We start from the raw sequence: 68541 nt of genomic DNA, 5'->3' as shown, positions 1-68541 counted from the left end.
TGCAGACGCACACACACACCAACACACCACAAAATACAGACGCCACACAGCCCCACAAACACCACACGCGTTGTCCGTAGGTGACAGGTCACCACACTGACAAGGTGACAAGCTGTCCAGTCAGGGTGGGCTGTGGACACATCCAGGGCAGTGTACCCATGACTACAGCTGGCGGCATCCAGAATGTTCCCGGCCAAGGTGGCAGCAGGTGGCCCTGCCAGAGCTGTGTCCCCTGCTGGCCATGCTCCTTGGCACAGCTCAGCCAGACTCTCAGAGGCAGAGCAGGGAGTGGGCAGGGGCTGCAGGCCCACGTGAGCTGGGCAAGCTGCTGCCTCTGGGCCTCGGTTGTGCATCTGTGAAGTGGGAGGACAGAGAACCAGTGGGGCCCGTTGCAGGGGAGGGCGCTCAGGCCCAGACCTGGGTTGGAGAGGCCACCCCGCCTGCCCAGGTCTATCCCTCTGCGGGACCCATGTCACACACAGCTCATCCTTGCTGCCGACACTTCCTGGGTTGCTGGGGCTCTGCCCTGTGGCTCTGGAAACACACCCAGGTTGCCAGGTCCCTGCTGCTCTGGGATTTCACAGACATGTGAACCACGTGTTCCTGAGGCCAAGCATGGAAATCTAATTTGGTGGCTTCACACTATTTAAACGCTTTAAGGAAACCCAGTCTGAGGGTGTCTGATGCATCCTTCCGTGAGCTGAGGGTGACTAGGAAACTTGAGTTCAGGAGACGGTTGCAGGTGTCAGCAGAACTCCTGGGGGGTCCACCGGAAGGCCCTGGCCCCAAAGTCTCACAGCCCCTCACGCTGGCTGCAGGCCGTGTGAGCCCCGCCATGGGCCAAGCCTCCGGCCACAGGGTTTGCGGAGTGCTGTTGGGGCAGAGCGTCCGGGGGGCTCAGTCTGGGAAGAGCTGCTTCCCCCAGACTTCCCCCCAGGACTGTGGGGTTGTGCCCTCTCTGGCACTGCCTGCAGAGCCGTGGGGCCTGTGAGGTTGGGGGGCAGAGGTAGGGATCCTCCCTCAAGAAAATCTCAGTGACACCCTCTCCAGAGCCAACCGCTGGTCTGGGCATCAAGGTCGCCACAAATGGGGAACGCTTTGTCCTTGTTTGGGTCCCTGGAGCAGACTCTGGGATGAAAGTTTTGGTCACACAGTTTGAAGGTGATGTGGGCAACACAGCAAGGAGCCAGGAGGAGGGATGGGAGGGCAAGAGAGACGGTAATGGGTGAGTTGAGAGGGGGAGCCAGGCTCGGTTCCGCCGAGGACCCTCTAATGCTGCCCTAAGTCGGAGACCCTGGAGTGGGGGACGCTGGGTTCTACCCACCAACTCCCATTCCTCTCTGCTGGGGTCTCTCCTAGATGCTCTCTGCCTGCCCCACACACCACCCCCTCAGGCCAGAGATGTTCTCGGGTGAGTGGGAGATGCTGGAACTGTCCAAGGCTGTCCACGGGGATGTCCACAGCCACCCCCTCCTGCTGTGACTCACTTTCAGCACCAAGGAGAGCGGAGGCTGTGCCGGTGCTGCTCCGCACCGGCATGCGCTTCTCCCAGAAGTTGCACCCCGCCCCGCGTCTCGGGCAGGAGGCAGGCTCCGATAGGGCTTGTAAATCACTTTAGAGTCAGAGCTTTCTGCCACCGGCCTGCTGAGGCAGCTGCCAAGGGTAACTCGGGCAGGGGCTTACGTGGGGGCAAGACTTACTCTTTCAGTTGGGGCATGAATAATCGATTTCCTACACATCTGTCGTCATCGTTATTATTATTACACAAGTTTCGGTGTATGGGATTATGGCGCAACATTGTGCACACATCCAGTTGTCGTCCATCCCCACCCTTCCCCCTCCCCTCAATCCCTGCCTCTGGTAACTACTAATCTCTTCTCTGTATCTATGAGTTTTTGTTTTTGTTTCATTTTGGGTTTTTTTTTTGTGTGTGTGTTTTTAGATTCCACATGTGAATGAAATCATAAGGTATTTGTCTTTCTCTGTCTCACTTCACTCAGTGTAATACCTTCAAGATCCATCCATGTTGTCCCAAATGGCAGGATTTCGTTCTTTTCTTATGGCTGAGTAATATTCCATTGTATATCTGTGCCATGTCTTCTTTACCTATTCATCCACTGACAAACCCTTAGATTGTTTCCATGCCTTGGCTATTGTAAGTAATGCTACAGTGAACACAGGGGTGCACATATCATTTTGAATTAATGCTTTCCTTTCTTTGGATAAATACCCAGAAGTAGAATCATTGAGTCATATGGTAGTTCTGTCTTTAATTTTTGAGGGACCTCCGTACTGTTTTCCATAGTTGCTGCACCAATTTACATTCCCACCCACATTGTAGAAGGGTTCCCTTTTCTCCACACCCTCGACAACACTGGTTTTTTCTTATCTTTTTGAGAACAGCCATTCTGACAGGTGTGAGATGAAGTATCATCTTGGCTGTGATATGTCTGCTGGGGGGTCTGAATAAATCAGCGGGAAACGGCATGTGGAGATAAGCTCTGAAACCAGATCCCGGGGTGTGGGTCTGACCAGGCCTGAGGCACATGGGCCTGAGCTCCAAGCCCTGCCTGGCCAGGAACTTTGCACACGTGTGTGTGCGTGTGTACAAGTGCACACACGCGAACACAGGGGAGCCGGAGGGCAATGGAAGCTATGCTGAGTGCAAAGCGGTGCACACGCGGCACATGTGTACGTGCTCACACCCGTGAACACACACGTATGTGTGCACACGTGCACCCCAAAGCAAACCCACAGCTGCCCTTTGCACACCCCGGGAAGCACTTCTTGTGAAACTGTGCACTGTCCCAGTCCTGGGAGTCTTGAGGCCGTTCTCGGCCCGAGTCCTTGCCTGCTCGGCAGCAGAGGGTGGGGGTCAGCGTGGTGGCTGGTCAGAGCCTGTGCCTTGCATGGTGACCAGGGGCCTGGCAGGCATTGGGGGAGGGCTCAGGTCAGCCTGGGGCCAGGTGCAGAGAGACGGGCTGCAGGGGGGGGGGCAGCTGGGCTGCAGCGGCCCGTGGGGGAGGCAGCCTGTGCTGCAGGTCCATTAACGGATGGAGGCTCCAAGCTGGAGCCAGAGATGACTTAAGAGAGCGCCGGAGGGATGGGATGTGGTCCAGGGGAACGCTCCCCTGCCTCGTCTGGCCTAGGCCAGCCCCGTGCCGAGTGAATAATTCAGCAGGACGGCAGAGACGGGAGGCAGGGCGGCTCTGCGTGGCCAAGGAAAGGCAGGCAGGCCGGAGCCCGAGGCTTATGTGCTCCATGGGTTCCATGCCATCCCTACGGCCTTGGAGAGAGCTGTGACTACTTGGAACTGGGGAGGCTGAGGTCTAGAGAGGGCTCCCTGACCGGCCCCTGGGCTGACTCCTCTGCACCCCAGGGCCTGTTCCCGCAGAGCTCAGCAGAGGCCTGGTCTCCGTGACAGATGTGGCCACTGTGACATCAGGACCCCGGGGCCTCCAGGGGCAGAATGCACCTCCTGGGGGAAGCAGCAAGGCTGCCAGCCCAGGACGCCATAAACCGAGCTGTCCCGTTCAGTAAGGATGCTGCTGGGTCGTCTCCAGTCCCCAGCACCTGACTGGCCCGAGGCTCCTGAGTCCCTGGAGATGGATGTCACCTGGGGTAGCTGCCCGGGCCCTCTCCAGGGCCAGGCAAGCCGTGCTTCCTCGTGGGGCCTCACAGAGGGAGCATTGGGGCTGGGAGGGCCGCCTTCTGGGGTCTGGCCTGGGGGCTGGGCTGGGTGGCATGTGGGCAAGACTTGTCGGTTGCTCAGGCATCCCAGCTGGTAGAGACAGCACTCTCGGCTCCAGCCCTCTTTCCTGGGAGGCCCTGCCCCACCCAGCAGGAGCTCTGTGGGCCCCTGGCAGCTGCCTGGAACCTTTCCAGGCTGGACGTGGACCCCGCAGCAGCAGCCTCCCCTCAGGACCACCGTCCTGCCGGGGCACTGCCGGAGCGTGGCAGGGTGCCCTCGCAATCCTGTGCATAGGCAGCCATGAGCATAATCTCTCTCCTGCCCAAGACCGCATAAGGCCGTGGCCCCCATGGCTGGGTCCAGGCCCTGCTCCACCCCTCACTGCTGTGTGCCTCAGTTTCTCCATCTAAACAACAGGCAGCACTGATCCGGGAGGAGTGAACAAGACAGACAGAGGAGGCCGCTGCCCCCAGGGGCCCAGATTCTAGTGGGAGGAGTCTGGGTTCTGCTCCTGCAAAGAACAGCTGAGATCCTGTCAGGCTTCTTTACAGAGCCAGGCAGATGGGGGATGGCAGGCCAAGGACCCCTCCCGGAAGGAATGTCTGATTCGTGCCTGAGCCACCACACAACATGTGGGGGAGAGCACTGCAGGTGGCAAGAGCAGCAGGTGCAAAGGCCCTGAGGCAGATGGGACTGGGGGGGGTGGTCCCTGCCCAGAAGGGAGGCCCACGTGGCTGGAGCCCAGACAGAGAGGGCCACTGACAGGTCTGGGGGGGGAGCGCTGTGGACCCCGCTAAGGAGCTGGGTTTTGTTCTGAGTGAGGTGGGGGCAGAGATGGCAGGATCTAATCCAATCCACATTTTCACAAGGGCCCTTTGGCTGCTGAGGGGAGGGGCGGGAGGGGTGGAGCCTGAAGGCAGCTGGGGCGGCTGGAGTTTCGCTGTGATCCCCCAGGTGGGTGGTGGGCCAGGAGGGGGATTTGAGATTTATTTGGGAGCTGGAGCAACAAACCACAGCCTGGATGAGGCCCGGGGGTGAGCGAGCTGAGTTGGAGGGCACCAGAGTTTGGGGTGTTAGGGGGCAGAGGCTTGGGACAGCCTGGGCCTGCCTGGGTGGGAGGGGGTGCTGCCTAGCCACACTGAGCCTGAGGCTCCCACTGGACTTCCACAGGGGTGAGTGGGCAATCGAGGGCTAAGGCCAGCTCAGGGGAAAGGCCTGCACGTGGGCATGAATTTGGGGTCATCAATGTCTGGGTGATCTTTGAAGCCTCAGGACTGGCTGAGGTCATGGAGGGTGTGGACAGCTGGCAGGGGAGGCCTGAACCCTGCGGGCCCCAGAACCTGAGAGCAGGGAAAGAGGAGGCGGGGGGGTGGGCGTTGGGGGGGACAGTGGGTGACACGGTGTGTGCGGTGAGGTGGGCACACAGTACGTGTTCAATAAATGTGAATCAGTAAGTTATTGGCACAAAGTTCCCTGGTGAAGAGACTGTGGACTCGCCCGCCTGCGTCCAGTGGGCAGCGAGCTGGCCCCCGTGTCAGGTGTGGCACCGTGGCTGTTCCCGCGCCATCTCCGCGGCAGGGTCCCCCCTCCTCAGCCACAGAGGGGGACGTGAGCCTTGGGATCACACGAGCTGCCAGGGCCGCACAGGGCCTCCCCGGACTCAAGCAGTCATTGCTGCCTTCCCGTGCCCTCACCCCTTGAGGCCCAGGGGCTCCTATATCTCCTCGCCTCACCCACAAATGGGAAGCTTGGATTCCTGAGATTTCCAAGCTCCAACTGCCTCGAGAGGAACCCAGAGTTAGGTTAGCAAAGTACAGAGAGGAGCTCTGCGATGAGAGGGGGAGAAGAGCACTGGGGACTGGCCTGTGCCAGCCCACGCCTGCCCCCACCCACCCGCCTGCTGTTCCCCTGTCTTCTGGGGCCGCGTAAGTTTCCACAAATGCCCAATTAGCGGGGTTCCAGGGATCAAAAGAGGTGGAACCACAAGGATGCCTCGCTGCCCCCAGAATGCTTCCCTGCTGGAAGCTGTGTGTGTGTGTGTGTGTGTGTGTGTGTGTGTGTGTGTGTGTGTGCGGGCGCGCGTGCGTGCGTGCGCTTGCGTGCGCTCGCGCACGTGCACGTAGTATCCTGACCCTTGATGGCTCAGAGGGGCACGGCCGGGACCACGAGCCCCCTTGAGGCTGTGGACCTGTGGGCTGGGGTTTTGCCCAGCTAGCTGCCCTGGGAGGGAGGTGGTTCTTAAACTTGGGGTGCCTCTGGAAGGCTTGTCAAAACCCAGAGTGCTGGGGCCCCCCATTTCTGGCTCAGCAGGTCTGGGGCATTGAGAAAATGCCTTTCCAGGGTGCTTCTGGCCTGGGGACCCCGCCTTGAGAACCACTGATGTGGGGGTTCCCACACTCCTGCCTCCAGATTAAATCACCTGGAGAGCTTTAAAAACCAAGCCTGGCCCCTCTCAGACACATTACGTCAGAACCTGGGGGAGGGAAGAGAGATGAGGAGCCGGATGGTGAGTCTTCGAAGTTCTCTGGACGACTCCATCACGGGCGGGGGGAGTGGGGGAGAACAGGTGAATCAGATGTGGTCCTGCACGTGGTCCAACACCACGCAGCCACGCAGAGGGAGGGGCTGGGCGGGCAGCACGGCCGGTGAGCGCAGACACGCCGGCCCCCTGGAGCCCAGGGGGGCCTGAGGTCAGGGCTGTGGGCAGGACTGTCGGGGGTCCTGGATTCAGCGGAGGCGGCCCTGTGGGATAATCTCCAGACCCGCCGAGCGGAGCGAACGACGGCATTGTGCAAAGGTACAGAGGCCAAACACCAGGACACACACGCACGCACACGCTCCTTGTCTCCAGAGACGCCTGCCTACCTGCGTGTCCTGCGCTGGGCCCAGGGCGAGCTGCTGTCATGGCCCGTGTGACCGCCCTGTGGCCAGCGGCTCGCTGCCTGGGGCACCGCTGGGCAGAGGGCGGTGCTTTCTCGTTGCTTTACTCAGAGTCGCCTCTCTGGGGAGCTTGAGAAGCAGCCCGAGTTTTATTTGGGCTTATTCATGTTTTTAAAGCCTCTGCAGACAACCTTGCCCACCTGGGGCGACCAGGCCTGTTTCCTCCTCCAGGCCCAGCCCAGGCTCTGGTGATTAATGATCAGTTAAAGCTGAGTGGAGGGAGGAGAGGCTGGAGGTGGCGGCAATGGAGCTTCTGGGTCCAGGCGGGCTCCTGGGCCTCTTTGGGCAGGAGGCTCTGGTCCCAAGTCAAGGGGTCCAGCTACCCCTTGGGCCCTGCTCCCCAGGACAATGACCTGAACCATCTATCTGTCCTGAGGTCCTCGGGCTCAAGTGCTCGAGACCCACAGGTGTCTGTTGGTGCCAGGCCGGGCCGGGTGGGGTGGGGGGTGGCTAATGACCAAGGCCCAGGGGACGGGCACAGTGCGGTCTCACACTGCACAGGCTGCGGCCACCTCAGCTCTCAGCATGGAGCCCCGTGCTGGTCCAGGTCCCAGGCCTCTGTCTCTCAACCTCACCCCTCAGCCCCCACCAGTGCTTCTCACCAAGGTCTTCCCAAGGGGGCGGCTGGACCCCTTGACTTGGCAAAGGCGTCGGGGAAGCCAGGGCCTGCAGAAGGGCGAGAGCCATGGTGGATGTCCGGGGAGGCCCTCCCCCACCACCAGCACTGGCGAGGACCCAGCATGCAGCGTCCCCAAGGAACCTCTCTGGAGGTGGGTTGGCGGCGGGGATGGGGCACGAGGCGGGTGGTGTCCCCATCTCCAGCTCTCGTCCCTCTGCAGGGAACTTCCTCAAGCTGGTTACAGGCATCTACAGAAAACAAAACAACAGCAAAGCGTAAACAGAAGGCCAACAGCCAGCAGCATTTTTATTGGTGGAAGACCTGGCAGTATAATAAGGCGACAGACAAGTCACGTAATTTTGGGAAGAAGAAGTGAAACTGTCTCCAACCACAGGTAACATGACAGTCTATACAGAAACTCTCGAGGAATAGCCAAAAAAGCGACAAGAGCTAAGAAATGAGTTTTGCAAGGTCATCCGATACAAGGTCACTATACAAAAATCAGTCGTATTTCTATACCCTAGCAAGAGCTATTACAAGCTGAAATTTGGAAACAGCACCGTTTACAATGGCACCAAAAGCATATGAAATACTTAGATATAAATCTAAAAATGTGTGTAACTTCTGTAGGCTGAAAACTACAAAACACTGGTCTAAGAAGTCAACAAAAGGCAAAGAAATGGGGAGATAGACCACCTTCATGGATTGTTTACATGTTTCCCCTACGCTGACCTAAAGAGCTAACGCCGTTCTGGGGAGGCAGGGCGGGGAGCAGCAGAAATTTTCAGTAGAAATTGGGAAACTTATTTTAAAATGTATATGGAAAGGCAGAGGAGCTAGAATCAGCGAAACAAGTCTGAAAAGGAACAAAGTTGAGGGGTCACACGGCCTGATTTCAAGTCTTACTCTAAAGCTGCAGCCACCGAGGGCAGGGTTCACCACAGGGTAGACTCAGAGATCAGAAGAACAGAAGAGAGACCCCAGGAGCAGACCCCCACGTATATACACAGTCAACCGACTTTCAGCGAAGGTTCGAAGGTGACTCAGTAGTGAAAGGATGGTCTTTTCAACAAATTGCGCTGGAAAAATTCAATACCCATATGCAAAAAAGGGACTTTGTTCATGCATCACAACGTATACAAAAATTGACTCAAAATAGTTCATAGACCTAAGCATAAAGTCTAAAATTATAAGACTTCTAGAAGGCAAGAAAGGAAATTTTTGTGACCGCGGGTTGGGCAGAGAGCTTAGCTACGACACTACAAGCCTTGATCTGTAAAGGAACGAATTTGTCAGTTGGTCAAAAGTAAGAACTTCAGCTCTTTCAGAGACAGTTCAGAGAATGAAAAGGAAAGCTGTGGCCCGGGAGAAAGTATCTGCAAGTCGCAGTATCTGATGAGTCACTTGAATTCAGAATACATAAAGAAATTTCAAAGCCCAGGAACAATAGACATCCCAGGGCTTAAAATAAGCGAACAATTTGAACAGACACTTCATCAGAGAGGACACACGAACGGCAAGTAAGCACATGCAAAGACTCTCAAGATCCTTAGTTACTCGGCAAACGCAGGTTAAGACCATGGCAGAGATGCCCGTGCACGCTTACTAGAACAGCTCAACTGAAGGAAAACATCGGACAATGCCAAGTGCTGGCAAGGGTGCGGAGCAACTGGAACCCTCGCACTTCGCTGGTGCGAAAGCAAAATGGTGCAGCCCCTCTGGAAGGCAGCTCAGCTCTTCTTACAAAGCGAAGCCTGCTCAGCAGCCCCGCTCGTGGTTACTTGCCCAAGTGAAACGAAGGTACGCTCTCACGTGTCTCACCCGTGGACGCGTATAGCGGACTTGTTCATATCGCCCCGAACGTCCTTCTCGGAATGGGTGGCTAAGCTGCGCACATCTGTACGATGAAATCCCGCGTGGCGGTTAAGAGCGAGGAAGCTGCTGACGTCCACGCATCTCAGAGGCGCTGCGCTCAGCGAAGGAGGCCAGACCCCAAGGTGAGGCACAATCCGACTCCCTTTACGTGGCAAAAAGCTACGGGGACGGACGAGAGATCAGCGTGTGCCTGCGCGGGGGAGCGGAGGGGGCACTGCGAGGGTTCGGGGGGCCAGGAGGATGGGTTCTTCCCTTCCTGATTACAGACACAAGTATTTGTACTTGTCAAAACCCACAGAATCGTACACTTGCCCTGCACACGCGCGTATTGTCCCTTTCTTCAAATTGAAGTAGCCCCTCTGGTCTCCTTACGCTGTTTGCATTGAGTCATGGAGTATCTTCTCCTGTTCACTTAATGTTATCTGCTTGTGTCCGTGTGGAAAGCTTGTCTCTTGTAGCCAGTGTGTGGTAGGATCTGGCCTTCTTCATATCCACTCTGCCTTTTAATCAGCCGGAATGCTTAAACCATGAACATTTGTTGCAGTTATCCACCTGGTTGGATTCAGGGCTCCCGTTTTATTTTTTGTTTTCTGTTTGTCTCCTTTGGGTTTTTAAAACTTATTCCTTCTAATGAATATTTTTTCAGTTTTCTGCTTTCACGTACGTATCGGCTTTTCGACTGTCTCGTGTTATTTTTTAGAGGTTGCTCTAGAGATTTCAATATCCTTAATCTTTTGCAGTCTGCTTGGAGTCAGTGTTTTACTGTTGCCCGCCAAGTGTGGAAAAGTTTGCAACGCTCAGGTCCGTTCTCCACCCCTCCCCCACCCCGGCCTTTATTCTGTCATCGTCATGTGTGTTCCACCTACATATGTTGGAAATCCCACCAGAGAGTATTACCATTTTTTTGGTTTTAAATAGTCTTATATGTTTCACAGAACTTAAGGGGAAGGAAGGCGATCTTCCATCCTTGGTCACCATCTCTGTCGTCCCGCCTTCATCTCTGAGCTCGGCTTCCTTCTGGGGTCGTTTCCCTCCAGCCCTTAGCGTTTCTGGTAGAGAAGCTCTCTTAGATTTCCTTCATCTCAGAGCATCTTTATTTTACCTTTGTTCCTGAAAGACGTATTTACAGGAAATAGAATTCTGGCTCCCTGGCCTCCATGGTTTCTGACGAGAAGTTGCCGCCATGGGAATCGTTGTTTCTGCACGTGGAATGTGCAGTTCTTCCAGAAGCCACCAGATTCCCAGTGAGGGGACAGAGACCCCCTCTCCATGGAGGGGGTCACAGCCATGCTGGAGAAGAGGCTGGAGCTGGGTGAGACCTGTCTTTGCTGCTTTCAAGATACTTTCTTTGCTTTTCAGCGATTTGCTGCGTATGTTTCCAGGTGTGGGTTTGTTGAGTTTATCCTCTTTGGGATTCTCCAGGCTTCTTGCATGTTCAGATTTGTGTCTCTCACCAGATTTGGAATATTTCAGCCATTATTCTTTCTTTTGTTTGGGGGGGGGTTGGCAATTAGGTTTATTTATTTATTTTTAAAGGAGGTGCTGGGGATGGAACCCAGGACCTCATGCATGCTAAGCGTGTGCTCTACCGCTTGAGCCACACCCTCCCCCCTCAGCCATGACTCTTTTCAAATAGCTTTTCCACTCCAATCTCTTTCTCCCCCTTTTCTGGAACCCCAGACGTACCCTGACTTTTGACATTGTCCTCACTGGTCCGTGAGGCTCTGTTCAGTTTTTCCTTTTCTCTTTGGTCTTCACATGGGATATTTTCTGTTTATTTATCTATCTTGAAGTTCACTGACTTTCCTCTTTCAACTCCACTCTGCTACCAAGTCCATCAGTGAAGCTTTACATTCCAGATGTATTTTTCAGTTCTAAAACACTCACTTGTTTACTTTGTGTTTCCAACTTCTCTGCCGAGAATTCTTATTCATCTCATGTCGTCTTCGCTCTGGGTGTGCGCACGAGTGTGACCTCACACGGCCGTTGTGACTCCTGCTGCAAGCACTGGCCCACCCGGGACTGGCCTCCGATCAGTGTCTTTCCTCTGAGAAGCAGTCGTTTTTCTGGACTCTGCTGAGTAACTTGCTTTACGTCCTGGTTGTGAACACAGTGCTGTGCAGACTCTGGGCTGTTCTCTCCCTCCGGAGATGCTGGCGTCTACGCCCCAGCAGGCCAGTCACCTCGACTCGGTGGGCAGCGCTGCACCGCCGCCGTGGCTGGCTGGGCCTGCCCCGCCGCGCACCCTCCGGGCTTGCTCTGAGACGCATGCGAACTCGCATGCAGAATCGGGGCTCCTCTTGGGTGGCTCTGCCCCTTTCTGCACTCTCTCCACCCTGCTGCCTGCAGGGCCCCTTGTCCAGTTCCTCTGGCTGGAAGGATGGGGCTTCTCTCGGAGTTTGAGCCTCTCATGTGGCTGTGCTGATGTGAGACTAGGGCTTGCCCTCTGGGCAGAGCCTCAAGGAAACCCAGAGACTCCAGGCAGGTTCTTCTCCACGTAGCCCCTCTGTGGTCTGCCTGCATCCCCGAGGCCTCAGTAGCCACTGTTTGCATGCTGTCCAGATTTTAGTCATAGCCAGAGGGAGGGACAGGCCTTAGCTAGATCAGTCCTTTGGGGCTGTATATGAGGTGTTACCTGTTTCCTGGCAGCGAAGCTTGGTGGGGTGACCTTCATGACCCCTGAAGGTGGGAGTGGGCACCTGGCTGTGTGCAAGGCACCTGGGCAGGGCCATTAACTCCAGGAGGTGGTGAGGACTCTGTGGACAGCTCTTTACCCGGGGCACCGGCCCGAGCTGTCTTGCGTCTGGTGTGGGCGGCTGAGTGAGGCCACGAGCTAGGTCAGGTGGGGAGTGGCATCAGCACATTGATGCGACATCTTCCTTTCCTGCATCAAAGTTGAACCAACATCCTCAGACACAGGTGGCAGCCGCCCATCCCCCCGCCACAGCCGCAGGGAGGGTGGGCGGGGCTGGACTCTGAGCCTGAGGGGGACCACCGGGCACTCAGCGAGGTGGGAGCAGAGGGGCCGGAGCCCATTCTGGCCCTGCCCGCCGTTCTCTGAGCTACTCCAGGGTGCCTAGGGTGGCAGAGTCCTTGTTGGACCCAGATTTCCTTGGCCCCACACCCAGCTCCAGGGGTGAATAATTGATGGTAGAGCCGATGAGCTCAGAGCTGGCGGCGGGGCCGTCTGGCTGGGCGGCGGTGACTCAGTGGGGAGGAAGAGACGGGAAGCAGAGGCATCTCACGCACACCCGGCCCATCGGTAACCGGCAGGAAGGGGGACATGAGACATATGGGCCGTGACAGCTTAATGGCCTTTGGTTAAAGCGTCCCCTGAATGTGCTAGCACCAGGAGGCTCTTAGCTGAGGCCACTCATCTGGCCAGGCTGGGCTGGGGCTGCAGGCTCACTTCCCACGTGCAGGTGGCATCTCCTGCTGCAGGATCTGTGGCCTCGGGGGGACGCTGGGTGGGCAGAGGAGGAGGGTGCATCCTGGGGACCTGGACCACCCGGCCACACCTACACGGGGACGATTGTGGGCCAGACCTGGGCCCTACTCTGCCTGTTCACCGTGACACCCACCTCCCCTGAGGGTCCCTCCCAGGACCCACCAGCAGGAGTTGGGCGGCCAGGCATTGTGGCTGGAAGACCCAGAACCACATGCCTGTCCTCTAGGTGCTGAATCCCGGGCCCCACCAGCCCCTCCAGATCTGGTATCCCTTGGTTTGGGGAGAACAGTGAGGTCAGAGGGGACTTGGTCACATTCCCCAAAGAGCCCAGAATAGGACAGGAACACCCAGCTCAGCTCCTCTGGGGGTGGGGAGAGCAGGGGACCGTCACTCCCTTTCACTCCTGGGGACAAGAGGACCTGGAGTTGTGGCAGCAGGGGCAGGGCCCACGACTCACCTGCGTGCACACCTGGCCCAGCTCAAATGGCCCACTGGGAAGAGGCCTGCCTGCACAGCTGCCCAGGTCACTCCGCCTGATGGGGAGGAATCCCAGTAAGCTAAAGATTCAGGATTTCAGCTAAGGGGTCAACAGTTGATGGAGGGCCTGGCTCTTCTGTCCTATCCATGATGGGGGGGAGGTGATGACAGGTGGGGGTCTCAGCCTGGCTGGGGTCTGAGGACAAGGCCCCTACACCAGCTCCAGGAACACTGTCCCCATTCCCCTCGGGCTGTGCAGGGCAGCAGAGGACCATCCTGGTGGGACAGACAGAGGCCGAGTGGGAGGAGCCCCAAGTGGGGAGACGGGGCCACCTGGACTGGCCCGCGGCCCAGGCCTCCAGAAGCTCCCGCCAGGCCCCCGCCTGTGTCCGCGTGCCGCCCTCCCCAGGCCCCGCAGCACTTCTGCAGGGGTGGCTGGCCGTCCTCCGCCAGAGCCAGCGCCCGCCCAGGGACAGTGGGAGGATGGGTGCTCGGCAGGCCTGTCCTCCTGGGGCCGAGGGGCAGCTCAGAGCAGCTTCACGACCCAGAGGGCCTGCAGTGGCCCGTCACCGGTGGTCACTGTTCCAGGTGCAAGTGTGACGCTGCAGTGAGTGGGCCGCTGGTGGAGACCTGCTCACTGTCCTGAGTCACACCACGTGTGACTTGTCACAGTCGCCTCTCAAATGTCACTCTACAGCTTGATTAAAAGCTGGGCTGGGCGTCCCAGAATGTTTAAGCCCTTTCGCCTTCGGGAACTGCAGTGAAGCGCCTTCCTCCGGACGGTCCTTTTTCACACCTGTCCAAACAGCTTCATCCAGTCCAGACAGCGGCTCCAGCCTCCGTGGCACCTTTTCGTTAATCACGAATCGCGCACTTAAGGGCAACCCCTTCATCAGACTTGGCTTTCACGCCCGAGGAAGACGTCCTATGAAATTCCAAAAGGAGAGAAAGACCCCACTGGTCAGAGAGACGGAGACGGAGGGGGAGGGGAGGGCCTGGGGCTGGTGAAGTCTTTGCCATCAAGAAAACCCCTCGTTGGAGAACATGGTGTAAAAATAGCGTCTCAGCTAAATGGACCACGCTCCAAGCGGAGTGGTGCCAGCCCCCGCCCCCCTGACTCTCCGAGGACCCACACGTTGACCCCGCGCTGGGAAGTCCTGGGCTGGGGGCCAGCGAAGCACTCTCGGAGTTGAGAGCAGGCCCAGTCTTAACTGGTGTTATTCATTAGCTGTTTTACTCAGCTGGCTGGCCCAGCCCCAGCTGCCTCCTGGGCTACAGGGATGCAGGCCTCTGGGCTAACGATCCTCAGGGCCAGGCAGGGTGCACCCCACCCCGGCATCCTCCTCGCTATGCTCTGGGGGCCACGTCCCGGGGACTCCACACCCCCAGAGCTCACCACCCCTCCCCAGGCCCTGCCCCAGGAAAACCAGCCAGCAGCTCTCGCTTTCTGAGACTTGGGAGCCCCAGACTTGGGAGCCCCAGACGGAGAGATGGGGTTGAGGGGTGGGGAAGCAGTGTTTGCAGCAGCTTTGAAGGTCAAAAGCCACCCTCTCTGCAGCCACTCTCAGGGGAGTCCTGGCACCCCGAGGCCACAGGGAGACAGGGCTGTCGGGCTTCCTTCCCCTTTGTAGGGGATGTTTGGGGGGACCCTCTTCTTGAAGGAGTGAACCTGGTTCTGCTGTGGGGGGTCCTTTGCCACCCTGTTCCAGCCCACATGTCTCAGGTGGGGCTGGCCGGCCAGTCCAGGGCTGAGCACATGACCTTGGTGAAGTCAGGACGCTCAGTCCTGGGAGGAGCCACACAGGGGCAGGCTCTGCCTTTCCCCTGGGCGGCTTCCATGTTGGAACCGTGGGCCTGCGAGGACGAGCCAAGTGGGGCGGGATGGACCTCGTGTTTGTAGACGTGCAGTCAGACCTGAGAGTCACTGATTTGAGGCCCCGCTGGCCATGATAAAGGTGAAATGTTTAGATTAACGGGGTGCTGTGCAGAGAACAGCCGGTTGGCCAGGTGGAGGCAGCAGGGACAAGCGTGGGAGAAGACACCTGCTGACAGGCTGGGGGTGAGGGAGAGACACGGAGGACCAAGGACCTGGAGTGGAGGGCGCCCCCGTTCCCCGGAGCTGTGCCCTGGCTGGTGGCCCGCCCAGGGCAGGGGAGCCACAGGAGCAGGTGGAGTGGAAAGAAGAGGGAAGAGGCCGCACTGGGAACTGCCCAGGGGGCTCCTGGAGCACCGGGTGGAGGGCTCCGCCCCTTGCTGCCCTGGGCCGGGTGATATTGGGAGGCCCCGGCAGGGACCCCGGGGGCTGGGCCAGCGTGGACGCCCCCACTGGGCCTCTGAGGACAGGCCCATGTAAACGAGGGCTCCCGCACGGGTCTGTGGACCAGAGCCAGCGCCCCCTCCCCACCGCGGTCAGGCGTCCAGGGAGACCCAGTGGGAGCCGCCAAGCTGTAGGATGAGGAGCCGTGAGGCCCGCCCGCCTGCCTTCCCACCAGGAGAAGCTCCAGGCTGCGCTCAGCCGGCCGGTCATGCCGCCCGCTGGCCCTGGTAGCCGAGCGGGGGCTTGGCTGCTCCCACACCCTCCTCGGCTGGAGCTGGGGGGGCTGCCAGTGTTGTCGGGGGGGGGCCTGAGTCGGAGGGGGGTTCAGAGTGTTGTATCCTGCAGACCCCCAGAATTGTGGGGGCCCCTCAAACCAGAGGCAGATCAGGGCTCCAGTCCGAGGCCCTCGGGGTGGTGGCAGGACCGTCTCTCTGGCTCCAAGCTGCATCTTCCTACTGCGCAAACATGCCTCCCTTTGACTTTCAGCAAATTCCTGGCTGAATCAAGGGTCACTGCTCTGGAGACTGGCTGGAGGGGGCAGGGCCCGGGAGGAAGCGGGGGTGGGGGGGGTTATGTGTCGGGGACACATGGTGGCTGCTTCCTGGTGGAAGGAGAGAAGCGGGCAGATGTGAAGAGTCTTCAGAAGCTGAGACAGTAGCATGAGCCCCAGTCACGCTCAGCCGAGCCCCTTCCTGCCCTGGTCCATCGTCACCACAAAACCAGCGTCTGTCCTGGGTCTGCGGGCTCGCTGCGGGTGGGCTGACCCAGCCGGCTCCACGCTGCGGAACCACAAGCTCTACTCACTGTGTTTTGTACTCTTCTGGGAGCAGCAGGTACCAGGGCCGGTCCTTCCCCCGGGGATGCAGAAGCCGGAGCCCAGCCCAGCCGCCGATGCAGGGGCCAAGGCTTCGCTGTGTCATGCTCACAGGGTCCCACTGGCCGGTGGAAGTTACGGGACAAGAGGAAAGCTCCCTTGGCGGCGGGGGGGTCCCTCACAGGGGCGTGGGGCCCCAGGGCTGCCCCAGGAACAAAGGGGTCGCTCCCCAAGGGCCCCTGACCAGGAGCCTACCCCGGTCTCCCCAGAATCTCAGAGAGCTCTGCCACCAGGAATGGCCAGCAACCTTGTTGCAGGTCAGGGGAGACGTTTCACGAGATGAGGGAGGCATCGGCACTGAGCCGTTTAAGGGGAAATGGTCATTAGGAGCAGAAAGCAGTTTAAGGCCCCTCCCCGGGGTTTGCCCGGTGCCAGCGCAGACCTGGGCCAGAGGATGGAAGACGGGCAGGTGAGGCCGCGGCCCCAGCCCTCCCAGGCTGCTCCCGTGGAGAAGCTGGAAGGCTCAGCGGCCCCCAGCCAAGGGGCTCAGATTTCTCCCCCAGGGTCATCAGAGGACCACGATTCTTAGCGGCAGAGCAAACGCCGGTCCCAGAGCGCCCTCCCTCCGTGTCCCCTGTCTGGCCAGGCGGCAGCATTACTGTAATCGGCCACGATGATGCTAAACATAAAAAGATTGCTTTCCGGGAAAACTGCTGACATGCGGGACTCTGGCAAAGAGAGAGCCGAGGGGGTCGGGCCTCTGGGATCCACACGACACGTGATGGCTCGGACTGCGATCAACTTTCAGCCCTGAAATGAAAACAGCCTTGATTTATGAAATTCCGCAAGTCGGGCTTCTCTATGTTGCCCGGCGTTAGAAGCAGCGACGTCCTGCCAGGCAGCCCCGGCGGGCGCAGGGCTCCCGCCGCGCCCCGGTGCCCTGGCACCTGACCTCCAAGTACGGCAGAAGCAGCGCAGGCGTCCAGTCGCCCTCAGGCACCGGGTGTGTTCAGGGGCACGTTGCTTCTGCGCTCCTCACGGCTGTCACCCGCCCCCTCTCTGAGCCCTTGTGTGCGGGCCTGCGCGCTGGGCTCAGCAGGGGCTCTGAAGCTGAACTTGACCGGGGAGGGTGTGGTCACTGCACAGTAGATGACAGATGGCCTACTAGGGGAAAGCAGCTCTCTCCAACTCCACTGACCTGGGACAAACTTTGTATTCAGGGGGTCTGATGAAGATCTATGGGAAATACCAGCTTCTACCCATTTAAAACCATGTAATTAGATTCCGCCTGCAGTCTCTGGTCACTAATGCAAGACCCTCAGCTAATTATTTAAATAAAGTATTTGAAGCCAAGCCCAGAAGCCTTACATCACCACATACCCAGATCCACCAGACGGAGAAAATCGTGAGCGTACAGATGAATCCTTTTTTTTCTGGGAGGGTGAGGCCTTTCCAAACACCACAAAGGAAAAGACTGACATGTTTGACTCCAGGAAAATTTAAAACGTCTGTGTGGTTAAAGATACCATAAACCAAAATTAAAAGCAGATGGCAAACCAGGAGTAAGGGTATCAACATATATTGCAGATAAATGGCTCTCTGAAAAAGCAGCACGCGTCTGAAGGACAAGCACACCCCCAGAAAATGGGCAAAAGTCTTGAACAGTCGCCTCCAAACTGCCCATCAGCTCGGGACAAACGCTCAACCTCACCTGAATCAAAGGGACACAGAGAAGCACGGATGACCTTCAGTTTATCTTCTGTCAAACTCACAAATGATGTTTTGAGTTATAAAGCCAGTTCTGGCCAAAGAACCGAGAAAAGACACCCTCGTGCCCTGCCAGTAGGAGGGTAAACTGGCATGTCGTTTGCAGAGGGTGGAGAGATGGACCACAAATCCCAGCAAAATGCGTATAAATGTGCCCTAAGGAGATAAGTTTCTGCATGAAGAAGTGCCTGCAAGAACGGTCAGTCCACATGAGCCCCAGAGCTGGAGACAGTCTGCGTGGGTTAGAGGCATTACGGCAGAACAGGGTGCAGCCGCGGAAACACCGTAGGAGACTATTTATAGGCACCGAGTGGTGTCTGTTAGACACAGCCAAGTGGAGTAGAGGGCGTTGCAAAGTGCCGTGGACGTCATGTGCGGGCTACTTTGTAAGGAAGGAGCCAGGATGTAAACAGATGGACAAGAGCACCTGGTCACAGGTCACCCCTGCTCTCGGATGACCGAGGGACCTTGGAAAACTCTCTTGCTTCAAATTGGAAGAAATGACATCACAGGTGGGCCGTCTTCTAGCCGCCACGCTGACAAAGCAATTTTCTGTTCCCGCTGATTTCCACTGAGTTATTTGGAATCGTAAAGCAGAGAGGGTCGCACGTGTAGGGGACCAGCAAACACAGACGAGGGGGACGGAAGCCATTGTCTCCATCGGCCCTGGACCCCGCCAGTCAACTACTGTAATAACAGAGGGGGAACGGCAGGGCGGCAGGGGCAGGTCTACTGCCATAATATGTTCCTTACAATTAAAACTGCTTTTTTAAAGGGCAGTGTGAGTGACGTGGCCCAGGCTGCGCCTACCGTGGGAACCAGTGCCCGCCGGCCTCTGAGTTCCAGCTGTCCTCTCACCAGCAGTGGGACCCCGAGCAAGCCACTTAACCTCAGGGTTTTAACCTGCAACACTGGGGAAACGATCGTGTCTGCCCCGTAGATGAGTTGGCACAGGGTTAGAATCCACTTTGGAAGTATCTGATAACTGTTTGTGGCTACTGTCAACTTCGGTATGTTGCTACATGCATGCGAGCACGGCACAGCTCCGGCCCACGGGAATTTTGCTTGGATAAGGCTTATGAAAATCCAGTTAAGGCACATTTGTACCCTGGACCCGGCAGGTCTGCTGCCCCTCCCGCAGCCACGACAAGCGCAAGCAGGTCCCCCTGGGCAGCCCCGCCACGTGCCCGGCAGAACTGTTCGTACCAGCCCCCAACTGGAAGCGGCCCAGTGTCCATGGCCCTCTTGATGGGCAGCGTGTTGTGTGCCGGTTCTGCAGCCCACACTCCGGCAATTTGGAGAAGCACGCTCCCACCGTGCGCAGCGGCCAGGACGGAGCTTGTGGGTGCCGTGTGGCTTCTTAGAGCGACCTTGCTATTTATTTGCTTGTTTATTTTTAGCTGAAGCACAGTCAGTGACAATATGTCTGTTACTGGTGCCCAGCACAGCGTCCCAGGCATGCGTATACACACACGTTACGTGGCTTCTTGGAGGAAGTCAGACACAGCGTGAGTCCTGAGTGATTCCACTTCAAGTTAAAAAAAAGGCCAAAATGGAGAGCAGAATGGCAGCTCCTCAAAACATCAAGCAGAGAATTACCACATGACCATTTCTGGGGATTTGCCCCAAAAGAATGAAAGCCGGGTTGTGAAGACATAGTTGCACACCCGGGTTCATAACAGCATTATTCACAGCTACCAAAAGGTGGAAACAACCCAGACGTTCACGGGTGGGGGAACGGGCAAACCAGATGTGGTCCATGCAGTGGACTGCCACCCAGCCTCAGAGAGGGACAGGCTGCAGCGTGGACGAACCCTGAGGACACCACACTCAGTGACATAGGCCAGTCACAAAAGGAGGAAGAGCGTATGCCTCCACTTACAGGCGGTCCCTAGAGGAGTCAGATCCTTAGACAGGAAGCAGACGGTGGGGCCGGGGGCCGGCGGAGGGAGACTGGGGGCTTCACCAAAGCCTGAGGCTCCAGGGGGCGTGGGCGGGCCAGGCGGCTCCCGCAGTGGGGTGACCTTAGTGGTGCAGACCCAAACAGCAGGGAAGAGGGAGGCTCCCGCCCGCGCTGCGCCCTCTGGGCTGTCTCACCGGGAAGAAACAGACAAGGAATCTCCCAGGTGACAGACAACGTGAGACCAGCCCGGGGACGTGATCGACACCACAGCAGCAGGTCCAAGTCAGGACGCAGAGCCGCAGACCCAGGCAGGGGGATGGAGCCCGAGGCGAGGAGAGTGTGGCGAGGTCGTGGAACCCAGGGCGTCCTGAGGGTGCTGCCCTGCCAAGTACAACAAAGAGCAGGTTGTGGGAGGAGCTCTGCACAGAGCGGGAGAGCCTCCCCAGGGAGTTGGCTGACTTGGGCCAAGAGAGAAGGAAAGGGGGCCGGGAGCTGGGGGCTGGCGGTGGGACGTGGCGGCCGGCGGCCCTGAAGAGACAGCCAGGCTTTGCTGCAAATGGCAGGGGGACGTGGAAGCTGTGCCTCCCTGGGCCCGAGCAACCCATCCACCTGCTGTTCCCCCGACTCCGGGCACAGCTGGGGCGGGGGGCAGTTAATCTGAGAACTCAGCTCCTCCCTGGAGATTCCGGCTGCAGGGGGGCCCCTGAAGGATCCTGCCAGGCACCCAAGAAGTGCACGCAGCAGACATGTGCCGTCTCCTGGGGGTCTGCAGAAGCCAGGGCTCAGCCAGGGCAGCCGCCCTCTCCGCACCCAGGGCGGCGCTGCCTGCAGGGGCAGCGTAAATGACATAAAAGAAGAACACAGGTAGGAAACACAGTCACCCCATACCTGGCGGGTGCTGAGGGCGGCCTGGGCAGCATCCAGCTCTATGTGCGAGCCTGTCCAGGCCCACTGCCCGTGGGGCACCAGGAGAAGCGGGTGTCCAGCAGGCCTATTCTCATCTAATTCCTGACCTTCTCTCTCCGTGGCCACGGGAAAGGCGGCCAGGCAAGGGTGACCTTGAGCGGACACAGCACGGAGGACTGAGCATCCCAGGAATAAAGCCACGGCCACCTTGGCAGACCTAGGACAGGAGGACAGACGTCCCCAGTGGACCTGACCCTGGGGGGCTGTCCCTGGTCCCCTCACCACTGAGGCTCCCATGCTTCTTGCTTCAGTCTGGCTTGGCTGCCGGTCACAGGCCCCAGGCCCCTCGCTCCAGCCTGTGGGGTCAGGCAAGCTTGCACCCTACCCCCTGCCTGTTCGTGGCCAAGGCAACCAGACCACTGCCCGCTGGGTCCGTCTGGCCACTGACCCCGCAGCCACCCAGGGAGCCGGAGGGGTTGATGGGCCCCCTTCAAGGCCAGCCAAGAAGGTGACCCAGGGCACTTGCTGCAGCCCCAGCCCGGGCCCCCAGCCCGGCCCGCCTGGGGCGCCTGGTGGCCCCACACGAGACTGGAGAGTTTCCCAAAGCAAGAGTTACGACTTGTCAAACGTTTCCACTCCGGCTGCTGATGGCAGGTCCCTGCGCAACCAGGCGACCTGGCGTGACCTCTGCTTCCTGAGAACAGGGTGTGGGCACTGAGTAACTCTGGGATCGTGGTGCCCCAGGAAGTGGCCCTGATGTGAGTGTGCCAAGGCCACTGGTCACGAGCCTAAGTGACAAGTGGAGCCCAGCCCCTCCCTGGAAAGGCCCCCCACCCGAGGAAACGCCCACTCGAGGTCTGCTGGCCTTGCGGGGGAACCCCCGCCACACAGACTGGCCTTCTTGCCCAAGCCGCCCGGAACCCGCCTCCCCTGACGTGCAGGGTGGGGTGTGGGACCTCCCCGTAGGCCCCAAGAGCCTCGGTGTGGTCCAGCCGTGCAGCTCATGGAAGAGGTTTCCAGGCCGGGCCACCCTGCCCGGGAGCCCAAGACAGGGCCCCCACTTCTGGACGGAGACCAGCATCTCCCGGGGCCCCAGCTGGTGAGCTGAGCCCCCCTCTGCCAAGGAGGGGTCAGTGAGGTGTCCACTCTCGGCCCAGTGTGCTGGGGCCCTGGTGGCAAAGGCCACCGGCTTCCCTGGGCTGTGTGGCCGCACCGCACCCATCACGCACACACACAGACACGCACACGCTCCCGCTCACCCGCCCTCTGGGGCAGAGATGCTCGCAGAACCAGCCGCCCTTCCGAAGTTGCCGCTAGGTGGTGCATGGACACCTTCAGGCTTTGTTTTTTAAACTTGTGTGTGTCTGGAGGAGCACAGCCCTTCTTGTAATTTTACATGAAGCGAGTGAAATTAATTTAATCTTTTAATTTAACCCCAAATAGCCAAAAATGATCATTTTGACATATAACCCACGTGAGGAATTCTTAATGAGATATTTTGCTTTCCTTTTTCCTTCGGAGTTTTCAAAGTCCCATGTGTTTTATACTCACAGCACATCTAAATTCAGACTTTAAGTTGTTGCTTATACTTAAATTTCATAAAATTTATAGCCAGAAAATGATCCTCATTTACCTAAATTGTTTTAAATACATTTGAAAGTTTCCAGTAACTGCATCATGTATCGAGTTTATATTTTAAAATTTAACTTAGAGGCAGATTAAAGGGCTCTGTGGCTGCTGCAAGGGACTGGGTTTCAGAGGCCTGTCTCCAGCACCCCCACCCACAGGCAGCCCATGTGGATTAACAGCTATGCAATGATGGTGTCAGTGTTCTGAGGAACAAGCAAGGTGGGACAGACTCCCAGCCGACACAGCAGAAAAGCCACAGTGACCAGGAGCCAGTGTCGTGAGCCCTGGGGGCCAGCCCCACCTTGCAGAAGGGCCAGCAGCCGAGACCCGGGTGAGGACAACCAGGCCGAGGGGTTGAAGGCCCCGGAAGCAAGCACAAGGAAGGAGGGAGGACAGGAAGGTGACCAGTGGAGGGAGGGTGCCTGAACAGCAGCTGAGTGGCCGGCAGGAGAGGGGCCCCAACAGTCCCACGGCCTAATCCCGAGATCTGCGAATACGTCACCTCACCTGGCAAAGGGGCGTCAACCATGGGATGGGAGATCCTCCTGGCGGTCTGGGCGGCCCACTAGCCTCCAGGGTCCCAAGAGGAGGGAGGTGGGAGGGTCAGAACCAGAGGAGATGGCGTAGGGGTGACGGAGGAAAGGGCTGTGAGCTGGAACCAGCGAGGAGAGCTCCGCCCCACGGACGCCAGATCCCAGGGAGCCCCGGGACTCTGGCCACAGGACTGAGGGCTGCGTGCTGCCCTGGCCCCGGGCTCGGGGCTGTCATGGCAGCAGGAGACCCACACTGCCTCCCAGGAGAGGAGCAGGTGCCCCCAGCACCGGGGGGCCACCCGGAGCCAAGGAGGCGAGAAAGTGACACCGTCTGATCCATGCTTCTTACATACGAGCGTGGGGTGGGGTGGTGGCCCCAAGGCCAGCCTGGTAGACGGCTCACACTGCTCTGGGCAACTTGGGGCAGTGCTTCTCCAACAGCCCCACTGGTTCCCCCCACTGCCCAGATGCACGGACCGCCCAGATGGACGGACAGGTCCACAGTGCAGCCTGCACGGCGGCCTCGTGGGCACTGGGTCGCGGAGGAGCCGGATGCCGTCACGTGGGAGGACAGACGTGCCCGACGCACCTTGTCGACAGGCTGACTCCTCGTGTCAGACTTGGCCCCAAGCTCCCTCACTCGGGAAGCCCCGTCGGGCTGGTCCGGTTAACCCTGGGTTCCCCCAGGCAAGCGTCCTGTGGTCCTGGACGGACTGAGCTGTGCCAGGCTTACTCCCAGGGGCTCCTCCTCTGGGCGTTTAGGGGCCTTCCCTGGGACTGGCTGTGTTAAACCGTGTGTGCTGGTGTGACACCCACGCAGGCGTGACAAATGCCCCAACCAGCGACAGAGGGGCTTAGCGGGGAGTCACGTCCCCTCCTCCATCAGAGAGGAGAAAGAGGGGAGACAGCAATATTCAGGTCCGGGCATCACGTGTCGGTGGGGGCTCGGCGGGCTCTGAGCTCGCCCCCCCGGGACCTGCAGCTTTACGCATGCTGCTGGGCAATTATGTGTTCTGCTCTAATGATCTAACTGGCGGTGTTTAGCTGACTTCCAGGTGCTTTGGAAGGGAGTTTACCCAGGAAGGGGTGGGGAGGGATGGGGCTCCTGTGCACAAGCCAGTCCTTTCAGGCAGCCTCTGGAGTTTGCCGTGCTTTCTGGAAGCCGTCCATGTAACTCTGAAGTCTTAGATTGGAGTCTGCACCTGTCACCAGGCTGTTTCTCCTCTGACACAACCTGGCTGCATCCGCGAGGACAGCCCGGGGCACAGCCGTCCTGCTGCCAGACGGCCAGACAATCGGGGAAGCTGTTCTAACAAAGGCTGCCAGGAGCCGGTGTTTCTTCTCTCAGGCTGAGACCAGTCGGGAAATTTCTCTCTCAATCTGCCCCAGGGCAGAAACTTCCCTCGCTTCCTGGCCTGGTAATTTTCCAGAGCTAGAAACTTTCCTCTCCAGGGGCAGGAAGGACATTCAGCCACCCACAGCTCAACCAGAAACATTTCTGACCAACCACAAGTCACAACCGCCCGAGCGGGGCTGGGGCGTGACTCAGCAGCACAGAGGAAGCAGGAAGGGGGCGGGTGCAGGCCGCCCCGGGGACGGGGGGCACCGCTGCCTCGCCGGGGAGCCACCACAGCAGGGTGCCTCTAGAGCTGGGCCGGGGAGGGGCTGGGCGGTCTGGCCATGCCCCACCTTTCAGACCGCGGCGCCCCTGGCCCACGTGAGCAGCACTGATGGGTACGGAACGTTCTGGGGAAGGAGGCTCAAGCGGGCAGACTCAGGATCAGAGCCGAAGGTGGGAGAGGGGGCCACAGAGGTAACTGGCTCCTGTCCCCTTTGGTGGGGCATCAGGGGAAGGCAGGAGTGTCCACGGAGGCAGGCTCCACTCACCCACTGTGCAGGTCGGCAGGGGCTGTGTGGCTGAGCGCTGTTCAGCTCCCCCGTGATGAACCCTGAGCCAGACTGAAACAAAAAAGAAGCCACGTGTTAGGCTGAACCTCTGCCCAGAAGTCCATCTCCACCCCTAGGGCACGTGGCAGGATGTCACCTTCCCACATCAGGGGTGGAGGGCCCCCGGGAAAAGTGAGGTTTGAGTGGGAACCCACAGGACTCAGCAGGTGCGAGGCTCACCTGCTCCCATCCCCCGATGACCTCAGCCCCTGCACTGCACCCAGGGGGCCGGGGGGCAAGGCCCCGGGACCTCGGGCCAGCTTGTTACGGTGGCACAGCAGGGCTCATGTGGACTGACGCAGCCTCAGTCCCAGAAGTGCCAAGAACAGTGCCCTCTCTTCTAAGCAACTTCTGCAATTCTGTATTTGGATATTTTTAAAGAAGTTCTTTATTGTTATCTGGTAAGTCACTATCAAAAAAAAAGGGGAATGCCCATCCAGACCACACTTCTACCAGTCTGACCAGAAGGCACAGATGGCCCCGGAACTTGGTGTAAGAAAGGCCGGGGCAAGCCCTGCAGGACGGGCCGGGCAGCGGGGCTGGCTGACGGCAGCAGCATTAGCTAGCTTTTCAACACGAAACTTACAAATATTTTGCATTTTTCCAAATTCAATACATGTAATGCAGACCTCCAGGGGGGCTGCACTGTCTCCAGCCTCCAGTCTCTGCAAGAAACACCAACAGGTGGGGACAACGCAGACCATGTCCCCGTGTCCCAGCATCCCCGCGTCTCTGCCAGCCACTGAAAGTTCCAAGTCGGTCTGCATAGAACCCCATGGGGTCCCTGCAGGTCAGCAGAGCCCGGAACCACCTGTGTAGAGGCCCCCACCCTTGCTCCCTTCCTCAGAAATGAGGGCAAAAAATCTCAATGCAAATCCCCATTTTATGAGCTTGGGTCGCCTTGTATACCATCGCCCAGCTTCCAGGTAACTGCCCGCGAGGCAGAGCAAAAGCTGAGAAAGTGCTTAGGGGTGACCCTGCAGCCCACCCAGCGAGCGCAGCCAGGTCACATCTGGGTGGCGAGAGAGCGTCGCCCCGTGGGCTGAGGCTGGGCCCTGACCATCACTGCTCCACGTGCACAGTGAAGTTCCCGCTGTTTTCCATCGGTTTCCACGGTTTATACACGGTTTATAACTGAATGTGGCCCCGACCAAGACAGAACAAACCAGGACACAGGAAAGCCCTCGGGTCGGCGCCTTCCCTCCCCACCCGCAGGGCCAGGACCGCAGCCCAGGGAATCAGTTTCCGTGTTGGGCCCGTCCTGCCAAGGGCGTGGCCAGCACCGGGAAGCCACGCCGAGGACGAGGACTGGAAGGCCTGCCCGACAAGGTGCGGCCGTGGGCAAGCCAGGCTTGAGCCTCAGGGAAATCAGGAGACAGAGAGGTGGGTCTCCAGGAGATGCGAGCCGCCCGGCCCCCACGCAACCTCACCTGCAGGAGGTGGGCGGAGCTTCGTGGGGCAGGACCCTTGCCGGCCTGGGCCGGTTACCCCCCACCCCACGCCCCTGGGCTCTGCACAGTGAGCAGTGCGGGGCTGCTCAGAGCCAGGTCCAGGCGCTGGGCTCGGGGAGAGGAGCCCCGCCGAGGAAGGGGGACGGGGGTGGGGGGATGCAGCGAGCAGCAGGGGGCCTTCTTCCTGCAGCCTTGCCTTTCCTGGGTGCCCTTCCTTCCATCACCTGACTCCCCTCTCTACTCCGGACAGCTCGGGGCCCACCGAGGCCTCAGGCCAGGGGTGGGGGTCTCCGGTAGAAGGACACCTGAGGAGAGCTCAGCAGCCTTCACTTTGGCTGCTCGGACGCTGCTGGCAGCTCCCAGCATCCCAGGGGACACACTGACACGCCCTCCCTCTCCACGTCCTAGCCACCATCTTCTGCCCTGGCCGCTCCTGCCAGCCTCCGCCTGGAGGGCCCCAGGTCCCAAATAAGTGCCACCTAACTTTCACAGATGGCGCCCTGCTCTTGCCTCCAGACCTGACTGTCCCTGAAACCCAGAGCAGCATGTCCAGCTGCTGACCTCGGTCACTTTGGAGTGTCCAGCAAGCATCTCAGTCTGGCCAAACCCAGAAACTTTGGCCAGCTCAGAGCTGCTCTCCCATCCCGCCCACCGCACGGGTGACCTTTACCTGTTATGTCTGCTCCAGGAGCGCGTCCTGGGTCCTCCTGGGTCCTCCTGGGTCCTACCTACAAAGCATCTCTTGAATCAGCTTCCTTCTCACCACCCCTCCTGCCCCTACCACCTCTTGCCTGACCTCCCTGTGTTCGTTCTGGTCCCCTGCACCCATACCAGTCTGACTCCATGTGGGACATCTCCCGAGAGCACACTTAGAATCATGTCACAAAGCAGTTCAAACATCTCCATGGCTCTCCATTATTCTCCACATAAAGTTCAAGATCTTTGCTGTATGCTGGGAGGGGCGTTGGCATAAGGAAGACATCCACCCGTCACTGTCGTCACCACCATCGTCGTAATCCTCCACCACCTTCCTCACCACCAGCACCACCACCACCACCAGCATCACCACCACCTTTCTCATCATCATCATCACATCACAACCACCATCGCCACCGTCATGACCATCATCACCGCCACCTTCGTCACCACCGTCGCCACCATCATCACCATCGTCATCATCCTCACAGCTCACTTACAAAGCAAGGGAGAGTCTCCCTAGAAGTGGGACCCAGGAGGCAAGGGCCCCAGACGGTGCTCCTGTCGCCGTGAGCGAGGCCTGGACAGAAGGAAGTTAACACCTCCCAGGCCATTAGAGACATAACTAATGAAGGTTATGAGGAAAATATTTATTAAACACTCTTGGGGTTTTTCCATTTCCCTGATCTGAGGCAACCGGCTGTGAGTCACTTGTCACTGGAAGTTGAGTTATCCAGGCTGGGCAGCCCCCACCTCGCTCGGCCAAGTGTGAAGCCTGCCATCTGGAACCCCACCCCGCACGACTGCCCCACACCGGCTCCCGAAGCCTGAATCACACGCCACCAGGTGGGCACACAGATTGCGTTCGCCCTTCACCCACCGGTGGACGCTTGGGCTGCTCCTACCTTTTGGCAGCTGCGAATAATGTGTCTGTGAACACAGGTGTGCAAAGATCTTTTCGAGTCCTTGCTTTCAGTTCTCATGGGGATGATACGCTCAGGATGGCAGGACTGTATGGTAATTCTGCTTTGGGCTTTTGTTTTGTTTTGTTTTTGTAGAATTGTCAGACGGTATTCCACAGCAGCTGCACCATTTTATATTTCCATCAGCAGTGCATGCAGGTGTACTTTTGAGAAGCCCCCAGAGGACACAGGAGGGGGTGGGTGTGTTCTTGAGAAATACTGGCATAAATTCCCAGGAAACTGAGGTCCTAGCTCCCAGCAGCCTGGCCCCCGCAGCAGCCGGGCTCACTTGCTAACACAGGGAGGGCATTCCAGAGGGCAGGAAGTAGAACGGGTAGCACCCTGAGGGTGGGCAAGACTGCGGGGGGAGGAGGGGCCGGGGGGCTGCCTCAGGGTGGGGTCGTCAGTGGGGCCGGGGCCCCACAGCCCAGCACACGGGAAGCAGCCAGGAGAAGGGGACCTCCCCATGAACAGCCCGGCCCAGGAGGGCATCCATCTGGGACCCAGGACCCCTGGGGGGCAGGCGGCTGGCCGCTCTGGTCTCTGACCCCGACAGCTGCAGCTCCCAGCCCACCAGCTTGACTGACTCCCGAAAACCATCCTCTGGTCACTTGGCCTGGCCTGCCACGGGCTGCCTGGGGCTGTCCCTCCTGTGTCTCCCCCAGCTCACAGGCCGTGGGTTCAGAGAAGCAGTGAAAAGGGGCTTGTAAGGCCTTGGAGGGCAGGGGCGCAAGTTCCCAGGAGGAGGCTGCTGGACGGTGGGCCTCCACCGGACAAACCTGAGTGGTTTGGAGGATGGGGGCTGATGGGCGGGGCTGGGCAGGGATGGGGCCTGGATGGAGCTGAGGGAGCAGCCTCGGGGCAGGGGTTTTGGCTTCATCTTAAGCGGTAGCAGTGCGGTCCGCACAGGAGGAGGATGTGGGGGACCCGGCTGCAGTCACTGGGATGCCCAGGCTCGGAGCTGGCCCCATGACCTGGTGGGTCCTGGCCCTTCCAGGAGCATCTGGAGGGGGGTTGTGGGAAGCACTTCGGCGGAGATGGTCCAGCCAGCCTGGCCCCCGCCCAGGCGAGAGGAGGAGCCACCAGGAGAAGACGACGGCCAGGAGGCAGGGGAGCCTCTGAAGGCCTTGCTGAGGCCGGGAGGAGGCCCGGCGGGGCCTGCACACACGGGCACCCTCAGGCCCTGCGGAGCCTTGAGTCACCCCACTTCCTGCGAAGAACAGGCCATCTGGGATCCGGAAATTGAGCCGGCTCTTCAAATGCCCTCTGGGTCTCCATGTTCTGGGGTTTAATAGAACATTCAGGCCTCTCAGTGAGCCAGAAAATCACATTTCTACCTCGGAATGAGAAAATGAAAGTTCTCCCCAGTGGGAAAGGGCCCAGGCCCTCTGCAGGGCGCTGGCCGCCGGCCACGTCCTCGTGGAGAGCTTGGGCGAGAGTTCCTCACCCCTCAGTGGGCTAGGCTGCGGTTCTCCTTCTCTGAGAACCCACCTGAACCCTCCTCACCCCCTGGACTGGGCCGTTAAGGTCAGAGCAAGTTGGTGGCCGCCAGCTTCCGGGCCCCGCAGACAGCAGACTCTTCTTGGGAAGAAATCTCGGGGACCAGGAGGCACCCTTCTTTTGTGCCCCTGGGCTCTCTCCTGACGTCCTCCAGGCCCTTGCAGTGGCCTTGGCCAGGCAGCTCTCCACCCGCAAGCCAGGAGCTTGGAGAGGACCGAGCCGGTCACTGTGCCCCCAGGCGAGTTTCCTCTGGGGGACACACCCTTAGGCAAAGCCCTGAAGTCCCAGCTTGTCCCCAGGAGGGCCACCTCGCGGTCTTCTGCCCCCTGCATCACTTTCCCTCCCAGACGCAGGCCCCGCAAGCCCCTTCTACCTGCAGACTCCGTGGTTCTGTCTCCTTGCTGACCCCGGCCCCTCCAGGAGACAGACCCCGCATTCCTGGCAGCCCCTCTGTCCACAGCTCCCACTCGGCCCTCCCGCCCACACCCGCAGGCTCGCCCACCACGGTGGGCCCCCCTTTACAGCTGCCCCAGAGCCATTTCACACCAACTTCAACACCAGGACACACAGGACGTGCCGAGACCCCGGGCAGCATCCCCCCCCAGAGGTGGCGTGTCCCTCCCAGCACTGACGGAGGCCCGCCTGAGGGCAGCCGGCCGCCACCTCCCTGTCACCAGTTGAAGCCCCCGGAGGTAGGTTTCTCGGTTGGGAACGTGTCTCTCATTTCCCAGGAGAGGGCTCCAGGGCCTGATCAGCCGGGGGAAGCAGGGCTGTCCAGGACGTCTGGCCGCAGCTGTCCCTCTGAAGGCTGAAAAGGTGGGGGAAGAAGGTGGGTCAAGGGTTCGGTCAGCCCTGGTGCCTCGGTGAGTGTGGGCAGCAGGAAGGGGTCATTCCAGGTAGCTGTTCTAGATCCCTGATAAGGCCGTGCTGAGCAGACGGGACAGTGGGGGTGGCTTTTTATAGCTCTTTACAGAGACACAGAGCTCAGCAATGCCTCGGCTTCCCAGGGGATGAAGGAGACACGGTTCTGGAAGACTTCCTGGAGGAAGCAGGGTAGAGGTTTGCACAGTCAGCAGAGGAGGGAACGTTCAGGAACCCTGCAGTGCAAAGGCCGGGGGTGGGGTGGGGGCACGACCCCGGGTCCTGGCTGGAGTGGGCAAGGCCGGCGGTGGGCTGGGCTGGGCCAGGACCCGAGAGCCCGAGTGGGTGTGAGCTCCAGCACCAGGCCAGTGGGGGACAGTGGAGAAGGCCACTGGATAAGGGAAGGACAGGGTGGAAGGGGTGTGGGGGGGTCCAGAGGCTGAGTGCCGGACAAGCCTCCCCAGCGCCCCTGGAAGCAGGGGCCCCTGCCTTTCGCCCCCCTGGGCCGTCGCTCCTTTTTGCTGGTTGTCACGAGCAGCAGTCGGGGCATTTGCTCCTGGGGGGGCAGCAGCTTGGGGGCGAAGATGCCCCCTGAGGCAGTGTCTCCGCAGCAGGGAAAGGTCGTGTCCACTGAGTTTGCTGAGATTCCCACCCAAATAAACCATGAAGAAACGCCGTGCGGCTTTGTGAGTAACTGCTGATAATCCGAGTGTTTGCATTTAATGTTTTTAACACAAAAACACCCTCAGTGCACCACCGCCTTCAGAGTCACACGGCAGTGGCAGGGCCTGCAGACACCACTCTGCCTTACAGGCGGGCGGGCTGGCGCGGGCGCCAGGCGGAAGGCCCAGCGGGCGCCCTGCTGCTTGTCAGTGGAACCCGTGAGGCACAGTTGTGTTTGAAGCTAAGTAATGCCGCCCCTGGCGTGAGGCCCTTCCGGAATGTGAGGTCTCTGCCACATGGACCTTCTGACCCCAGCTCCGCCCCAGACTGGCACGGCGGGCCCCGGGCAGGCCTGGGCAGGGCCAATGCCCTCTGCCTGGCAAAGTCATTTGCCTCTTGTGGAAGCGAATGCAGAAGGACCACCCAGGTGGGTCCACGGTGAAATTCAAATGCTTTTTACAGGGAAACACTGGGCAGCTGTGGCCCTGCGTCTGGAAAAGAGCTGGGCTCTGCGGGCACCAGGCCTGGCACGCCTGTACCTGCCGCTCCGGCAGTGTCTGTGCCATGCAGCTGCCAGCACCAAGGGGGGCTGCTCCCCACTCTACCTAGTCCACCTTTCCTGAAACTTAGGGTGCCCCACGTGTCCTTAGGACTCGAGGCTCTAAGGAAGGCCTTGGAGGGCAGGGGCGCAGGTGTCAGTTGACACTGGGTTGAAACAGACGTCTTGTGAAATCAAAAAAGGAAGAGCATCAAACAGTCCAGCTGACACACATGCAAAAGTCACTGACATAGCCGTGACCACGGGCACTGTGTTCACAGGAGGTTTTAAGTATTCCCCAGATAAAGTGTGCTGGCTAAGCGAGGTCATTGCGGGATTGCGTGCCTGATGCCCCGCCCCGCTTTCCGGGCCGACCCCCAGGCGGGGGCGTCAAGCCTTACGGCGGGGATGGTGTTCCTGTCTGGCCGAGAACCTGTCCCACGACCTGGAGAAACTTTCTGCCTCCCTCCCTTCGCTTCTCCTCTGATCTCAGGAGACACACTCTCCCCGAAGTGAGATGTCCAGATGGCAGGCTGAAGGCCATGGAGGGAAGGGGTGTGTTTGTACCAGCTCCGCCACTCCCTCCCTCCCACGTCCTCTCCCAGGATCTTGGCCCCACACGCCCAGGTTCATTTCCTAGTTCTGCGAGGGCCTTCAAACAGGGTGTCAGAGAACAGTCATTGCCCAGAAAAATGTCAAGCACCGTTTCTAGCCTCCTGGAGCTGCCCAGACGGGCAGCAGAGGGGAGCCGGTGAGGCCTGGCTCCATGCTTTCTTTCCCTTTTAATGACTTCCTCTCCAGACAGCCCCAGCGGGACGGAGCTTATCGAGTTCAGAGTGTTCCAGGGCGCACTGTCAGGCTGCCCTGTTCTCAGAGGCTGCTGTGTCTGGGGCTGACCTTCAGGCCTCCTCCCCACCCCCCTAACTCCTCCAGCGCCAGAGGAGGGTGGAGTCGCCCCCCCCCACCCCAGGGCACGCCCCGCCTCTGTGGCAGGTTGCATAGCAGGGGGTCCTCGCAAGGTCCTCCCCAGGGACCTGAGCTCCAGCTTGGCCAGGAGGACCCGAGGCTGCCTTCTGCACGAATATGCCCGAAATGTTTGTTCCCCATTTACTTTTCAAATTGGGCCTGTGGCCAAGCCCTGTGGGAGGGTCCCTGGAGCGGAGACCAGCCAACATGATGAGGCGCCTTGTGGGCCTGGGGGCCATGCTCCCCGGGGGAAGGGGGCCTCCGTGGTGTGTGGGTGAAGCAGGCAGGGCTCCAACAAGGCTGCAGGCAGCAGTGAATCACAGAGCCTGAACTGGCCCTGTCCTCCCACGCGGTCCCCTGTGCCTGTCACATCCAGGATAGAGTCTCCATTAACCACGGCCTGTCCCCAACACCTGTGTGACCTACCCAGTGTCCTTCTCAGACAAGGTCTAAGACTCGGGCCCTCGGTACTGTTTGGCTACAGTCTAATACCACTTTCTCTCTTCTTTCATCTGTTTTTTTTTTTATGGTAACCTATGGCAATGACACAGATAAACATTTTTCAAAGTAAACTCTTTGAGTAAAATACATGAGTTGCTCAAAGGAAGAAAACGTCTAAATAACGCTTTTAAAGAATAAAATCCAACATGAAGATTGGATACACGAGTCTGGTCCTGCTGCTGACATTTGAAATGCTTTCACCGCACGTGGTCGGAAGACTGACAAGTCCTGCTCACACACCGCGAGCTCACCACCCGTCCAAGGGCAGCCTGGGCCGCTCCCCTGGGAAGTGCTGGGGCTCCGGGGTTCCCACACCGAGCTCCAGGCCCTCTCCCCTGCCGGGTGGGGTTGGGGGAGCTTTGAGCAGCAGGCAGCCTCCTCTTCCAGGTGGAACGACCAGTTTCCCAGCAGTTCCTCATCCTCTCAGAGGGAACTTCTCCATCCGGGAACAACAGTGGGTTGTTTTTTTCTCTTAAAGGGCAGTGCCAGGAGTGGAGGCCAGTATTCCAGGTGTAGCTGGACCTCGGCCCAGCTTTCGGGAGCCCCAAGGACATCGCCAGGGACTCCCGGGACCAGATGGGAGCGGGCCAAAGCCCAGCTCGGAAGGAAGAGCATTTCATAAATAACTGTGTGAGGGGACACTTCCCCATAAGCACCCCTCCTCTGGCTGTGACTCTCCGCCCCACCCCCCAGGAAGAGGCCAGCCCTGCACCTCCCTGTGTGTCCATGGGCTTTGCTGACCAGCAAGGTCACGCTCTGGCCGCTACTCCCTTAGCCCACTTACCTCAGCACTCAGACGCACACAGCTGATTCTGTAGACCTCTCGACGTACATACGTATGTGTGTGCGCATGTATTTACTGTTGTGCTACTGTACGAAGGCATTTTGGTGGGGGGAAGCCAGGCTTACCTTTAGAGGAGGCGCGGCAGCTGAACCCAGGACCTGGGCCATGCTAAGCATGTGCTCTGCCACTTGGACTATACCTTCCTCCTTCTTTTAAAGTAAGTTCATTGTAAGGAAAATAGAAAGGAAGCACTGCGGACGTTGTTGGGCCCCGCTGTTGAAGCGCCACTGCTTGGCGGCTCTCAGGAGCCCCGATGCCCGCCAAACTCCTCCCTTGTCTTATTCTGTTCAGTTTTTCAACAGCCCTTGAAGGAAGCTCCGTGTCACTCCTGTTCTACACACGAGGGAACTGAGACTCAGAGAGATTAAGCAATGTGTTCAAGGTCACAGAACATGAAAATTGGTGGGATCCAAACAGGGCCTCCTACGGACGGCAGCGTGCCTGGTGCCCCCCCTTCCGCCTGACATCAGCCCTGACGTCAAATAGAGGGTCATTTTACCGAAAAGGCAACAGGCAGAAAGCAGTGGATTCCCCAGGCGAGGGTGCTGGCCTCACCATGCGCCAGGGCACGTCCGCAAACCCACACCCCCGACTCCCGTGGGCGCCAGGGGGCCCCCGAGGGGCTGCGCAGAGGTGGGCGTCCCGACCCAGGGCAGCGGCCGCCGCTCTCCGCGCCTTCGCCCCGGCCCCCGCCGTGCCACCGGTGGTCTTTCCGAAGGGGTGAGCCGGGAAACTCCCTCCCTCCCACGTCCTCTCCCAGGATCTCGGCCCCACACGCCCAGGTTCATTTCCTAGTCGGTGAGAAGCTGAGTCGACCAATGGCCTGGGGAGCGGACTTCACCGCTCGGCTCTCGGCTTCCCGGCCTGTAGCTCGGACGTCGGGGTCTCTCGGGGTTGGGGAGGAATTAGTCAGCGGAAGGCACGCGGCCGGCGCGGGGCGCCGAGGGGTCGCTCTGTTCCCGAGCGGCGGCGACCTGGGGGATGGCGAGGAGTCCCCGGCCCCGCGCCCCCTCGCCCCCTCGCCCCCTCGCCCCAGCGGGTCTCGCGCCCCCTCCTCTTTGCTCCAGCCCGGGGCCCCGCCCCTAGCTCCCGCCCCTGCCGCGCGCTCCGTAGCTGTCAGCTCAGGAGGCGGGCCCGGGGCGCGGGGGCCGGGCCCAGCCCGCTCGGCGCAGCCATTGGCCGGCGCAGGCGAGGCCGGGCGGCCGCCTCCCTGCGGCGGGGCGGGCCCGGGAGGGGATGAATGAAGCGGGAGAGGGCGGCGAGCGGCAGACAGTGTGGCTCGCGGCGCAGCGGCCGGATCCTCGGGACGGTGAGTGCCCCGGACAGCGCGGGCCGGGGAGGGTCAGGGCGCCTTCGTGGGCGCGCTGCCCGGGTGCGCCGGGCCCCGACCTGCTGACGTTAGGAGCGCGGCAGGTGCCCGCAGACGCTGGGCAGGGGCCAGCGGGATCGGGGTGGCGCCGGCGCCGGCGCTGGCGCGGCACGTGTGCCGGGAGGGGCAGGACTTTGGGCACCAGCAGTGGGCCCCGAACCCCTCCGCGGCCGGAGGAGCCGGACCCAGCCTGCCTCCGGGGAATTTGCTGCAAAATGCACCCCCTCTCTCTGCGGCTCCCCCCGGGCCAGGAGCCTCTGAGGAGGAGGGTGGAGGGGAAGGGGATGAGCGGTGGTAGAGGCTCGGGTGGGGAGGGAGGGAGCGGCCAGGGCTGGGGGCCGGAGCAGGTGGCCGGGTGCGCAGGCCACGCGGGTCGGCCGGAGTCAGACGCGGTTCTCTGAGCTGCAGGGTTGCGGCGGGCGCCCCACTTGTGGCGGATGCCGCTGCTGCTGAGTCAAGGAGGAAATGGTCATGCACAGAAGTTTCTCGCGGATGGAGGGCTTTGTTCGCGCCAATCGCGCTCCAGACACCTCGGGGAGGGGAGCCAGGCGGAGTCGTCCCAGCGGTGCAGCTACGGTGTGGGCGCAAGAGACTGGTTCCAGCCTCTGCGACGCCAGTCGCTCTGCTGTCCCGGCCCCTCCACGCAAGGTCCCCTGGTGCGCAGTGCAGAGCGGTGGCTGGGGGATCGGGTGCCCGGGGATGCAGGCCGAGGGCGAGGCAGGGTGGAAATGAGGCACCTAGTGGGCACACTCGGCCCAAGACGTGGAAACCTGAGGCAGATGGACATTGAGATTTCCAACCCCGCAGAGCAAGCCTTGGGGGTGTGGAACCTAATGGGAGAAGCCCGCCGGGCAGTGGGATCAGCACCGCGAGGACGAGAGGCTGGCTGGTCCTGTCCCCCAGGCACTGCAACCCCACGTAGAGGGCTAGGGACTCCCTCTGCCAAGGTCAGCGTTGGTAATGGGCCCATTTCTGTCCGGAGCCCCTAGGAACTTCAGGAGTTTTCCACAGTGAAGGAACCAGCTTCCCAGTGGCCATTCCTTGCTTGCTTTGGGGGACTTGGGTTTCCTCTGTCTAATCAGAAGCCAGCTCTGGAGAGCCGGTGGGGCTCGGTGAACTGTGAGCCTGGTGGTGCTGTGAGGTTTTCTCTGAGCAGCTTGGGGCAAGTGGACTTCAGAGGAGAGGGAACACCCGGTTTTAGCCAGGTTTGCAGATAAATCCAACACCAGCAGTAACACTAACGAAACATGTGTCTTTATTGCACACTTAGAATGTGCCTGCCCTCGCTGTGGGCTTTGAGCCTTATCTCACTGAATCCTTGCCACAACCCACGAAGGAGCTACTATCGCTCCCATTCCACAGATTAGTAAACCGAGGCTCTGCATGGTGAAGTGCATGTCCAAGGTCACACAGGCAGCATGTGGTAGAGAGATCTGAATCCAAGTTTGTGTGATTCCAGACACCTTATAGCTCTGTTCCTGGGGAAGAAGGAAACCCGGGAGAGCCAGGTCTGACACAGAACAGGTCCCCAAAGGTGGCTGCACCTAAGAGGACAAAAGCATTTGTCTGGGGTAGTCCGTGCCTGTGGGATGCAGGCAGGATGACTCTGGGTCTGCTCAGCCCAGCCTTTCCCCCTGCTGCGGAGGGATGGAGGGAGAGGCCTCTGGGTCAGACCCCCGTGTTGCTGACTGCCCTGCATCAGGACCTGCTGAGCAGGGCTGGCAGACACTACTTGGAAATCCTTCACAGGTTGCTTCCCTTTTGGGGGGCTATGATCTAATCCATGGTTCTCTGGGCATGCCCCCCCCCCCCGCAGGTGCTGGGCAGGTCCCAACCCAGTCCCTCCCTGCCACCGTGGTGAGGTGGCTGGGTGCCTGGAGGTCAGGCAGGAGGAGGGCCGTGTGGTTGGCGGTCTTGGGGCTGGCGCTCTGTCCTTTTAGCCGGATTCTGAGTGACCCCGCTGGGAGAGCCTGGCTCTCCCTGGGCCCCTGGTGGGGCCTTGATGGACAAACCCACAGTTGCAGTGGGCTCTGGTCTGGCTTCCAAACAGAGAAGGTTCCTCTGCTCACTGTGAAGTCCAAGGCGACTTAGGGAGCTTAGTGTTATCTCCTTGACACCCTCGATCTAGGAGTCTCTGTGAGTGTGAGCCTGTTGCCAGGGCAGCACAAGCTCACAGCTTCGCGCACTCGTGCCCTGGATCGAGTCCTCGCTTCCCGAGGCCTCCCCGAGTGCTACAGGCAGGGAGAGGGACAGAGCCTGGGCCCGGGGGGACCCAGCGGACTCCGCTGGGCTGTGCTCCGCTTCCTCCGTGGCTTTGTCCAGCTGGAGTGTGGGCAGGGACGCCCTCCGGAGCCTCCTGTTGGCAGCCGTGGCAAAGGGCCCGTTGTTTGCTTCTGGAGGGACATAGAGAATAAGCCTCAGGACGTCTGGGCCACTTTTGTTCCTGGACATGTGACCTTGGTGTGGTCATGGTGGGCTTGGTTGTCGACATCAGGGCAGGGCCCCCATCTTCATCATGGCAAGTAATCAGACAGGCCCCCCCAAGATTCCGACCCAAGAGTGGGAGGGAGGCACCAGCTCAGGCCTCAGGTGAGCAGAGTTACTCGTTGGATCCAGGTCCTGCAGGGGGAATGGAAGCCAGCCTGGCTGCTGGCACGCTGGGCCCAGGCCTTTCCCGCCGTAGGCTGGTCCTGGGGACTCTTCCCGCTGGTGCCCTGAGTCAGCCTTCAGCCCTCTGTCCTCACACATCCCTGTTCCCCTTGGTGACCATGCCACAGCCCTCTTTCCACCAGCATGACACAGAATTAGCCTCTTGGACCACATTCCCGGGGGTGGGGAGGCACGTTCACAAACCACATGCCTTTCACAAAAGGCGCACACTCCCCATGTGGCCAGGTGGGGCTGGCTGCAGGCCAGCACTGGGCGGGGCCTGCTGACCAAGGCCCAGGAGGGTCAGCTTATTGCTGTACAGAGTGTCACAGGCTCCCGGGCTGGGGGCTTCCAGCAGGTTCTCTCATCCCACGCAGCCGGGCGCCCCATGAACACCCTAATCCACGGGGCTGTCTTTCCTCAATGGCTTTTTTATCCAGCAAGTCCTGGGGGTTCCTGAGGCGTGGCCCCTCCACCCTGAGTACCGAGGGCTTGGGCTGGGCTGGGCTGAGAGCGGTGCCCCTGCCCCACCTGGGCTTGCGCCGGACCCTTGCCTTTGGTCTGGGGTCTACCACGTGGCACATACTGTGCCCTGGTATTTGGACCCATGGGCCTAAGAGGCCACCTGGTAGTGGCGGAGCCCAGCCTGCGCCTGGAGAAGGCCCACCATGTGGACAGAACCCACTCCCTGGTGCCCCCAAGCCCCGGGAGGGCCTCTGCCAGTCTGCTCACCCCGCCCTCCCACACCCTGGGTTCAGCCGTGGAGACAGGGTGGGAATAGGAGCATGCAGACAGCAGGACACTCCCCATTCCCAGGGGAGGGACGGGTCTTTCCAGGTCTTCCTCAGACAATCCTTCATTGTGGGCCTCCATGCAAAGCAGCCAGCTTCCGGCCCATTCACTTGTGTGTGGTCACCAATTATGCAAATTAGGGTGTGCCGGGCCCCCAGGGGCCTACCTCCCAGGTCCCTGTTCTATAAATAGCTTTAAGCCTCATCTGCAAAAAGTGAGAGCCCCTTCACTCACTCACTCGGAGGCCCCAGAGGCCATGCGGGGAGGGGCGGGGCGGGGCGGGGGACGGGGAGGCAGGGAGGGAAGGGCCGAGGGGCTGGCGGTGCCGTGCCGGAGCCGGTGGGGGTGGTGCTGCCATCAGGGTGTGGGACATGGCACAATGGTGTGTCATTGGCTGGTGGCCTCAGCGCGATCAGGTCAGCGAGGCGGGAGTCTACTGGCTGGAGCCTAAGGAGAGAGGAGAAATGAAACCTGGGTTCTCCCCTGGCTGCCAAGTTCCCAGTGGGGCCAGGAGCGAGCCTGGGAGCACCCCTAGTGCGAGGAAGGGCCCCACCTGCTCCATCCCCAGCCTCAGGCCTCCCTGGGGCGTTTACTGGAGCTGGAGCTGGGACTACCTCTGGGAAGGAGGCCCAGGAGGCCCAGGGGCCGCCACTGGAGGCTTAAAATATTACTCTCTACTCTTTGTAACCCTGCATGCCTCCCACCTGCTACGCTTGGCAGACAGCCTTCAACTAGGAGACGAATAAATGCACAGGACCTGTGTCAGCATCTAAGAAGTGGGCAGTGCTAAGCGTACGAATATTAAAATCCTTTCAGTTCCTTGTTGAAACTACGGTCCCGATTCTTGCAGGTGGTGGTGGTGCGCTATCCACATGGGGCCCCTGATGGCTCCCAGGGCAGCGGTAGTGGGGGGCTTGTGAGGATGTGAGGAGGGGGGAGGGGAAAGCCCTGGATTTCTTTGCACAGACACCCAAGGCTCAGCTGATGGGCCAGGCCCCTCGGGAGCTGGAAGAAACCCATGATCTCCTGCTAAGATAACTTGGCACACACAGAAGTGCACGCACACTCTTGCACACGTGCGCACACACGCGAGCCCTCTGGCCTGCCCCGCTGAGGCCCCAGGTGCAGAGCGGCTGGCCGGAGGCCCCAGGGTAAACATTATCCCTTCTGCTAATCACCCTGCCTAAGCCCGCAGGCTCTGACTCTCCCGAGGGGGCGGGGAGGGCCTCTGGCAGTAGGGGTGACTCCCACGGACCCCTCCTCCTGCTGCCATCTGGCCAGGGACAGGTGGGAGGGTGGGAATTTTGTCTGTGCTTCTCAGGCCAGGAAAGCCATCTTAGGCTTCATCAGAGCTGCTCCTGGCCTCCAAAGTCCCCCAACGAGGTCAGAGTGGAGCAGCAGGGAGGGCACTGCCCAAGGGCCATCACCCCCCTCTGCCCCCTGCAGGGAGCCCCTTCCTGCTGCCCTCCTCTTTGGGGTCACGGGGCTGGTGCACCTCGAAGACCGTGGGGAGCGTGCCCAAGTCGGTGGTGAAAGTTATGTCTGTAACGTGGGGTTGCCCTCTATGGGGATTTCATGGGTCTGTCATGCACAGAAGGGGCTCAGCGGCAGTGCTGGCGTGTCCTGTCAGGTGCCCCTGCTCTGAAGTCCTGCTCCAAGCTGCATGTCTCTTGCCTCTGGCTCTCTGCCTCCTGCGCTGTTCCGATTTGCAGTCAGGACAGTTTGCTGCTGGCTCTTAAATGACAACCTCCGTGTAGGGGGCAGGGAGCTCCTCGCGGACGGGGTGGAGTCTGGGGGTCCCCAAACCCGCCCAGCACAGGCCTTGCCCAGCAGGTGCTGGCCTTGGACGACCTGCTGCATCGGGCAGGGTTCTCGGGGAAACCCAGCCACAGGAGATCCCTGGATGGACAGCTCAACGAAGAGGCTGATCTAAGGACTCAGCACACATGAGTCTGGAGGCTAGAAGTTGTGAGATTTCCTGCCTGCATCTGGAGACCCAGCAAAGATGAAGTTGTGGTTCGCGTCTGAAAGCCAGCAGCCTTGAGACCCAGGAAGAGTAATGCTTCATTTTGAGTCTAGAGGCAGGAAACGCTGACGTTCAAAGGCAGTCCCGCAGGGAATTCGGGGATGGATCTGCCTTTGGTGCTATTCGGCCCTTCAGCTGGTTGGATGAGGCCCACCGGCACTGAGTCTACCAATCCAAAGGCTACTCAAGTCCACACTCCTGGCAGTTTGCCCAATGTCCAGGCACCCTGAGGCCCACCAGACGGACAGGTAGACTCCACCATCACACTGCTCTTGGTTCTGAGGCCGTGGACCCTGCAGAGGGAGGGAGGAGACGCCAGGAGATAGATGCCAACGGGGCTTTCGGGTGAGGATGCCTATGGACTGGACCTGGAATGCTGGCTGGAGCCGCCCGTCCCTTCTGCAGTGCGGTCCCCACCCTAGGGCTCCCCAATCCCCCACCTCCCGTCTCCTGTACACACCCTTCATCCACCATCTGGCTGAGGTCACCCGGCTCCTCCACCATCAGCCAAGCCTGAGAATTCAGGTCCCCAGGAGAGAAGCCCGCACCTTGGATCAGGCCTCATGAGCAGGTGGGAAGCAGATACACCTTCTTGCCAAAACCACTTCCAAGTGGGGGGAAACCGTGGGCCATGGGGGCAGGCTCACCGGGCCCCCGGAAGAGGAGTTGGAAGGGTGGGCCCGACTCCCTCCCCGGGCCCAGCTGCGGGGTCCTGTCCTCATCCTCATCAGAGGAGCCAGGTGGCTTCTGTGTGCTGCTGCCGCTGGACTCTCCAGCCCTGTCACCCGTGTCTTGGCGGTGGGGGCCTGAGACAGATGAACAAAGGGCAGTGGCCACAGGGCTGCCAGCCCAGCCTTAACAGGGATCAGCTGTCATGAGCCAGGCCACCCACAGGGAAGATAGCCATCAAGTCACCCTCTCCCAGCTGAACCACATGGAGGCCAGCTCTGGCCACCTCAGAAGTGGGTCCAGGATAGGGTTACAGCCCCAGGCCCAGCAGCATCGTCCGGAGGGAGCTGATGACCAGGAGACCCAAACAGAGCGGCTGGCTGCGCCCGCCCAGCCCACACCCGGTGTCTGCATCGCCGGACTCGGCCGCTGCACCGAAATGCCCTCCGCGGGTGTCAGGGGCTCTTCTGCGGGCCTGTTTCTGCACAAACCTTTGCCTCGAGATGAAGTCCTTGAGCCACACACGCAGCAAGCTGTCCTTTAAGTCCGGGGCAGGCGTCGACATGACCATCTGTGCGTTCACTTCCAGAGCAGTCTCCTAACACAGTGCACGCCCAGCACACGTTGCCCAGATGCGGCCACATAAGATCTTGATACAAACTCAAGAACTTCCTCCTGAAGACCCGTGAACATGGGACGGTCCTCGTGGTTGAGATGCCAAGTGTCCCACAGCCCCAGACCCAGGATTCGCCACTGCCCGTGGACGGAGGGGACGTTCCAGGCACCCCTGGCTCCACGTGGCAAGTGTTTCCGCTCACCCTTCCTAGCACCTTGGGGCCTGCATCACCGGGAGGGCCCAGCCTTCCACTTTCCAATCAAGACGCCGCTGATAAGGGCGAAAGCCCTCCAGAGACAGAGTTCCAGCCTTCCCCCCGGAACACAGTCCGTGGAGCAGAATCTGGGCTTATAGGAGGTTGGACAGGCGCCGCCCCCCACGCTGTGGTGATGGAGGGTTGGGGCTGGGTCCACACTCAGGCTGCTGTGTCCTGGCTGTCAGAACCACTCCTGACACACCCAGGGAGGCGGACGCAGGGCTGGCGGGCCCGAGTCGCACCATTTACCTCCTGTCCTGTGGGGGCTGTGACCACCCGTCGCCTGGCTGATGTCTAAATAGGACTTTCAGTCTGCAAGTCGACCGGCACATGGGGTGTGTGACTGCAGGCTGAGCTCCCCGTGTTTCTGTCGGGGAGCAGAGCCCTCAGTTCTCGTGCACCTGCCCCCGACGTGGAGCTGTGGGACCGCCCACCGCCAGGCGTTCGTGTCTTGAGGGATTTATTTTCAAATAGGAAGGACTCTGTTTCTTCGCGGCCATCCGAGCCACGGGAGCTCAGTGGTCTGGCCGCCTCGTGGTCCCTGACGTGGACCTGGTCCTTCCCGTCCCGTTGTAACCCCGCATCTCTCCTGCTCAGGGTTCGCCGGGGAGTTAAGCCCAGAGCTGGGGGCGGGCTGAGCAGGTGTTCAGGTCTGCAGCTTGCTGCCTGGGCTGGCTCCCACCGCCAATAACAATCCAGGCCAGTGCTGACCCTCCGCCCCGACAGGCCACTGGACGGCCTCTCTGAGCCCCCGCTGCCACGCAACCTGGTTTGGGGCGCCCTCCCTTTGAGGGGTCGACCTCAGTCCCGGAGTGGGATCCCTGCTGCTTTTGTGTGTGCACATCAGCCCGGGCGGCCCCCGGGCCAACTTAAGCCTTTTCCATGTGTCTCCGTGCTTCTGTGTCAGGAGTCCGTCGGAGCTGCGGGCAGGTGGGAGGCAGCTGGCATTCCTGACCCAGGGCCCACGCTTGGCGCCCTCCTCTCCGCTGCTCCCCGCGGCCTGCGTTAAATGTGTGCGCGGGTGCCATCTGGGCGGCAGCTGCCTCAGTCACTGGTCTGCGTGTGCGGGCGCAACGCTTCTTGTTCCTCGGGGAGGCCTTGGCACTTCCTCTTGGCTCCTCCCTGGGCACCTTCCTTTTGCCTCCCTCGCTCCCGGGCCTGGCGTGCCAGGGTGCACGGGGGCGGGGGCGCTGCAGTGCAGCTCTGGGCGTGGTCACAGGCCCCGGGAGGGGGCCCGGGTGGAATTTTTGCTGTCCAGGCTCGGCCTCCAGATATGGTCTCTGATAGTCTGCCAGTGCAGTTTCCAAAGTAAACAGTCGGCCCCGGGTGTAAATGCCACACAACTGGTCACGGTTCTTTGAATAAAATGTTGGCAAGAACAGCCATGACTCGCACACTTGACTCTGAAGCCAGACCGTGTGGTCTCGGCCTCCCTGGCCCTGGCTGGCTGTGTGGCCTTGGGGAGATTGCTGCCCCGCTGGGCCCACTTCCCTGGCCTGTAAGATGGGCTGTGGCACCTGCAGCATGCACACGGCCTGGGCATACGTGATGTCGGAGCTGACAGGGCCGGGAAGTGGGAAGTGGGATGCTTTGAAGCCTGTTGTGGCATTCATGCCCACGGCCTGGCCCCGGGGGAGGCCAGGGAGGCGCCCAAGTGAGGCTGAAAGGAGCTAAGAGGGCGTGACCTTCAAGTGCACGCAGGAGACAGTGCCAACTGCCTCAGCGAGACGGCTGCGCCGAGGACTGGGGAGCAGGCAGAGGTCTGGCAGAAGGACCGGAGCCCCAGCCTCTGAGGCTCAACCCACAGAGAGCCACAAGCTGGGGGCTTAAAACCACAGAACTTTATCCCCCCCATTCTGGAGGCCAGAGTCTGGAATCAGGGTGTCAGCAGGGCTGCCCTCCCCCTGGAGGCTCCGGGGTGGGTCCTTCCTGCCTCCCCCAGCCCCTGGTGGCCCCAAGCACCCTTGGCTTGTGGCCGCGTTACCCCAGTCTCCTTCTCCATCATCACGTGGCTTCTCTTCTAAGGACACGGTCACGGGACTTGGGTCACATCCCAAGTCAGCATGTCCGTATCTCAGATCACTGACCACATCTGCAAAGCCGCTTTTTCCAAAGAAGGTGATGCTCAGTGTCACGTGCACATGTCTTTGTGAGGGGCCCACCGTTCTCCCCCTCGGGTCCCCAGCACAGGGCCCAGCAGAGCAGGGCTCTGTTACTGGCCGCCTGAAGGACTCAGGCCCACCCTCGTGACCTCATTTTACATTAGTCACCTCTTCAGAGACCCTGCCTCCGAATGCCTCACATTCCGAGGAGCTGGGGGTTGGGCTTCCAACCCGGGGGGGGGGGGGGGCACACGGCTCAGCCCTTAGCGAGAGGCGACCTGAGAAGTGTGCCGAGGTCTGCAGAAGGCCCTCACAGAGGGCCTGGGGCTGCAGGTCCAACCAGACCAGGTGTCTCCTATCACAGCGACTGGTGTATTTCTGGTGGGAAAACCCGTGTTCTTCCTCTTAAGATGCAAAGTGTTTGTTGCCACCTGGGTTCCCAGGCAGCCATGGAACCTGTTTACCTGGGAAAAGGCACGGCCCTTTCTAAAAGGTGAGGGGTGCTGAGGACACATCGGAGCCCCGGGAGCCTCGGGACGTGGTGACTTCTCAGCCCGCCCCAGCTGCTTTGGTCGACGGGACGGGAGTGGGAAGTGATGGCCCAGGCAGGGCAACAGAACAGGCTGGGCAGGGAGGCTGCGGGAAGTTGGAGTGTTGGCGCAACTTTCCGTTAACCTGTCCAGGGGGCTGCAGACCGCGGCTGTTTTAACATCTTCAAAGACCCGCCACGGGTGAGGCCCAGCGCCGACCAACACTTCCACCCGTGCCGACCAGCGCTGCTGCAACCCCAGGGACCCGTTCCCCGCTCCCTCCACACTCTGCACTAGGACGGGTTTCCCTTAAAGCTAAAGAGCCCAGAAGCCAGCAGGCTGTGAGTTTGAGAGAGAATCGAGGCCGGGCCAGTGCTCAGGGCAGAAAGCTGCCCACTCGGGGAGGTCCCTTAGGTGCCGTCAGCTCACGGGCTGCAGGGGCAGTGCAGGTTGGGAGGTCCAGGGGCTCGCACGGCGTCCAGCCAGGCCCTGCTCATCTCTCCGCGTGTGGCCTCGCTCAGGCAGGCTCTGCCCTCCGACCAGGCCGGGCTGCCCTGAGTATGCAGCTCTGGGTTCAGGGAGGGGGCTGGTCAGGAGTCCGTCCTCTGCAGGCTGGGCCCCAGGCAGGCAGAGCCGTCGGCAGCCAGCTGGAGCCCAGGTGGAAATGCTCACAGGACTTCCTCCCACAGATCGAGCCGGCTGCTGGGATCCTGGGCGTGGCCGTCGTGGTCTCACCCTCAGTGGAAATGGGGGACAAGCCCTTCGTCTCGATGCCGAAGCTGGTCTTTCCCGGCTCACCCTCGGCCGCCAATGGCAGGTGTGACCGCTTGCCTTCCAGCAGGCGGGCGTCCCTCGGCTCGCCCCTGGGCCACGGTGCCCTGTGCCCCGCCGCCCACAGCCCCCTGGACTCCAGCAGCCAGCCACTGTGCCAGCCGCGGGCCGAGAAGTGCGGGCCCCGGGCGGCCCAGGAGGTGCGCTACGTGGCGGCAGGGCAGCCCGGCGAGGCGTGTGGCTGGCGGGCCTTCGCCCCCGCGTGCCTGCAGGCCTTCAACACGCCCCGGGGCTTCCTGCTGTTCCTGTGCGCGGCCTCCTTCCTGCAGGGCATGACGGTCAACGGCTTCATCAACACCGTCATCACCTCCATCGAGCGGCGCTATGACCTGCGCAGCTACCAGAGCGGCCTCGTCGCCAGCTCCTACGACGTGGCCACCTGCCTCTGCCTCACCTTCGTCAGCTACTTTGGGGGCAACGGTCACAAGCCCCGCTGGCTGGGCTGGGGCGTGCTGGTCATGGGCGCCGGCTCGCTGGTGTTCGCGCTGCCCCACTTCACCGCAGGCCCCTATGAGGCGGAGGTGGACGAGGCCGTCGGGACATGCGGGGCCAACCGCAGCGTGGCGTGCGGGGACCGCGCCTCCAGCCTGTCCCGCTACCGGCTGGTCTTCATGCTGGGCCAGTTCCTGCACGGCATAGGCGCCACGCCCCTCTACACGCTGGGAGTCACCTACCTGGACGAGAACGTCAAGTCCAGCTACTCGCCCGTCTACCTCGGTGAGTGGGTGGGTGTGATGGCGGTGACACTGGCAGGGCACCTGCACAGAGTCTGGCCCCGTCCAAGCCCCTTACATGCATTTCCCTGTGGGCCACATGTGGCCAGATGTGGCCCCGGCACTCCTGGGTGAGGTGGCAGGTGAGCACTGGTCTGCGTATCACCTGGACGCCTCGGATGATGGGGGGGGTTGCTGACCGTTGTGATCCCTGGGCGCGTCCTGCAGGGTCCGGGGCGCAGGGAGCAATTGGGCACAGGGTCGGCTGGTGACTGGGCTGCAGAGCTGGGCGCTGCCACGCCACCCGCAGGGGCTGGGCTCAAGCCTCACGCCGCCCCAGACCCTCATGTTTATCCGGGGTGCGATTTCTGAGTTTCCAGCCTCGTGCCGGCCACTCCCTGAGCCCCTCCTGCGAGGGCAGCTCTCCCGAGGCAGGCACCAGGGCCGGTCAGGAGCCTTGGCCGACGCTCCAGCCCAGCCGGACTTTGCCAGCGGCCCCTGCTTCCTTGTGTCCACCTGATCTCCGCTCACCTGAGTCACTTAGTGGTTGCCGTCCCGGGGACTTGGGGGCACTGCACTGGGGTCGCAGGGAGCCCGTGGTGCTGCCCGGTGCTGCCCTCAACCTGCAGAGCAAGGCTCTCTGGAGCTTTGCTCTTTCGAGGAGGGAAGAGTCCAAATGATGCCTGCGGTGGCTTTGAGGGAAGTGTTTTAAAAACACCTTGAAGGGTTGGCAGCAGCCAGGTGGCAGATGCAGCGGAGGCTGCCCAGGGAGAACCCCGACGTGCAGGGTCTGTGCCGGGAGCAGGCCTGGAGGCGCAGAGTACGGGGGCTTCTCTGAGGTGGGCCGGTGCGGCTGCTGCGTGCCAGACGCCCGTGAGCCCCCGGGCAGCAGCACAGGGCGCAGCTGGTTCTCACCGACTCCGCTTCCCTTCCAGGCATCTTCTACACCGCGGCCATCCTTGGCCCGGCGGCTGGCTACCTGGTTGGAGGAGCCCTGCTGAACATTTACACTGACATTGGCCAACGGTGAGCGCCCTGGGCTCTAGAGCAGCCTTCTCGCCCCGTAGAGAACACGCCCCACTGTTGGTGCAGAAGGACCGTGGCCCAAGCAGGGGGCGGTCCTAGTGGCCTCGCTCCGGTGAACCTGGGAGGCCCTGGGCGGCCTGGGGGAGGGGACAGCATAGATGGACGTCCTCTCCCAGCTGGTGAGACCAGGCCACGACCTCTCTAAAGCCCTTTGCAGAACCAGGAGAGGATTTTCCTGTTGCCCATGTGAGATTCTTCTGTCAGGTTTTGCCACACCACGCAATTCCCCAGTTCTCTCTGGACACTGGCTGAGTGTCTCCAATTCAACTCAACCTGACACTGAAATCCTGGAGTCCGCTCAGACCCCCGAAGTGAAGGGCAGTCCCACAAGACCACCCCCACTTCAGACGCCAGCCACAGTGGTGGGTCACAGCGACCCACACTTCCGTCCAACGTGGCTGCAAATCAGAGGTTCCCACAACCCCTCTTTGGGTTCGGAAATTTGCAAGAACGGCTCTCAGAACCCAGGAAAGCACAGGACCCCCTCGACCACCAGTTTATGAGACAGAACAGAACTCAGGAGCAGCAGGTGGGGGGGGCGGGGTGGGAAGGGGCCAGAGCTCCCACGCCCTCTCCAGGCGCTCCGCCCCCCTCACCTCCGTGTGCTCCCCCTGGAAGCTCTCCGAACCCTGTCACCTTGTGTTTGTGGCAGTGTCACTTGGGCTTGAGTAACTGACTTACTGGCCGTTAGCGGTCAGCAGCCTCCCTGGAAGCAGGGCTGGGAAGTCCAAGCTTCTCGCCAGGCCCATGGCTGGCCTTTCTGGTGGCCAGGCCCCTCTGAGCTCCCTAGGGGCCTGCCAAGAGGGCCGCATCAAGCAAAGGACCCCCTATCACCCAGGGGACTCCAAGGGAGTTAGTGTGCAGGTCAGGGTCGCAGGGGCCCTCTGTCCCCTGAGCTTCGTGAGGCCAGGGCTGCAGCTCTGCTTTGGGGTGCGCTCCTCGCCTGCTCTTGCTGGGAAAGCCTGCCCCTTCAAGGCCCCAGCCCCCCGGGGCCTCATCTCACTGGGGGGCAGCCTCTGGGGCCCCAGAGGACGGGGTGGACCTGGGAGTGCGGCACTCTGCCCTCCGGTCACCGGGGCGCATCCCCCTCCACGGCTGTCCCAGTGCCCTGCCCCGCCACTCCCAGACCTGGCAGGGCAGGCACCTTGAGCAGAGCCTTTGGGCTCTGCCTCTTCCTGACCAGCAAGCGGAGGGGCATGCAGTGTGTGTGTCCTGGTGCTGTGAGTGAGTCGCTGACCCCAAGTGCCTCTCCCGCAGGACAGAGCTCACCACCGAGAGCCCGCTGTGGGTTGGCGCCTGGTGGGTCGGCTTCCTGGGCACCGGAGCTGCCGCCTTCCTCACCGCCGTCCCCATCCTCGGTTACCCGCGGCAGCTGCCAGGTGGGTGCCTCCCGCCCACGGTGTGTGGAAGGCAGGACTCTGTTCCCGGCTCCTCCCCCCTCCGCCTCCACCAGCAGAGGGTCCGGGGTCTTTGTCTTCTGGGCGGGGGTCGCTGCCTTCCTGCAGGGTGACCTGACCCCCGGGCTCCCTCCACCCCTGCGGCCTCTCCCTGCTCAGGGGCCCACAGAGAGAGCTGGTTTCGGGGGAGGGGGTGGGGGCCCCTTTCAGTTCCTCCCATTTCCCTCTGGTCCCAGGTTGAGCCCGTCAGGGTCCCTCCCACCTCCCCATCCTTGCCAGCCCCTCGCTGGCTGGTGCCACGCCCAGCAGGGGGCTTTGGCCCCTGCCCCTCACTGACGTCCGTGTCCTCCCAGGCTCCCAGCGATACGTGGTCATGAGAGCATCTGAAACACACCAGGTGAAGGACAGTGGCCACAAGGCGACCAGCAACCCTGACTTCGGGAAAACCATCAGAGACCTGCCTCTGTAAGGACCTGGTGGGGCCCTCTCATCTGCGCCCGTGTGATTTGAAGACTCTCTGGGGCCCCCACGTGCGCTGGGTCTGAACCCCAAGTTAGGAGAGTCCCTATGACCCTCCAGGGCCATGTGGGGGGCACAGCCCCTAAACCTCCTCATGACCCAACAATCTTCGGGTCTTGGCGCCAAAACTTGGGCGGGGAGAGTAAGGAGCATCAGACAGAGCCTCCCGACTTGGAGCCGCTGAGAGCTGGTTCCGACGGAAGGGCCAGGGCCTCAGCCCTGTGGCGCCAGCCCCGCATGGCGGGCTCGGGGGCTGCACCTGGAGCCACCTGGTCACAGAGCAAGCCCCTGTGGCTCGGGCTAGTGGCCCCACAGCCAGCGGGTCCTGGACCCCCAGGGAGGTGACTGACCCCAGATCGTTCCCCGGGAGTGGCCCCTGCACCACGTCCTCCGGCCAGTTCATTCCAAAGAGGGGCCCCCGGCCCCCCGCCCCGCCTCCCAGGGCAGCAACACCTTGTTTGTCTTGTGCGTGGCCCGGTCTTACTTTGCCGTCTTCACGCACCGTCAGGACACACAGAGCCCTGGGCTCCCGGGGCCTCAGAGGCACAGCGTGGCACCTGGGGCTCCTGGCAGCCAGCGCCGCTCTTGGCAGGGGCCTCCCGAGTCCTCGGCCTCACTGAGCGCCCACCGCCCTCCACTTCCTGAGCCCATCTGTGGCCAAGAGGGCAGTGGGCCGTTAGGGGAGGGAACGAGCCTGTGGGCTCTCTTCAACACGGGAAGGGCGGCCTGCGGTCAGGGCAGCCCCTGGGCTGCCTGCTGCCTGGCTAGACCGCCCTGAAGAGCCACCCGCTCAGGAGCCTGCCCTCAAGGCCGGCAGAGCTGGCCCAGGCCACGCTGGCCGGGGTGCGGGGCCATCGGTGCAGGGGCAGGCTCGCCTGGTCCTGGACACCCGCAGGGGAGCTGCTCCAGCCGGGGCAGGGCCACTTGTCCCATCTGAGCAGCACTGGCACCGAGGGCGTCAACAGCCTGGTCCCTAGTGGACCCAGGACAAAGGTCCGAGATAAGAATGTTTATGCCTAGATTCGGTTCCCCAAACCAGTTGCTAGTGATAAAAAAATCCCAGAATATGGGCCCTCTGTCAAGGTCATGATTAATTCTCTGAGCAAATTCAACACGTGAGTTTCAGCCGAGCAACCTGCAGGCTGGGGTTAAGAAAGTAGGAAGTTTGCGTACTTCCGGGGAGACTCAACTCCCTCCGCACCTGGCCAGCGTCCCCGAAGCCTGGGCAGGGCTGGGCAGGGCTGGGAAGGCATCCATGCGACACACACAGAGCAGGACTGAGAGCCCGCCCGGCCACAGCAGCCACGCGGGACGGCATTTCCTCTGTGTCCTCTTCGCCCCACGGACGTGGGACGCAGGCCATTGACCAGAAAGAAGCCTTTTCAGTCCTCAAGTTCAGAAGTCAGTTTTGAAGGAATCAAGTCCCCATTTGGGTCAGGACAGGGAGCGAGGCTGCTCTGAGGTCACCCTGGGAAGTGGTGGGTGGGGGCGGGGCGGCTCTCCTAGCATCAGCGCCCCCCTCCCCGGGGCACAAAGGCTAATTGTGGCTACACTGTATGTTCCTACTTGCAGAATCCAATTTGCTGTTGGCCTGCGTCCTCGAAACAAAGAGCTTTTGCGTGTCAAGCTGTCTGAGCTGCTTTGACACGTGCGGGGAGGTGTCCACACCGGCCTGTGGACAGGGCGGGAAGGTCCCTCCTGGTGGAGGAGGACTGGGGGGTCATGGGAGCTGGTTCCCCGGGTGGGAGGCTCATGAGGCCTTAGCTGCAGACACGGAGAATGAACAAAGGCAGCACTTGTCAGAGCCCCAGGGACAGCGGTCGGACCACAGTCCCTTGTTACCGGTGCCCTTTCTCACGGTGCCGGAGAGGGAGCCCATCCCGCCAGGACCCCGGAGGAAGCTGCACACCGCCCACATCACTCACGAGCCCTGGACCTGCCGTCCGGGGCTGAGGGGCCGGGCCCGGGAAAGGCAGGTGTCACGTCTAGCTGTGTGCACCGGCGGATGGCTGCCTGGGGACACTGAGCCTCTGTTCCCAGACCCCTGTGGTTGGGGTCTCTGCCCACGTCCTGTTCTAAGCCTGGCACCTTCACTGCCCAGTGAGGAGCTTTGTTTTGTTCTGTGCTACCCTTGACATTTTACGAGTCGCTCAGTGTCTGACCCATTCACACTGAGAACTCAGGCATCGCCGCTGCTCAGGCCTCCAGCCCCGACAGGATGCAGGACCCCGTTCACCCAGAGCACGTGGCCCTTGCAGCCTTTGTGCTCCTCCTACAGGTAGACTGCGCAGGACCTGCGCAGGGGGGCAGCGAGCTGGGGGATGCGGGCACCTCCCGGTCTCAGCCACGCCCAGTGCTCCTGGGTCCTACAGAGTCAGCTGTGACCTAAAGTGAGCACACTCTGCCCCCTGACCTGACGGAGAGCCCATGAGGGGCCCAGTCCCCCGCAGGGCCGTGTCCTCAGAAGGGTGTCCAGGATGTTTCGCTGGGGAACTCGCAGGCCAGGTCCTAAGGGCTAATGGCAAGACCCTTTCTCAGGCTCCTGACTTCACCCCACTGGCCGAGCCCCACAAGTGCACACCAAGAGAAGCTGGGAAGCCAGCAAGCCCCCCAGGGGCTCCTTGGAGGGGCCTCTTGGTCAGAATCTCCTGTCCCCCTGGCCAGCTGCTGATTGAGAAGGGGTCCCACCCCTTCAGGCCCAGATCCCCTTTCCTGGGGGGCCACAAGTCCTCTACTTGTTGACAGCCACCTCCCCCCAGCTCCCTCCTGGCTCAGGCCCCTCTGCTGGTCCTCACAGCTGCCCCCGGGGTGATTCAACAGTGTCACAGTCACCAGGGGTCTCACCCCTCGCGGGAGCCAGAGCTCTGTGACAGCGGCTTTCACAACAGCGTGGGCTCTAGATCCTGGCGCCAGCTCGCCGCCTACCACAGCCCAGGAGCGAGTGTGAGGGGCCCTGCCGCTTGCCTGCTCCCCACTCGCCTCCCCTCTCAGAACCAGGGCTCCTTGTGCTCAGGTGGGACAGGCCATGGCTCTGGCCCCCCCTGACCCTCTGTCTTTTCTCTCTGGCTTTCATCCCCCTCCCCCATTCAGCTCCACCTGGCTCCTCCTGAAGAACCCCACGTTTGTCCTGCTCTGCCTGGCCGGGGCCACCGAGGCCACACTCATCGCTGGCATGTCCACGTTTGGCCCCAAGTTCCTCGAGTCCCAGTTCAGCCTGAGCGCCTCGGAAGCTGCCAGCTTGTTTGGTGAGAACACCCCCGAGTCTTGGCAGGGCCTCTGCTTCTTCCCCCGTTCACAAAGGCTCTGCTAGGAAGTCCCAGGCAGTGCTGCTCACATGGGGCGCACGTCCTGGCCTGTGGTCCAGCCCAGGCAGGGGCCCCAGAGCAGGGTCCTGGGCTCCTGCACAACAGCTCTGTTCCCACTTACGAAGACCGCCCCCGGACGGGCAGAGCGGTCCTTCCCGAGGGCAGTTTGGGAAGCGCTGGTCACAGCGTGCTGACCGGCTCTCTCCACCCCCACCTCGCCACCTGGGGCCTTAGCCTTCGTCTTCCCTGGCTCGTGGCAGAAAGGGTTTGGGTGGCCGATTCCCCTGGGCTCCCTTGGACCTGGCTGTCCCCGTGAGCCCGGTGGCCGGTGTCCTGGAGTCTTCCTAAGGCTGGAGTCCGGGACCTGCCTGGCCAGAGGCGCTCTGTGGCCAGAGGCAGGCTTGTCCTACCAAGAGAACAAGGGTCCTCCTCGAACGCCCTCTTCCGGCCCCTGGTCACAGGGTAGCCCCTTGCTGTGGGGGCGGCCACGGCCTCGTTGTGCAGGAGGTGTCGGGGGACGATCTTGGACATGAGGGTCGGGGCTACCGGTGCAAGATGGGGCATCTGAGCAGCACAGGGTCAACCCTGGCCATCCCCTCCCCACAGGGCTCCACTCCCTGCTTGGGAGGAGAGCGTCAGGATAGAGAACCCCACCTAGCTCTAATAAATGTCCCCAGACACCCCTCCTGGCCTGGCCTCTCAGCTGAGTGCCCCCGCAGAAGCTGCCCCCTTCCCCACAGCAACCAGCATGCGCCCTGGAACAGCCACGTTCTCTGGGGTCCCCCTTCTCCACTCCTAGAGCTGGTCTCCATCTGGGGCAACAGGGTCACTGAGCCCGGGGGCTTTGAGGTCTGCTCCACTCCTGCTAGAGCCCCCCCCCCCCATCTGTACCCCCTCCCCGGGATGGCCTAGGAGCCACACACCAATGAATCCCGACTTTCTACCAAAGGGCAGTGGCCACCGGCTTCTCCACATGTCTCCTTATGGTCGCACTCCGCAGAGGCCACGGTGGGCCCAGGGACCACGATTGTCCTGGGGCCTTCCCAACAGGTGGGCGGGGGCCAATGACGGCTCCTATTCTCTATCCTGTCCACGGCCTCTGAGCAGCTGGCCAGGTGGCCTCCCCAGGCCCAGGGCCAAGGCTCCCCCAGTGCCCTGCCCTGTGCTCTGAGAGCACAGGTCAGGGTCGGCGGAACTGAGTGGGGAACCCAGCACTGCCACGTGGACAGGGACCGATGGCTGTGGCCTCTGTTTCCCCTTCAGTAAAGCGGAAAAGAGACCCAGTGGGTTGAGTTCCCCAGCCCCACAGCTCTCCAGGACACCACTGAGCCCCTCCCTCTCCGCAGGGTACCTGGTGGTGCCTGCGGGTGGTGGAGGCACCCTCCTGGGCGGCTTCCTTGTGAACAAGCTCAAGCTCCGTGGCTCGGGCATCATCAAGTCCTGCCTGCTCTGCACCCTGACCAGCCTGCTGGCCGTCCTCGTCTTCCTTGTGCACTGCCCCAACGTGCCCATGGCCGGCGTGACCGCCAACTACAGCGGGAGGTGAGGGCCAGGTGGCGCCCAGGTGGAGAGACCGCTGCACACCTGTTGGGGCACCTGTGGTCCCTGGGGTGGGGAGATGGGGTCTGGCACTTGGGGTGCAGTCAGTGTTTGGAGATGGTCATAGCAACGGGAGGACGCCCTTGGCGGGGTGTCCGTAGGACAATGGCCGGCCACTCACACACCGCACCTGAGCCTCAGTCCTCTGCCCATACACAGACAGCAGCAGCCCCAGCTCCTCTCTCCACGTGGTGGTGGATGGTGGCCCGGATTGGCCCGTGTGCTGCTGTGTTGGGGACTGAGAGGAGGCACCCGTTGGGTGTGATTTGGGAAATCTGAGCTAGACGCAGGCCACCTGGCCTGGGGCCTACGACTGCCTCCCAGGGATTCCTTGTGGAGGCGGCAGCGTGAGGGCAGAGGGCAGGGAAGCCGCCACACCACTGTGGAGACAGCCGGACAGCCAGTGGGGAGTGGTGGGCCCTGTGCACCTTGGAGAGAGTGAGGGGGCTGGTCCTCAGGCAGCTCTGAGAGATCGCTGAGCAGAACAGTGTGTACAGCGTGCTCAATCTGAGTGAGAGGAGGGAGAGAGAGTGTGATCGCTGACACGTGTGTGGACAATGATCAGTGCAGACGAGCAGCAGCCTGGGCGGGGAAGCAAGGGGTGGTGCCCAGGGGCTTTGAACCTGGGGCTCGTGTGCTTTCAAGCCCTGGAGTGCGCTGCCTTCCAAAAACGAGCCAGGCAGGGAAGCGCGCTGCACACAGTTGGAGGGTGGTTCAGGCTGGGTTTGCTCCGCTCTGAGAGCTTGCAGATACTACGAGCAGAGGGCGATGTAGGAAGCCCTGGTCCTCGGGGTGGGGGGAGCAAACCCAGCATATATGCAAACCTGCCGTCGTCGTGGGCCGGAGGACACCAGACCCGAGGCTGTCCTTGCGATGGGTGCCCACCTGGCACCAGCCTCTGCCCACCAGCATCTCATCTCCCACCTGCAGCCCCCTGCCTGACGGCCGCCTGGAGCTGACGGCCACCTGCAACGCCGCCTGCGGCTGCTGGCCCGAACACTACCACCCTGTGTGCGGCTCCAATGGCCTCACGTACTTCTCGCCCTGCCACGCGGGCTGCCCGGAGGCGGCCGTGCCCAGCCCAGGCGGCCAGAAGGTGAGCGCGGCCGCTGCCCGCGTTGTCCGCGCCCGCACCTGGGGGGCCCGGCCCTTCCTCCTGTAATCAGCGTTGTTGTTGCGGTTCCCAGGTGTACCGAGACTGTAGCTGTGTCCCTCAGAATTTTTCCTCTGGTTTTGGCCATGCTACTGCAGGGAAATGCACTTCAACTTGTCAAAGAAAGCCCCTCCTTCTGGGTTTCACATTCGTTGTAATTACCTTTACATTCCTCAGCAGCATTCCTGCACTGACCGCGACTTTACGGTAAGCCTGGGGCCGGGTTCTCTCTGGTCCAGAGCCTCCCCTGTGCAGCTGCAGTGGCGCTCTCCAGACCCCTGCCGGGTACGTGCCCGGCCCCCAAAAGCTGTGGCAGGAAAGAGCTGGCTGCCTCTGTGAGGTGCTTGCCACCTGGGGAGGCGGTGATGCGGGCCCGGGCTCGGCCAGGACTGGGCCGTGGGGGCGTGGCCTGGCGAGCAGCCCCACTTCCCCGACGCTGACACCTTGGCTTTCCTTTGCAGGTGCGTCCCTGACTGGCAGAGGTCCTTTGCACTGGGGATCCAGTGGATTGTGGTTAGAACTCTAGGTACTGTGCCGTGTGAGGGAGCCACATACCGTTGTGCAGTGACGGGCGTGTGCCAGGAGTCTCCTCACCAAGCTGGGTGTGCAGCCCGGCAGGGGGCCACGCCCCCCTCAGGGAAGGGCGCCATCCCCGAACAGTCCACTAGAGGGACCCATGGTGGCTTATTTGCCCAGAGAGCAGCCTTTCCTCGTGGACACGAAGGCTCTGTCAGAGTCCGAGATCGGGGGACTCCACAGGCGTGGGGGCAAGTCCCCCGAGAAAGGACATCCAAGTCCGCTCGGCGCTCCCTGAGCACGCCCGTGCCGATGCCGCCGTCCTGAGAGCCCGTGCGGTCTGGGTCCTGGCGCTGCCCACCCCACCCTGGCCGCCCCGGGCGCGCCCGCATACTGAGTGTGCCTCTCTCCGCAGGGGGCATCCCGGGGCCCATCGCCTTCGGCTGGGTGATCGACAAGGCGTGCCTGCTCTGGCAGGGCCAGTGCGGCCAGCAGGGCTCCTGCTCCGTCTACCGGAACTCGGCCATGAGCCGGTACCTGCTCATCCTGGGGCTGCTATACAAGGTGAGCAGGGCGGCAACTCCCCGCGCGCTGGAGGGCGTCCCGGGGTCCAGCTCGGAGGGCGGCCATTCCCCTGGGGCCTTCCAACAGCTCACACCCCCTGGAGCCCTGGGCCTTAGGCGTCACTCCTGCAGCCCGGCTTCCAGGAGCGGGACCCTCCCCCGGTTCGTGCTGTCACTGTTGGGACCCTGATGATGCGATGCCAGTGGAGGGGACGGTGGGACAGGAGGCCTCGGGTCACAGGGGCTCACTCGCCAGGCCCCAGGCCCCAGGTCCCAGCAGCGGCTCCCCCTCCCGCCTTCCAGGGCCCTCAGCATCCCAGCTGGCTGGTTAGCCTAGGGCTCTGGTCAGATAAGTCACTGGAGAAATATGAACCGCCCGTCCCTGCGAGAGATGCTTCTGGGGGCCCCTCCCTCCGGGCCAGGCCGGCCGGTTGGTCCACAAGCAGCAGAGCTTGCCTGTCCTTAGTTACGGCCCAATGCTCAGCCCGACCCTCTGCTCAAGCCTTTGAGAGGAAATTCTGCTGTACCTCTTGGCATATGCTATCTGAGGAGAAACACAGTACTTACATTTCGAATTCCCCCCCGTTGGAGGAAAAGGCACCAAACTTTCCAAATGAAATGAAGTCCTAGGGCCAGCGTGTGAGAGAGTCTGGTGTTCCTCTTTGCGCAGAGGGCGGACTCGGGAATACTCCAGTGGCAGAGCTGCTTTCCTTGAGCCTGTTCGGGAAGGGCCTCAAAAACAAGGATTCTCAGCAACCCTCGGGCTTATCTCCCCGAAGATTAGCTTAAAAATAGCCACGGGTGAGAAGGGATTTGTGAGGCTCTGGGCAAGAGTGAGGGGTCAGTCTGAAGAGGCGTGCCACGTGCGCAGGGAGCTGGCCCTCACATGACTTTTCCCTGAGGCTCCCGGTCCCTCGGCCAGAGCAGCAGGCCAGGACCCGGCAGCCGTGCGCCCAGAGAGCAACCCCTCAGGACTGGCTCCCACAGTCAGCGGGGGCAGAAGGGTCAGAGGCCACAAAGCGCTAAGGGCCTCTTGTTCCTATGGCTTCAGGCCCAACAGCCAGGGGGGTGCCAGGAAACACCGTGGGTGTCCTGGTAAAGCCCGGCGCTTAGGCATCAACCATAGACCCGGACATCGGAGGCCACCACGCGCCCCCACACTGGCGTTTTACAGGCCTCTCGTGGTTCCTGTTACCCAGGGGTCAGTGTGGTGGCTGTAGGTTGGGTAACCTTCAGTGCCGACCAGCTCTGACGTGGGCTTCTGGGACGGCCGTAACAAAGGGCCACACGCCCTGAACAACGGAGAGTCGCTTTGCCTCATGCTGGAGGCCCACGTCCGCTCCCCAGGGCGCTCCGAGGGGTCTCTGCTCCCGGCCTCTCCCTCCCCTGGTCCCCGGCCATCCCTGGAGCTCCTGGGCTTTGAGAAGCGCCCTCCAACTCTGCCTCCATCGGCACGCGGCTGCTCCCGGAGTGCCTCCGTGCCGGCCCTGGCGGTAGCTCAGGGGCTCCGGCGGCTCCTCTCTCCCCAGGTCCTGGGCTTCCTCTTCTTCGCTGCCGCCTGCCTCCTGTACAAGCCCCCATCGGGGCCTTCTGACGGCCTGGAAGCATCTCTGCCCAGCCAGTCCTTGGCCTCCGACAACCCCCTGGACCTTCAGGAGGCCCCCTCCACCCTCCAGCTCCAGAGCGACGTCTGACAGCCCCCCGCCCGCCCAGGGGCCCGCCAGCCTCACGGCGCTTCCCAGGAACACCGTCTAAGTTCTCTCCGGGAGGGGTGACCCCTCACCGATTGACCCCCGGCGCTGAGGACCTGTGAGAATCTGCCACTGGATCGGGGAAGGGGGAACTGAGCTGACCGTCCCGCGTCTGAGCCTTAAAGGCACCAAGGAGAAAACTGGAGATGCATGGGAAGGACCGCCCAGCCCCAGCCCCTCAGACCTCAGTGGGGGCAGTGGGGGCTGGGCTCTCAGATCCGGAAGAGCAAGGCCCACAGCTGTGCCCTCCCTTCCGCCCCATCCACCCCCCCCACCCCGCTCTTTGCCATGGACTTAGCCTGACGGCGTCCTCTGGGGCGTCAGGACCCCTGGGGCACATTAACAGCCATGCTTCCAAAGCGCTGCGTGCAGTTCCCACCTAACCCGGCAGGAGCTGCAGAAAGCGCAGAACCACGTGCGGGCTTGCTGAGGCTCCCCGAGCGGCAACCGACGGGCTCGGGGCGGCGGCCGCCCGGCGGTGTGCAAGTGCTCTCCTCTCCAGCGGAGCCGAGACGCGCTCAGCTGGTCTTTGACGGCCCAGGGCTTGTGCGCCGTTTTCACTGGTGAAGCTGGCACTTCTGGGATCCCCTGACGGGAGGTGCAGACGCCTGCCCCCCGCCCCCCCACCGCCGTCAAGATGCTGCGTGGCCAGTGGTGCTTCTGGGTGGGGCCCCCGCACCTTGCGGCCGCCTGGCCCTGACTTCCTGTGTGTCTCCTGATGAAGAGGTGGCGGGTGTGAGGCTGTCCCCGGGGGCGCCATCCCCATGGACCCTTCTCCTTGATGTGTTGTTCAAAACCTGCTGTCACCGCCTGTCCTCGGCGCCACCCGGCCCCGCTGTGGGACGGGAGCCACTTGCATAAGGATGTATTTGTGGACCCATATCTGGCGTGAACATTTATTTATGGAATTTGTTTTTTACCCGATGATGCGATAAGCGTTTGTGAATCTGCCCCGAGGACATCAGGACTCGCGTGGAACGCCTGTTGCCGGTGTCCTCAGTGACAGTTGTTTGTACGTAAATATATTTTAATATTTAAAGCCTATGTTTGTTCCCAGTGTGTTTTATTTCTACAAATCTGCGACGTTTGGCAGTCTTACCTGTCCTCCGCGTGGGCTTTTGTGAGTTTGTGCCCCAGTGTCGAAATGGGCAGCCCCAGAGTGAGCCCTCACTTGGCTGGGGTCCTCCCTGGCGGGCGTCCCCCCACCCCCCAGGGTGACCCCTCCCCCATCATGACCTGAGCATCTCCTCCCTTCGGGGTCCAGTACCTGGGTGGGCCTGGGTCCTCAGCAGAGCCTCACTTCCCTCCACTGTCATGGACCCCGGGATGCGGTCGGGATCGCCGGACGCCGCCGTCAGCATGCATATGCTCGCACACATCCAAAAGTGACGGAGCCGCGACCGGTCTGGGCTGTGACCACGTCTGCGTCGTACCCTGAGGGCTGGAAGGCGGCCGTCTGTGCTGGGCAGGTGCTTCCTGGAAGAAGCCATCCAACTTGTGGCTCTGCCCGCCAGCGGCGTGTCAAGGCATTGGTGGGGCGTGACCAACGCTCGATCCTGAGTCGCTGCCCGTTGGCTGGTGCCCTCGAGTCTCATCACGTGGGGCACCTCGGGAACCTCCACTGCCTCCTCTAGGGAGGCCCCTCCCAGGCATCAGGGATGAATTTTGGCCCGGATCTGGATGGGGGTCCCCGGGCACCAACTCTGCGTGAGCTCTGAGCCCGCTCCCCCCCACCCCGCCCAGGTGGGTGCCTGGGAGCCCAGAGGAGCCACAGCTGCGGCCATGGACCCGGGGGGCAGCACAGACACCTTCTGGGGGCAGGATCCCCTGACTCCAGCCCCAGCTGCCCTCCCGCCCACGTGACCCAAGACCACCCCCCCAGCTGGTGCCCCTCCCCAACAAGTGCAGGCTGGAGCAAACCAGGTCTCTTCCTTCCACTCCCCTGAGACATGAGCTGGACGTGAATCCTTTCTTGAATCCCGACCCGGCCACGTCGATTTGCCGGAACTGAGCAGGGCCTGGGTTTCAGCAAGAGACAAGCAGGCTCCCCACCTGATGCCGACTTCAGAGAATTAACTGAGCACCTGCTCCGCACCAGAGCCTGAGAGCTTGACAGCCGGGCCTGGGGCCATCCCCCCAGGTGGGGCGGGGCCCCGGGGGCCTGGCAAAAGCCGGTGCTTCTGAATGTCTTTGCCCATGAAAGGGGTGTGTCTGTGGTGTGTGCACCCACTGAGCTGGGTGGATATACTTATTAAAAATCACATTTTTAGGAAAAAACAGCTTTATTGAAATACAAATCACACGCATGTAAGTCACCGTCGAAGGCTACAGTTCAGTGGGGTTTAGTATATTCAGATCTGTGCACCCGTCACTGCGGTCAACTGGAACTTTTCATTACGGCAAAAAGAACCTCCATCAGCCTTCACCCTGGCTCCCCTCCCTGCTGCGGACCGCGGGCCTCGCCCAGTCTCCACCTGCCGGTTCTGGGCGCTTCCTATAAAGGGCTGCTCTCGCTGCATGGCCTTCGTGTCTGCTTCCTTCCCTGAGCATCACGTTTCGAGGTTCCTCCACGTTGTTTGGGTGTCGGTGCTTCAGTCCTTTTCAAGGCCAATTAATATTCCTCTGTACGGATGGACCACATTTTGTAAATCCCATTATTTAAGGAAGAAACAAAGGTCCCTGGTAATGGGCCCTCTCTGCAAAGACTGGGCACCCCAGTGAGCAGCACCCAAGGAACTGGAGGGTAGAAGACCCCCCTGCCCCCAGAGCCCCCCACCAGCCAAAGAAGCCCCTTTAGTCATGAAATGCCCAGGCAGGTGCAGAATGGACCAAACCCCTGTCTGCAAATATCACTCAGCACATCTGTGTTCTCTGCCTCCCAAAGCGCAGAGCGAGCCACGAGGGGCCTCAGTCTGTGGATGATAGTGAGACTTTAGCAGATCTGGGTGTTTCTCAGGACGCACAAAACAGCCCTTCCTGTCAACAGTGCGCATAAATGTTTAAGTGACACAAACAAGCAGAGATTGAAACGACACGCAGAGAAATCCCAAGAATCTGAATTGGATATTGAAGCATTAGAACATCACACACATCACACACACCGCAGGGAGCTCGGGAGCCTCACGCAGCCCCAGCGTAATTCAGCGTCTGCAGTGGGCCTGGGGGCTGGGAAGTGGGGCTGGGCGGGCGGGAGATGCAGCCTGTGGGGGGAGGGGGTCGGGCACCGGCAGACACTGAGCCAGGCCCTCGGGGCAGCCGGGCATCTGGGAGCAAGGACTCCGCTTGCTGCGGGGACCTCTCTGAAGGGGAGACCACTCCCTGTGACAGGCCAGTCTGGTGACCATCCAAAGAGGTCCGGCTGGGAGCCAAGGCCGGGAGGAGGGAGCGAAGCCTGAGGAGAGAGAGGCAGATTTTCAGGGTGGAAGGAGGATTCACATCACTTCCATCACCTCCGTCTGGGGTGAGAGCCAGCAAGAGGAGCCTCCCACGAAGCTGGTCACACACTTACTCCTGGACGGTAGGGGCTGAGGTTCACCCTCCGGCCACCCCCCGACTCCTGGTCCCCGTCCAATAGGCTCCACACACACCAGGCCTGCTGCTACCCCAGGGCCTTTGCACGGGCAGCGCTGCCTTCCCAGACATCCCCACGGCTCATCCCTCAGTCTTTGACCAAACGTCTCCTTCCCCATGAGGCCTGCCCTGAGGGTCTCAGGTGGAACGGCGGCCCACTCCCCGCCCTGGTGCTCCCGCTCCCGGACCACACGTTGCCCCCCCATCTCCAGGGTGCGCAGCGTGATCAGTAGTGCTTCTGCCTGTCCCGAGGCCGTTAGGTCCACAAGCCTGGGGCCTGGTTTGTTCCCCTAGAACAGAGCCTGGTGTAGAGCCAGTGTTCAGCCATCGGCTGTCACCAGCCAACAGCTGGACTTTGGAGGAGCAGCTGCAGAGGGGGCCATGCCGACCCCCGGCCGGGAGCAGGCACGACACTCGTCAGCTCCTTTCCACCTCGGGCCGGGGGCCTCCCCATCCTTCCCTCCCGCTGCCCTTCCTGGGGGTCCATGGAAGGTCAGGCACATGAAGTCCACATCTCTGATGAATGAAAGATCTTTCAGACAAAGAGGGACATCCAGGCCAGCCACCTGGCCATCGTCCAGAGGTGACCTGCCACCCCCACTGTCGGGGGCAGGCCGTCATCGGTGGGCTCTCCCAACGGGGCAGGGGCTCCACGCTCCCACACCACCGACCAGCGGCTCCTGCCTCAGTCCTGCCCGCCCGTTACAGGAGTGAAACGTGGCAGCTCCCAGGAGGGACGAGGCACAGACGTCAGTTCCTGAAATGCCGCCAGGGGAGGTCGCGGGACCCAGGACGCTGTTTGTAACACTGAAGGCGGAAACCGCGTGGTGAACTTCCACAGGGAACCACCTCACACAGCTACAACCTACAAGGTACACGTGTGAACTGACGCAAACATCAGCCCAGACCCGCGGGAGCGGGCCGCGGGTTGGGGTGGGATTTTGCTGGGGGGTGGGCCCGAGCAGAACAGGAGACACCCAGAGCAGGTGGGCAGGGGCCACACCGCCCCGCCTGAGAGATCGCCCCACCTGTGCGGTCAGGTTTGGCCTGGGGGCGCCCGTGGGAGCTGTGTTCTCACAGGCTATGGCCACATTGCCGGAGCCCCCAGGCAAGAGGGCTTGTCACTGGACACGTCCCCTGTGGGCGGGTTGGGTTTGGACCCCGGCTCTGGCACTTACGGGTGGTTTGACCTTGGGAGAGTCATGGTGACCCTCCTCAGGGTTCCCGCCTGTACAGGGGGCCATGCGGGGACCCACCTCCTAGGGCAAGGGGAGGATGAGCCGATTCACCTGTGCAGAGCCCCGAGGATGCCCCCAGACACAGCGACATGCCGGGCACTCCAGGACCCTCGGTGCCCCTTTAGGTGTGAGTCTGGGGGCTGGTGGTCCTTGAAGGACCGGCCGTGCTGGTGGGTGAGGCTCCTGGCGGCACCAAGATGAACCCAAGAGTAACTGCTCTGAATGAAAACTTGCCCTTAGGTTTATTTTCCTCGGCAGCGCATCAGAAAGGCACAGGCGATAACCGCTTAATGGCTGTTATGTGTATAATCCTTTTCCCTCAGCCGGCTCCCGCAGTGATTACATTCTGCTGCGTTTAATTCAGAACTTGATCCTTTATTCCACGTGGTGCTGGGTCGGGCCTCGGGCCGGAGGGAGGTGCGGCTGGAGGAGGCCAGCCTCCGCTCTGGCCTTGCAGGGAGGTGGCGAGGCCACTCCTGGCGGGCGGCTCCGCTCTGGGCCGGGATGGAGCCGGCAGAGAGGAGCGAGGGTGAGGAGATGAAATCAGCAAAGGCGGGTAAACTGCTTAATTTCATTACTGCGCGTGACGTGTGCACACCCGCGAGGCGGGGCTGTCATGGGCCTGGCGGACCCCGTGGGTTCAGTACGTGGGTCCTGGGCGTTTGACCGGACCTGGCCGTGCCTCCACTTCCCCACCGCCAAATCAGGGAAGACACCCCGTATCGGTTTCACTGGGGCTCGTGAGGACCCGCGTGACCGGATTAGAGTAAATGCAGCAAAAATGCTTGTTAAACAAAGTGGCCATCACCCTTGCTGGACAGGTGAGGAAACTGAGACACAGAGAACCGATCAGCATGTCAGTGGGTCCCCGAGAAGCAGACCTGACAGGATGTGTAAATATTCATGAACAGGAGGAGGGTCTGGGGAGCTGGCTCCAACCACCCAGACCGGAAGTCCCATGTCCCCGTCTGCAGACCCAGGAGAGCCGGCGGGGAGGGTCAGTCCAACCCCAAGGGCCCGCGCGAGGTCCAGGGAGCTGACCTGTAAGCCCCAGTTCAAGGGCAGGAGAGAGATGTCCCCACTGAGGCGAGGGAGGGGCCGGAAACCAGCCCTCCTTCCCCGCTTTTGTCCTAGCCAGGACACCGCGCGGGGGATGGCCTTCCGCTTTACTGAGTCCACCGATTCCAACACTCGTTTCACCCGGAAACGCCCCCAGACCCCCAACTACGCAACTGCGTTGAGCGTGGGCGCCTGCGGCCCGTCAGGCTGACGCATAACCTGAGCCATCACACACGCCCACACACTCGCTGCATCTTCTAGAAACTCAGGGGCCCCCAGGACATCTGTCCACTGGGCCAGCCTTTCTTGGGGCTGGGAACCCCAACACCTCCTCCAGAACCAGGTGGGACCCTGCTTTTAAAGGCAAAGTCCACCGCCCTCACACTGCAGGTTTGGAATCTCCAGGGAGGATCTTTGCCACTGACATTTAACAGCACCCCAGGCAGCGGGGCCCCCACCCCCGCCCTCAAGCTGCCCGCACAGGAGCAGGAGCACAGGTGGTGAGCATGCAGGTAAATGCAAGCCCTGGGCCATCACCCCGCCTGGCGCCTGGTGATCACTAACCAGGCGCCTAATTAGCCCCACCTCCACATCTCGCCCCAGGGGCCCATCTCGAGCTCCTGAGCTCTGTTTGCTGCTAATGACTGTCTTCACAACAACAATCCAATTACTTTGAGCATTTACCTCCCACCTTCCCCAGAAAAACTCTGAGGGCAGCAGGCAGAAGCCACCGGCCCCTTGGCAGCACCACCATCCAGGGAGAGGCCGGAAACGGCCCAGGGCTGGAGGGTGGCCAGGCCGGTGACCACGCTCCTGTCTCAACAGGGATGGGACGGGGGAGGGAGGGGTAAGGAGGGGCGGGAATGGGGCCACTGCGCAGCAGGTGAGACGGGGGAGGGCTGGGGGCCTGGCCGCTCTGCCCTGTGCCTCCCCAGGCTGGCTCCCCAGGGACAGCGGGCGGGGGCAACTTTGTACACAAGCCTGTCCGCACTCTGTCTGCACGGCCTGACCAGGCGGGAAGTCTCGTTTTGTCTTAAGGAGAAGAGAGGGAACTCAGGAAGCAGTGAGACCCAGCGTGCCTCTTCTTGGAGCTTCATGAGGCCGGGGTAGGTCATGTCCCACCACATTCCAACGCCCAGCTTTTCTCTGGAGGATGAACCACCTGCCTCCTCCCCCCGGGAAGTGATGCATTGGTTTCCGACGCCCAGAACACAGAGGCGTGAGATGCAGTGACGGAGGGTGGGGCAGGCGGAGTCTGTGCCCCGGAAACACCAGGTGCAGTCGCTCAAGACGAAGGCTCTACAGTGAACGTGTGGATTCACCTGCTCCCTTGCACGGAAATGACAGAGCTCAGGCTTCCGAAGGAGTCTCGGCAGCTTGGCCCGGTGAGGAGGACTCCTTGCAGGGAGGCGCCTCCAGGCTTCTTCCTCCAAGAAAGCGCTGTCCTCCCCTCCTCCCTCTCCCGTCCCCCCTCCTCCCTCCTCTCCCATCCCCCCTCCTCCCTCTCCCGTCCCCCCTCCTCCCTCTCCCGTCTCCCCTCCTCCCTCCTCTCTCCTCTCCCGTCCCCCCTCCTCCCTCTCCCGTCCCCCCTCCTCCCTCCTCTCCCGTCCCCCCTCCTCCCTCTCCCGTCTCCCCTCCTCCCTCCTCTCTCCTCTCCCGTCCCCCCTCCTCCCTCTCCCGTCTCCCCCTCCTCCCTCTCCCGTCCCCCCCTCCCTCTCCCGTCCTCCCCTCCTCCCTCTCCCGTCTCCCCTCCTCCCTCCTCTCCCGTCCCCCCTCCTCCCTCTCCCGTCTCCCCTCCTCCCCCTCTCCCGTCCCCCCTCCTCCCTCTCCCGTCCCCCTCCCCCTCTCCCGTCCCCCTCCCCCTCTCCCGTCCCCCCTCCCCCCTCTCCCTTCCCCCCTCCACGCCGCAGCTGTAGGGCCAGTAAATGGAGCAGCTGGGCCTTCTCATTCCGGCCTTCCTTGATCTCTAACAACAAAGCTTGCCAAGGGTGAGGACTACTGAAATCAGGCCAGAGCTGGTGGGGGACCACCCTTCTGGAGCAGTGGGCTTCCTGGGCCGTATTCTCAGAGCAATCTTCCACTGAGCTGTTTCTGGGAAACTGAGTGTCTCGGGGTGAACCCGGCCCCAGGAGGAGCTTCCCAGGCTCAGGGTGACAAGTGACGTCTAAACAGCTCTGCACGAGGACGGCGGTATCTCCAAGCAGCAGCGTAAACGAGCCTTTTCCCCTTGCAGCAGAGATCTGTGGCGGACGTGCCCTCTGTTTACCGGGGACGACAGGTGACCGAGAGGCTCGGGCTTTGCTGCTGTGTAGCGCCCCGCTGTGACCGAATGGGTGCCCCGCGGCTCCAGAATGAGGAAGACTCGCATCTCCCAAGGACCGGAGACGTGGCGCCCAGCTCACCAGCCGCGGGTATGGGGCACAGAGCAGTCTGAGGACTACGCCCCACTTCCAAGCCCCTGAACTCTGACACCCACCCCAGCTCCGAGCCTGCACACTCTCCCTACCAGCCGTCACTCTGCAGTCAGGTCTTTGTTTTCTTTTTTAAAAAAATCTTTTGCTGTAAGATAGAAAGAAAAAGGGTACATCTAGCCTTAGCAGTCATTCACCCTTTAGTCTGAATTAGCACCCGCTATTTCACCAAGGGCAGATCTGGATGATGCAAGGGGAGGGAAGAGGCAGGGCACAAAGGGCCACAGAAAAAAGGCAGATGGTGAGGGTACCACCCACAAGAAAAGTCCCCAGAACAGGAGCTGCAGACCTCCGAAGGCAAGTGTCTCCACTTCACTTCCAAATTTGGCCCGGGCCTGGCTCGGCCTCGTGATGGCCCAGAGATCACAGAGATGGCCCAGCAGCCACGTGGGACAGTGTGCCGTAGTGCGCTTGGTCAGTCAACAAACATGCTGAGTGTCTCCTAGATGTCAGGCCCTGAGCTGCTGCTGAGGACACAGCCGTGAGCAACACAGTGAAGCCCCAGGCCTCTCATGCTCCTCCACCTACACAAGGGTGCATGCTGACATCGACCCAGCAGGTGGGGGCCGAGCCCTGGGGAGGAGGCAGCGGGTGTAGGGGAGCAAAGACGGCATAATGGCCGTGCAGGGCCAGGATGCAGCAATGTAGACAGAGGTCCCTCAACATCCACAGAGGGGTCTCACCAAGAGCCAGGCCAGGCAGGTGAGGAGGCAGCACTGAAGCAAGGAGACCCCCCCAACCATGGCCCTCTGCCACCCCCTCTCTGGGACCCTGGGTGCATGGCCACCTCTCAGCCACCCTCTGCACCCCAAGATTCAGGGCAGGGCTAAGACTAAGCCACACCCCGGGCCGCACACCCCTGGGAGGACACAGAGGGTGACGCCCACCTCCCTGCACCTCCCCCAGGCCCGGCCCACCTGCACAGAATCAGTGGAGCTGCTCAGTGGGGCCTGGACTTGGGGGTCGACACATCCCAGAGCCGGAGCAGCCATGTGGAGGGACCTCCCCTCGTGAATCCCCGGCATTCCGAGCGGAAGTGCCAAAGGGAGGGAGAAGTAACTTCCAGGGTCTCGGCGAGGGAGCCAGCGCCAGGCTGGCAGGGAGGGAGGGTTAGCATTTCCTGAGAAACCCATTAATTTCTTCAAATAAGCCGAATGAGCACATATCTCAGCATGAAAGCACATCTGGATAGAGTTTGAGAATCAGATTCATCGTGAAAGCTCACTAAGAGTTCATTTCCATTCCAACTCCTCTTCCCTCTTGCAGTTGGTCCTTCAAGCCAGCAGGTGGGCTGCAGGGCCCCACTCTTCCCATAGGTGCACAGAGCCGGCTGCTCACAGAGCCAAACTCTGGCTCTCCAAACCTCCCGCCCCTTCCTCCCTGAACCATGGACCAGCTTTGATCTGTGCCTCCCACAGGGGTCACCTGGGCGTCAAGGACACATGCCACGTCTTCCTTTTCCTTTCTTCGTTTCATCGCAGGGGGGTTTGTGAAGAAGCTGGAGCAGAGCAGATGCCATCCCAGGCACTGAGGACACCAGCTGTGTAGACAGATGGACAGACACGGCCTCCCAGGGTGGATGAGTGGAGGGTCAGAGCGCAGTATGTGGTGGAGGGGACCAGGCGAGCCAGCTAGTGGTCATTCTCCAGACCCGTCTCCATCCTACACTCTCCCCTCCCAGGGGCCAGGTCCTTTCTAAAGACCCCAAGGGGCTCCAGTGATCCATCTCCAAGCCGTGGGAAGTTGCAGAGGCTGGGGCAGTTACTGAAGTCCCCACTCAACCAGCTGTGGGACCCCCTGTCATGGGGGTCCTGCACCATCGGCCCCTCAGCCTGTGTCCAGCAACCCAGCCCTCACTGGTCCCACCCCTCGCTGGGGGTGATGGCACCTTGCAGGACGCGGAGGGTGGGCTC

The 68541-nt window shown here is 61.2% G+C and overlaps 1 protein-coding gene and 1 long non-coding RNA gene across 3 annotated transcripts; one reads left to right on the top strand and one right to left on the bottom strand.

Annotated features, from left to right (window-relative positions):
- Window positions 1–24593: 24593 nt before the first annotated feature.
- Window positions 24594–27101, bottom strand: LOC116147339 (uncharacterized). Its single transcript, XR_010384970.1, has 3 exons — window positions 26988–27101; window positions 25453–25531; window positions 24594–24878 (listed from the first exon to the last, which is right to left on the bottom strand). It is a non-coding gene; the product is annotated as an uncharacterized LOC116147339 (long non-coding RNA).
- A 7974-nt stretch (window positions 27102–35075) lies between these two features.
- SLCO4A1 (solute carrier organic anion transporter family member 4A1) lies at window positions 35076–59334 on the top strand. 2 transcript variants are annotated; one of them, XM_064496926.1, is made up of 12 exons: window positions 35076–35157; window positions 45547–46405; window positions 47337–47427; window positions 48745–48866; window positions 49238–49349; window positions 52494–52648; window positions 54055–54250; window positions 55238–55403; window positions 55495–55667; window positions 55922–55986; window positions 56392–56540; window positions 58069–59334. In XM_064496926.1, the coding sequence occupies exons 1-12, from the start codon at window positions 35089–35091 to the stop codon at window positions 58231–58233; spliced, it is 2322 nt and encodes a 773-aa protein (XP_064352996.1). In that variant the 5' UTR covers window positions 35076–35088; the 3' UTR covers window positions 58234–59334. The 2 variants fall into 2 exon arrangements, with proteins under 2 accessions (XP_064352996.1, XP_064352997.1); XM_064496927.1 differs by lacking the exon at window positions 35076–35157 and adding an exon at window positions 44793–45198.
- Window positions 59335–68541: the final 9207 nt, after the last annotated feature.

This window comes from Camelus dromedarius, chromosome 18 (genome assembly GCF_036321535.1).
Source record: "Camelus dromedarius isolate mCamDro1 chromosome 18, mCamDro1.pat, whole genome shotgun sequence".
In the NCBI taxonomy this organism is placed as follows: Eukaryota; Metazoa; Chordata; class Mammalia; order Artiodactyla; family Camelidae; genus Camelus; species Camelus dromedarius.
The sequence above is the reverse complement of the archived record's forward strand: the minus strand, read 5'-3'. Positions and strand labels throughout refer to the sequence as shown.

Coding starts and splice junctions, on each gene's coding strand:
- SLCO4A1 (XM_064496926.1), top strand. CDS start 35,089: ATGAAGCGGGAGAGGGCGGCGAGCGGCAGACAGTGTGGCTCGCGGCGC. Junction 47,428..48,744: donor TACACTGACATTGGCCAACG/GTGAGCGCCCTG, acceptor CCTCTCCCGCAG/GACAGAGCTCACCACCGAGA. Junction 48,867..49,237: donor TTACCCGCGGCAGCTGCCAG/GTGGGTGCCTCC, acceptor GTGTCCTCCCAG/GCTCCCAGCGATACGTGGTC.